Here is a 72,089-nt window from a genome sequence, read left to right as displayed (position 1 = left end):
AAATATGATATGCATGAAATGATAAGAACTATGATATGTAAGTTAAGTCATGCTACTTTACTTTATGTATGGCTTGTACCAAGGGTGGACTCCATAAGCGCCTCGGGGTCGATGGACTAAGAAACGGGCCTCGTTAGGGATGAGCTCCTAAGTGCCCCTAGGTCGATGGACTAAGAAACGGGCCTAGTATGTATGCCTTGTAGGGTTCAAGACTTGCTACCTTGGACCTACATAGGACGCGCGCATTTATGTATGTGGTACAAGTCGGGGCCCTAATCATGTTGAGATTATGTTTAAGTATGTATTGTATAAGTTTTCAAAAGACATGTTGCATATGTTGCATGATATATGTTTAGGGATGTACCATGATTATACTTTATGATTACGCCATGCTAGTTATGATGATGTTATGCTATGACTGGATACGTTTGATGATCATGATATGTTATGCCATGATACTTTATGTTATGTTATGATATGCCATGATATGCTCTTAACATGATACACTTGTCTTTATGTCTTATGACTTGTGATTTTAATATGCTTGACGGTTTTTGTGAGTAGGAAAGGAACTTACTGAACCATGAGTGCTCATAGCTTACTCTTCCGGAAAGCAACAAGGACTTTGATATGTATAGCGATGCTTCCTTCTTAGGACTCGGAGCTGTACTCATGCAAGATGGCAAAGTCATTGCCTATGCCTCTAGACAACTCAAAGAACATGAAAGGAACTACCCCGTTCATGATTTAGAGCTAGCAGCGGTGGTCTTCGCTCTAAAGACGTGGAGGCATTACCTATATGGGGCTCAGTGCAGGATTTATACAGACCACCAGAGTTTGAAATATTTCTTCACGCAGAAAGACCTAAATATGAGACAACGTAGATGGCTCGAGCTAGTCAAGGACTATGATTGCGAAATCTTTTATCACCCTGGTAAAGCAAACAAGGTAGTCGATGCACTCAGCAGGAAGTCCGGCACTACCTGACAAAGCTATTTTAAGTTCGAGGACGAACTTTCTATGAGGTATGGGGTACTGTAACACCCACAAAATTATAAGATAAGTATATGGGTGTTATTTGCTTTAGAACATAAAAGAAGAAGAATCAAAGAAAAAGAAATAAGAGAAATAAAAAGAAGAGGTGAAGGTTTGAACCTTGAACCTCCCACCAAGGATAGAAATAAAATTATGTATGTTAACCACTAGGATAATGAATAATATGTGAAAGGGAAATGATAGAAATTGTAGTTAAAAGTAAAGATATAACTTAGAAAGGGAACAAGAGAAAAACCAATGAGCTTTCTTCCTCTTGTTTACCTCTTGGTTAAGAAAAGAGTAGCAAAAGACAAGTTGTCTTCCTCCCTTTTCCTCTCTATTTTCGTGGAGTTTAAAGAGGATAGTGAAGAGAAGAGTTAAGGGGAAAGGAATGAGGACATCTTTTCATTAAAAAAAAAAATACATGTATGCATTAAGGAGGAAGGGAAGCAAAGTTCATGTTTGTAACTTCCACTCACCTAGCATAAAAAGGAAAGGAACTAAAGGATTTCATTTTTTTTCCCCTTCTCCCTCACCCTTTGCCGAGACTAGCATCCTCCTCCCTCATCTCCACAAGCCAAGTTTAGGTTTCTCCCTAAGAGAAAACTAAACTACAAGAAGGAGCCTTCAAGGTGTACCTTTCCAAGCAAGAGAAATCGAAAGGAGTGCTAGAAGAAGAAGCTCCCTACTTCCTCTTCACCAAGGGTACCATTTCTTAAGGATTAACAAGTGAACATTAGGTAAGCTTCCCCTCACCTGTGGTACAATAGTTTGTATGGTTTTTCCATGGAGATAGATCGCTTAAAAACTTAGGTTTTTGTTTAAGAAAAATTCGGTCAAAAAGAAAACAAGAAGAAGAGTTTAAGAAAGTGGTAATTAGATATGCTTTCTATTTTTTCTTGTGACATGTATTTTATGTAAGAAGTTAATCTATGGTTTCCATGCTAGAATAATTAATGAAAAATTAGTTTCATGATTTACATGTTTCGGCCAAGCATGAACAAGAAGACTAGGTAAGTTCAAGACTCAAACTAAGCATGCTTTCTTATTCTTTTGTTATGTACCCTATGATAATGAGGTTGTTAACTTTTCTCTTACTTGTATGTTGTTTGAAACTCCATTTACATGCTCATGAATATTTGGCCAAGTAAGGAGTAAAGGCCTAGGAGAGTTTTAAACCTAAGTCCAAGCATGCTAAGATTTTTCCTAAGACAAGACATGAAGCTAAAATGTTATGCCATGATTGTATGTTAGTTATGAATTTTATTTCATGCTTATGAGGGTTCGGCTATGATGAGAGTTGAAGTCTAGGAAAGTTGAAACCAAGGCTAAGAGGCTCATGACCTTCTTGATAATATAATATGAAACTAGTTGATGTTTTATGGTTGCTTGTTATATAGAATTTTGAATATATGTAACTTTCGGCCACATTAGGTTTAAAGCTAGTATGTGTAGTTTTTTTTTAACTAAGTTTACTCATGCTGTTCCTTGTTATGAAGCCATGAAAATTGTGTAGGGTTTCCATGCTCTTGTGCCACTAGAAACTTAGTTTCATGCTTGTTAAGTTTCGGCCACTATAAGTTTAAAGGGTCTAGAGAAATTTGAATCCAACTTATACATGCTTATGATGTCCTTGAGATATATGCTATGAAATGTAGTTGTGGTTCCCATGCTCTCATGTCACTAAAAATCTAGTTCCATGATTTACATGTTTCGGCCCCTACAAGTTTAAAGGCTTAGAGAAATTAGAACCCAACTTATATATGCTTATGATGTTCTTGTGATGTATGCTATGGAATGTAGTTGTGGTTTCATACTCTTATGCCACTAAAAACCTAATTTCATGATTGTTAGGTTCGGCCACCTTGAATTAAGGGGTCTAGGAAGTTTGAAATTTTAAACAAACATGCTTATGTTGTTCCTCATGAAAATGTATAACATGTTGGCTTAAGGTTCAACACCTCTATGCTACTTGTAACCTAGGATGAGATAAGCTAGGGTTCGGACATGATATGATTAGGAGCTTAGGGAACTTAGAACCCAAACTAAATGTGCTTAAGTAGTTCCCTATGAAATATAATATGATATGAGTATAGGGTTTACATGTTTACATGTTGCTTAGAACTTGATTCCTCTTCATGAAAGGCTTCGGCCATGAAATAATTGGAAACCTAGGAGGGCTTAAAAATTTAGGTTAACATGCTTATGATCTTTCTTATGTTAGTATGTGAAGATATCATGAAAATTTTTATGTTTGTATGTTGTCTAGAGATCATGTGGTCCTTTCATGACTTTCGGCCATATGAGTTTAGTAACTAGATATACCTCACATGCTATGAAGAGATGATATTTAATGATTCCATGAATGATTATGTCTTTATAGGATATGTGTTATGTTCTTTCATGTATGCTTATGACCCATGTATGTATGTACTATGTGCTCAAACATGCTTACTTTATGACATGATAAAATGATATGTTTGTTATGCAAGCCTATGATTCATGCATGTGCTGTGTGCCCAAATATGCATGCTTTAAGATAAGTGATATTTCATAATGTATGTTATGATTCATGCATGTGCTGTGTGCCCAAATATGCATGTTTTATGATATGTTAAGAAATATGATATGCATGAAATGATAAGAACTATGATATGTAAGTTAAGTCATGCTACTTTACTTTATGTATGGCTTGTAGCAAGGGTGGGCTCCATAAGCGCCCCGGGGTCGATGGACTAAGAAACGGGCCTAATATATATGCCTTGTAGGGTTCAAGACTTGCTACCTTGGACCTACATAGGACGCGCACATTTATGTATGTGGTACAAGCCGGAGCCCTAATCATGTTGAGATTATGTTTAAGTATGTATTGTATAAGTTTTCAAAAGACATGTTGCATATGTTGCATGATATATGTTTAGGGATGTACCATGATTATACTTTATGATTACGCCATGCTAGTTATGATGATGTTATGTTATGACAGGATACGTTTGATGATCATGATATGTTATGCCATGATACTTTATGTTATGTTATGATATGCCATGACATGCTCTTAACATGATACACTTGTCTTTATGTCTTATGACTTGTGATTTTAATATGCTTGACGGTTTTTGTGAGTAGGAAAGGAACTTACTGAACCATGAGTGCTCATAGCTTACTTTCTTGTACCACAGATAAAGGCAAGGAATGGATGTACTATGAGAGCAGCAGGAGGGCTTGAAGGATGTGTGCAGTAGTGGACTGGCTAAAAGAAATTACCTGCTTTCATTTAATAAGAAATTTGCCATGTTGATGTTTTACTTTATGACTCCATGACTTTAAGTATGTGTTTGGTATTAAGACCCAAAATTTATGATAAGTATGCTATGTGGACCTTTTATGTCTATTGTGATTTTTAAGTAAGAAAAAGGTTTTTAAATTCTCTAAGTAAGACTTCCGCTGTGTTAAGTATGCAAGTGTTGTCAAGTAACCCCCGTCGCCTTAGTAGGAGGGGCGGGGCGTTACAATTGAAGACTCTGCTATTAAAGGTAGACGCTTAAAGACAACGGTGGAAAACTGTTGTCTTTGAAGGAAAAGACAACAGTTTTTCACCGTTGTAAAAATGTTGTCTTTGCCTTCAAAGACAACGGTTAAAAACTGTTGTCTTTGGGAACCCCTTTTAACAGCACGACATTTAACAACAGTTCTAAAGAGGTTACGACAACGGTGAAAAACCGTTGTTGTTAGGCTTTTTTCTTGTAGTGTCGGGAAGCAGAAGAGAGCATCTTAAACCCTTGCCTTCCTCTGTGCTTTAGACCAAAAACCCTTAAACAGAAATAGAAGAAGAACCGGAAAAAGGGGAAATCCAAAGGCCAATGATAATTTGTGCAGAACTTAGGTATAAAGGAGGGTAGGAAAAGATGTAAACTCAATAAAGAAGAACATACGGAATCATAACCGCCATAAAGAGGTGAGGTCATCGAAAAAGGGGATCAAATTCAAAAAGAAGGTCGAATCCCAAGGAAAGGAAGGTAAGTTTAGTAATCATCCTCGGAAAACGTGACCAATTTTTCTCTTTCTATACGCTTGATTCTTAAAGAATCAAAGAGGTATGAAGAAAATCTGGTATGAGGTTGATATGATAGTTTAAGATATTCTATTTGATTAAACAACAAATCCAGACGGTCATAATAGATCGGACAAGATTTAGTTAAGTATGAAGAGCCGAACGATATTCGCGGTTATAATAAGACCGACTGAGATTGATGGTAATATAGTGTATCACAATAGATCGGACGAAATCTAGCTGAGTAGGAAGCACCGGACAATATTTGCCTATATAAATATAAATCAACCAGTTATAATAAACTGAGCGATATTGATAATATTATAACGTACCATACTATATCGGACATGACTTGGTTAAATACAAAGTACTGGACGATATTTGTAAGCATAAGTATAAATCGACCGATTATGACAGACCAGTCAAGACGGATGATATTATAATATATCGATTAGTGCTTTATAGTAGCAAGCAGAGCAACATTCGACATGCTTGGATAAAATGAACAACCACCATGAATGAAAAGGAGCAAATTTAGTGGTAGAAGGAGAAGTTTAACTTTACACAAACAAGCCAGATTGTCGTGACGAGTTCTAGTTAACTTTACAATGATCCAGATTCTAATGAAAAGATTACTCTAGGGACAGCTGAGGAAACAAATCAGCAGGCCTGTTATCAAGGAGCTTGCGTCGGTTCAAGAAGTTGGGAGGAGGATCACGAGACAAGAAGTCTTCTTCTCGCAATTGCTTTACTGCTCCTTCAGCTCCAGCGGTATAGGTGGCCAAAATAGATTTTATGATCGGCCTGTTGAATTCGGTAGAGTTGATCAAGATGGTGGCCTGCTCCTTAAAGCGACCGTCTTCACCAGCTTTGTACTCAACCAAAGCTGTCTAGGAAGACTTCAGCTCAACATCTTTGGTGGAGGCCTCTGTCTTGGTTGTATTCAAGGAAGTGTTTTAGGAAGTTATTTCAGTATCCTTCAACTGCAAAGCTTTGAGTTTGTCAGCCAGGGTGGACTCGTAATCCGACTTCAGTTTGTTAGTTTCAGCAACCTGCCTCTCTAATTTGGAAGACAATTCATTATTAAGGTCTGTAGTCGATTTAAATCGAGACTGAAGGCTCTCAAGTTGGGCTTCATATTGTTTCTTGGATTCCTCTGAAAGTGCGATAGAGGACATCTTAGCAACTTGTTGTTTAAGCCTCTCGTTCTCATGATATAAGTGGCTCATTAGTCTAGCTCGACCCATATTGGCCATCCATTGCTAAGAATATAATAATGGGTCATAAAATAGCCAAAGAATAAATAATAAAAGAGTAATAATAATAATACCTTGGTCTCCTCATGGGAAAATTGATCAAACATCTCGGGAGGGGTAGGACCTTCAAATAGGGGGCAAATTTCCTCCCGAGCAATGGCAAAAGAACCTCCCAGCAGTACCAGGAGGATGGGAATGGTAGAAGAACTAGTAGAAAAGGAAGAGGTTAGGATAAAAGGGGGAGCAAAAATCAAGTAAGAAGAAAAGGAAGAAGGTAAAGACCCAGACTCTGGAAAAGATAGGGGAAATGTAAAAGAAGTGCCACCAGAAGCAGTGGTGCTGGAAGAAGGCGAGGAAGAGAAAACAAGAGAAGGATAGAGGTCAGCTAGAGTAGGCTCAGCAGGAGGAAGGTCAGCAGAAGCAAAACCTTCTGAAAGTAATTCTTCAGTAGGAAGAATGAGTCTCCTCTTGGGAGGAGGAGCTCTGGTAAGCTTGCGTCCTGGGCATTTGCTGGGGGCAACTTCAGCCAGGGATTTTCCTGAGCTTACAGGGGATGTAAGCTCGATAATGGGAAGGGAAGTGGTTGTTGAAGAAGCAACATCCACTAATGAAGAAACAGTTGGCAAATGGACGACAGGAGTTTCTGCAGGAAGGCCCTCAGGGACCTTAGGAACCACCTGAGAGCTGGAGGCTTCCACCAGAGGAATTGAGGCCTCAGTTGAGGAGGGCTGATTGAGTGTGGCAAGAAGCTCTTACTCTTTAGCCTGCAGCTTGGCCTCTTCCAGGCATAGTTCTTCATCAATCATCGCAGCATAAAACCTAGCCACTACACAAAGGGAAGAAAATGTTTTAATTAGTAAAAATTGATAGAAGAAGAAATAGAACTTTACCTACGGTGCCGTCTATCTTATGTTTGACCGGGCTCAAACCAAATAGATACAATAGATCATTCCACAGCCATTCAGTGATAGAAAGATGACGACATAGCAACTTTTCACAAAAAAGGGGAAAAGAGGGGTGAAGGTGAAACTCCTTGACATCGGGTAAAGGAGGTAAAGAAGATCTCCAAACGTGAGACCAAGGAATAGGTCCCAGAAACTTTATGAAGAAGAAGCGAGATTTCCAGGCTTTTAGAGAAGAAGACATATCATCAAAAAGGACCATCTTAGTCCGAGATTGGAAAAGGAAAACACCAGGTTCTGCTACCTTTGGATAAGAAAACATGAAGACATTTTGAGAAGTAGGAGGAATGTCAAGTGTACGAAACAACATGTACAAGCCACACAAATAATGAAAGGCATTAGACACAAATTGTTGAAGAGGAATGCCAAATTATTGGCTTACATCGATTAGAAAAGGAGGAATAGGGAACCTTAAACCCCCTATCAACTGATCCCTAAAGAAAGTCACACAATTAGCAGGAGGATGGTGAGGATGCTCATCTGGTTCAGGGATTAGGATGTCGTATTCCTCAGGGATTTCATATTGCATACGAATAGCAAGCCTAGCATCCTTGTCAAAGGAAGATGAAATTTGAGTATACCAAGGAGAAATCGTTTCTTCAGCCATAGACAGAGGTAAGGGTTAACAGAACAACAAGTTACTTACTGAGAATTAAAGAGAGAAGATCACTGGAAGACGATGAACGTGGGGATTGATCAAAGATTGCAGCAAAGGAAGAAACGCTAAGGCAGGAAAGAAGAGACAAGGTCGATAAGAAGATGAAGGGTTTAGGGTTGAGAGAACATGTGGTCATTGTTAGATCAGAATACCTTTTTTCAATGAACACTGTTGATTATAAAAGTAAGTAGACTCTGGTGTTATAAAAAAAGATGAGAAAAGACACGCGTCATATGACCATAAATGGGCATTTATGATGGATGCGATAAATCGAATCATATAGGGGTTGGTGGCGTCGCGTTGTACGCCTCCAAAATTCTCTTACCATTGAAAGGCCAATCATAATCAAGGAAATTTTGGAAAAAGAGGCGCAGTTTACTGTGTGCAATAAAGAAAGATGGGAGAAGAAAGATAAAATAAAATAAAGTCTGATACCACCTCTTTAGATTACACTTAAAGAGGAGGTTAGTAGTGACATAATTTAGGTTTAAAAGTCTTTTGGCTTATCCAAGAAAGGGAAATATTGACCGAGTATTATAGATTGGGCAAGCATAGAAACATCTAGTCCCGTGTGGCCCATGATGTGATATCAATAGGCAAAGCCTGATCAGGCATGTAACAATATGACAAACAAGTCAATATCGGTCAGGTCATCCCTTTGAGGAAGAACCAATTAGAAAAAAAAAAGGAAAACACGGGAAAAGACGTTTATAATAAATGAAAAAGGGAATATTAGGGCTCATGAGGAAAAAATCTAAGTGTTGTAGATAAATTGGGAAGCTCGTCTATTCTTATGAACGAGAAGGATTCAAGAAAGTCACCCAGTTTGATACAAGAGACCGTTCGATTTTACACTCGGAACATGATCAAATACATAATATTACATTTCCCTCTCAAAATTCTAAACCCTAGGATGCCAACACAAATTACAAATATAAATCCTCTAAGAGCTCAGAGGATTTCAACCCCACTGGAACCAAACTCGACCGGGGTAAAGAAGTGGGAACATTTTACCCGGTACGAAGGAAACTATGAAGCAGAGTGGTCTCATGAACAAAGAAGGTGCGAACTTGTTCAAGCCCCCTCAGACGGGTCATGGAACAATTCACCTCCTTCCTGGACACTTTGAGCTCTGTTTCCAGGGCATCCACGTTAGCTTGCAGACGGCCTGAGCCGTGCTGCTATCGTGACATCAACAGGCTAGTTACGTGAACCTCCCTGGTTAACGTGAACACCTCTGAAGCTTGTCGAGTTTGTAAAGCAGTCATTTCTTCGGCTTGGAATTCTAGATCTTGATGAACTTTGCTCCTTAAGACCGTTCCTAACTGTGCGGATGAGCAAGAGGCCGACGGGAATACGTCCAGCTCCCTCCCTCGAAACTGGGGAAGGTTCAGAACAAGAACAACCTCATCCATAAAGCTCACTTTCTCCAACAAGAATCACGCCTAAAGAGAAAGGTCTGGAGTCATACTCTCGGAAGGACGAAGGGAAGCAAGATGGAAGAGAAGTAGGGCAAGTGAAGAAGGAAGGGGAGATCATGGCTTTATTTAACTTGACAAAGGAGTCACGGGATCACTGTACTAGGAGTCACAAGATCACTGTACTAGGAGTCACGAGATTGTCATACCAAAAGTTACGGGGATGACTATAGTCTACTGCAGTGGTCATGGCAGAGTCACGATTGAAGATAGGCAAAGAAACAAAAATAGACTTGGGTCTAGTCAGTCGGCTACACCTCCTTCGACTAGACTTGAAGGGAAGGCTAGTGATATGGGTTAGGTTTAGTAGGTCCCCGGTGGGGAGAAAGGAAATAGCAGAATGGAGAAGGATAGAGTAATATCGGTCGAGATATACCTTAAGAAGGATAAAGTAATATCGGTCGGGATGTACCTTGAGAAGAATAGAGTAATATCGATCAAGATATACCTTGAGAAGGATAGAGTAATATCGGTTGAGATATACCTTGAGAAGGATAGAGTAATATCTGTCGGGATGTACCTTGAGAAGGACAGAGTAATATCAGTCGAGATATACCTTGAGAAGGATAGAGTAATATCGATCGGGATGTACCTTGAGAAGGACGGAGTAATATCGGTCAAGATATACCTTGAGAAGGATAGAGTAATATCGGTCGGGATATACCTTGAGAAAGATAGTCTAAACCAATCAGAATAATACTTTAAGAAAAGTCCAAATCAGTCAAGATAATACCCAGAGAAGGATAGAACAATCTCGGTCTAGACATACCTTAAGAAAGGTAGGCTAATATCGGTCGGTATGTACTTTGAGAAAGATAGAGTAATATCGGTCGGGATATACCTTAAGAAAGATAGAGTAATCTCGCCCGGGATAATACCTTAAGCAGGTAGGCTAATATCAGCCGGGAGTAAATATGGTCAGATAGATGAGTCAAGACTGTTTGATTTAGCACATCTAAACATAGACTAGTATTAGTTAGGTGTATATGATCGTCCGGGTATGAAAAGATACAAGGCTTTACGGAATTTATAGTATATTACTAGATGATTAGGACCTATGTTGAACAATAGTAACAACCAGCCCGGACATAACTTAAGCTCAATTCTATCCAATATAAATCATAGTATAATATCAGGTTGTCTATGATATAATGAAGACAGGGTAAGTAAACATGAGCGATAAATATAACTCGATATAAGACAGGGTGAGAACAACTATTTTAAGAATATTCATAAATAACTTATGTGATTTTATAACAAGTTGACTAATTTGGCGGGAAGAATGTTTCTACACTCTTCTGTAGGTACTAGACGACAAAGAAGGTACATCTGGGGTACAAGGAAGATTCCTTAAAAGCTATTTTCCACAAGTACACAGCTTACGTCATCTCATAACAAACTCTAACAAATCGGGGTCCACTTCATGACTACGGAGGTTATATGAAGTGGTATAAAAAGGGGAATCCTCTCCGTTGGCCAGGTATGCTCAAGCTCAAGCTCATGCTCTCACTGATAACACGCATGGTAAACCCTAGTTTTCAGTTACTGTTCATCTTCTGCTTCCTTCTTCCACACTAAGAGAGATCACTGACTTGAGTGTCGGAGGGCCTAGCCTGGGATTCCCACCCCGGTCTTAGGTCACTACAATAGCATTAGTTGGTTTCTTGTGCGCAGGAAGTCGTCGGAGATCTCGATCTTGGCATTTCTCATCGGATTCTTCCTTAAGTCTTTTGATCTCTGTGCCAGAAGGGCGTTCTGTGGTTTCACTCTTCTAGATCCGCTTTAGTTTTCTCGGATCAGGTATTCCCCAGGTATTATTCCTCATCAGCAGTAGGTTTTCTTCCTAGCTTTCCATTTTGTCAAGCTTCTCAGACAAGATCAGGTTCAAAGTTAAGTTGTTTTGTTATCTAAAATGCTTGAATGAGTTTGTAGGAAAATCCTAAGTGTACTTAGGTAAAAGTCCTAGCTGTAGTTAGACAGGTGGAAAACCCTTGGGGGGGGGGGGCGTAACCCTAGGTCCTAGGGGTGGTAACCCTAGGTGGAAAGTCTTGATGGGTAGAGAGTTTCGGGCAAAATCCTAGGGGGTGGTAACTCTAGATTGAAATCCTAGTGTCGCGAACTAGGTGGAATACTGGATGGGTCATGGAGCAGACGTCCAACATGAAGACCGGAAGCATCGGACGCTGAGCAAAAGTCCAATTAGTCTAGAGGATCGAATTGGCAAAAGGTAACTTTTCCTGAGAGGAGTAGGTGAGGACGCGTTCCCCGGAAGAGGGAACAGTAGACATCGGTTCAACCTAGGGTTTTCGATCGAAAATCCGAAGTCAGAACCGGACAGTCTGGTGACTGTCAGATATTCATATTTATGTTATTATTATGTGCTAACTTTGTGTTGCAGAGTATGTTTGGTATTTTGGGACTAACATATCTTGCAGGGACAAAATAACGTGATTTTCCTCGGATGAACAGTACCCAAGGTGCCCTCCATGGAGGTTGGAGGTGCCTCGGGTGCAAGAGTTGGGGAGTGTACGCAGCAGAGTTGGAGGCACCCTCATGGAGTCCTGAGGTACCTCAGACAACCTTGTAGGCGCCTTCAAGGGCATCGGAGGCACTCTCAGGTGGATAGGTTGTGAAGGAGTCAAAGCTCATCCACGTTGTGAATCCACCGATAATGGAGGCGCCCTCAAGGGGCTTGAAGGTGCCCTCAACGGCTTACATAAGCCTATCTCGACTAGCAGTTTGAGACAACATAGTTTTGATAATCTTTTTTCAGCGCACTGCTAACGAGACGATCCGACTGAGCTACAACAAGACCCCGACGACCCGAAGCTGCGAAGTTTCAATTCCTTGTTGTCGGTATGCCTTTTTCAGTATAGTTTTGTAATAATCTCTTGTAACCTTTTGCACGATTATAGTTGTTGCCCAAAGTAAACATTCAACGAGCGTGGGCCTTGGAGTTGGAGTCGCCACAGGCTCCGAACCAAGTAAATCCCTATGTTTGCTGGTGTCCTTCTGTGCATTGTTTCTTTATTATTCCGCTGCGTTATTCGATAAGTTTTAAATCGAAAAGTGAAATCCACGAGCGCTATTCACCCCCCTCTAGCGCATTTCAATACAGCAATTGGTATTAGAGCGGGATTGTTTCGATTTGGTGTAACCACCAGTCAAAAATTTTTTTTTTCCTTTCGTGGTGATTTTCAATTTTTTCGGAGTTGATCGGAATCGATATTATTGTTGCCTTCCAATCTATTTCTTTTTCGTAATTGAATTTTTTCCTTGAAGTTGGTGCAACACTACTTGAGTTCGTGTGTTTATTCTTTCTTTATCCCACACTACTAATCCAAGACTAAGTTTTGGAACAAGTTTTCTTCCGTGTGTGCTAGATTTTCGTTGTGCAAGTTTTTATCGCTCTCCAAGAAGGCTATAGCACCGCCCTCACACCGCTCTCTACCGAAGAAGAATTTGGTTATTGGAAGGGTCAAATGGAGTCGTACCTTCAGACTCATTTCGATGTCTGGATGATCGTCAAAACTGGCCTTAAACTCCCAACTGACAACAATGGCAAACTGATATCGTGCAAGAACTGGGATGCAACTCTGATAAAGAAGGTAGAAGCAAATGCCAAAGCAACTTGTACACTTTAGTGAGGCCTAACCAAGGAGGAGCTGAATCGAGTCGACCCCTTCTCAAGTGCAAAAGAGTTGTGGCAAAAATTGATCGAGCTACACGAGGGTACATCAGACACGAAGGTAAGTAAGAGGGATCTCATTTTTAACAAGTTATATAACATAAAATTGTAGGATGGTGAAACGACAAGCTAGTTACATGCCCGTATACAAGATCTGCTCAACGGACTCCACACGATCGGGCAGAAAGTAGAGAACCATGACGTTCTAAGGTACACCCTAAATGCCTTTCCGAGGAATACCTTGTGGGAATCCATGGTAGATGCTCACAAGGTATCTAAGGATCATGAATTATTTTCTGAATTTGAATTGCATGAACAAATTAACGCTCGATCGATCGAGAAGGGTATTGCTTTGATTACAGGTACAAGCAGAGCGCGTGAACCAAAAGCAAGATGCAGAATTGAACCGGAGTCAGAAGAAGAATCGGACTTAGACGATGATGATGATGAAATTACCGCCGAGCTCGTGAAACTGGTCCAGAAGATGTGCAAGAAAAATAAAAAGGCGACTCAAACGAACACGAAGGTCAAGATTGAAGTTACTTGCTACGGCTGTAACCAGAAGGGGCACTACAAGCCGGATTGTCCAAACCAAAGGCAATAAAGAAGGAAGGTGTTGAAGGCAACATTGTCCAAGTCATCAGACGAATCTGAATCCGATGAAGAAGAACAAGAAAGCTTCCTCGCTTTATCGGTACAAGCAAATATTATCAAAACCGAGTCCGAGTTCGAGTCTGAAACCAAGAGAAAAACAGAAACTGAGTCCAAGCGAAGCCACGGATCTGTATCCATTTTCAAAGGACCTAACCCCACTATAAGCTCTCTTATTTTTGGTATTAATTTAGAAAATTTAGTTTCTTATTTGTTAAAGAAATTAGTTAAATCCAACGTCTGAGTCAAGTCACTCCAAAAGGAGGTAACAACCCTTAAGGAAGCGACTAACTCGAGTCCTTTAACTGAGTCTGTTCAAATTGGAAGTTCAACTCAAGTCCAACAACTTGAGGAAGAAAATTCCAATATGAAAACTTAAGTTAAAGAACTTAAAGACACATTGGAACAGTTCACGTCGGGTTCCAAGAATCTTGATCTAATTCTTGGAAAACAAAGAGTTGTTTACAATAAATCTGGACTTGCATTTAAACATAAACATAAATTAAAATCATCTTTGTCAATTGTAAATAGATCAAATAGAAACATAGTCCAAGCATGGATCCCCAAGTCTAACTTGGTCAATCAAGTTGGATTAGGTTAATATTGGGTCCCCAAGGATCAAGTCCATTACCTTGATAGACCATATCGAGGCTATGATCTAGGGGGAGCCAATAGAAAGACTATTTTTAAAATTGGTTGATGATTGCTTTTACTGTTTTTATTTAAATGCTTAGATTAGGCTAGATTAAGGACCTAGGCGTAATTTACACTTGACTGGTTAGTCCTAGGAATTTCAAAAGGAAAATTAAATATATAATTTCTTTGAAAGGCTTTTTCTAGAAGTGGTGGATGATCCCATACCTAAGAAGACCTAGTGCCTCGCCACAGCTTGGAAGCCAATCTTTGAAATGTGTATTAATTCTCTAATTGAAAAACCTAAGTCTAACCCAAATGTAAATTAATCCTTAGACAAAATCTAAATTAAAGATTAAAATTAATCATCTCACAAAAATCTATAAGGCTCCCTACTTGATAATTTAGTAAAGGGTGAGATGGACTTAGGAAAAATTTAGATTATTTAATTCAACTTATTTAATTTAAATCAATTCATCTTAATCAAATTAATTAATTCAATTAAGTCAACCTAATTAATTTCAAAATGTTAATTTTAATTTTAAAATGTTAATTATTTTTAAAATCATAATTAAATTATTTTTAAATTGTGATTAATTTCAAAAAGCTTATTTTTAAAATTATAATTTCAAAATCATAATTAATAAAATTATTTGATTATTAATCTTTAAATTAAAATTAAGTTTCAAATTATTAATTATTAAATTTTCATTTTCAAATCTTAATTATTCCTTAATAATAATTAATTTTCAAATCATATTTGATGACAAATAATTTTCATAATCTAAATAACAATTAATTTTCAAACCATATTCAATTTTCAAAATCTAAATCCTAATTAATTTCGAAATCATATTGGAATTCAAAAATCCTAGTAATTTAATTATTAGACTTTCAAAATCTTAATTATTTCTAAATGATAATTTATTTTCAAATTAATTTCAAAGTCTTACTTAATTCCATAAATATTTTTTAGATTATTTTTCAAAAAATGATAATTTCTTTCAAATCATTATAATTATCATAATTAATTTCAAAAAGTTAATTGTTTTCATGTGATTTATATTTCAAAATCTAAATCATAATTATTTTCAAATCATATATGCATGATTATAATTTCAAACTTAATTTTTAATACATTTTTCAAAATTGTCAAAAAATTTAAATCTTTACTTATTTGAAATTAAAACTCACTGAAAACTCAAAAACCTATATTTTAAATTTCAATTTCAATATTTTTTTAAATAAAGTTAATTCCGTCTCATACTCACTCATGAGTTGAATATGCTTGATAACCTAGAATAGTTGAGATGAAAAATTAGGAAAATAGATAATCTTTTTTATTTTTATGCTTGGACTCTAGGACACAAAAATTTATTTTGGCATTATTCAAGGGGGAGTGAAAGAAAGGTGAAGGAATTTTTTTAAATTTTTTTTTGGTTGTTAAATAAACCTTATTTGAAAATACAAGTTCAAATACTTTTGAAAAAGTTTTAAGTTTATAAAATATTTAATTATGCTTTTTATCTATTTTTTTAAAGGCTGAGTATTTTTCAAAGCTAAGTACTTAACTATGCTTTTATGAAAAACCCTCTTTAAGCTAAGTACTTAACTAAAGCTTTTATCAAAAATTTTTTAACCAAGTACTTAACTAAGTTTATTTTGAAAATCCTTTTAATATAAGTACCAAATTTATCAAAATCTTTTTAAAAACTAAGTTTTTCTTTAACAAAATTGTCTTATTTTTTATCTAAGTGAAAGTGGGCTTAGCTAAAGTTATTTAAATTGATACTATTTAAGCTAAGTAATATAACTAAGTAAAATTATTTTTTGAACCCCTAAAGTGTTTCTTTTTGAAAAATTCTTATCTAAACTACATTCCAAACTTAGTTTTTGAGCAATTTTTTTTTTTTGGGAAAAGATTCCTTAATCTAAATTTAAGTTTTAAAAGCTAAGTATTTTCAAAGAATCTCTAATTTAGCTAAGGTCCTAAATTATTATAATTAAAGCTAAGTATTTTTTGCAAGAAACTCCTTTTCAAAGCAAATTGTTTATTAAAATCATTTTCAGCTAAGTAATTATCAAAGAAAATTTTCTTTTAAACTTAGTCAATTTATTTTCCAAACATAGCTATTTCGCATAATATTTTTTTCAACCAAATCATTTTAAAACTAAGTTTAAGCTAAGTTTTTCAACTAAGGACTTTTTCACTAAGTTTATTTTCTTTACAATTTCTAAGTCCTTCACTATGTAAATCCTTGACAATGTTTTGGGAAGCTACCCTTCAGGGGAAGCTTAAGGTTAAACAGAGTAATATTTTTACTATTTTTAGTTATTAAAACAACCTTCTCCCTACTTGTTTTCTTTTAGATTTATGTCAAAGGAGGAGAGAAACATCACAGTTAAGCAAAAATTAAGCAAATTAATCCTCATGTTTAAATTTCTTTATTTATTGCTTGTTATATTTTTACTTAACTTTGAACTGTGTTGTCATAATCAAAAAGGGGGAGATTGCTGGTCCGAGAAGCATCCGATGATCAAACTTGTGTTTTGATTATGTCAAAGGGTTCAAAGTTAAGTTGTTTTATTATCTAAAATGCTTGAATAAATTTACAAGAAAGTCCTAAGTGTACTTAGGCAAGAGTCATAGCTGTGGTTAGGCAGGTGAAAAACCCTAAGGGTGGTAACCCTAGGTCCTAGGGGATGGCAACCCTAGGTGAAGAAAAGTCCTAGTTGAGGCAAAAGGAAAACCTTAGGGGGCGATAACCCTAGGTCATAGGGGGTGGTAACCCTAGGTGGAAAGTCTTGGCGGGTCGAGAGCTTCGGGTAAAATCCTAGCGGGTGGTAACCGTAAGTTGAAATCCTGGTATCGTGAACCAGGTGGAAGACTGGACGGGTCATGGAGCTGACGTCCAGCATGAAGACCGAAAGCATAAGACGCTAAGCAAAAGTCCAGTCGGTCTGGAGGACCAAACTGGCAAAAGGTAACTTCTCCTGAGAGGAGTAGGTGAGGACGCGTTCCCCGGAAGAGGGAACAGTAGACGTCGGTTCGACCTAGGGTTTCCGATCGAAAATTTGAAGTTAGAATCGGGCAGTCCGGTGACTGTCAGATATTCATATTTATGTTATTATTATGTGTAAACTTTGTGTTGTAGGGTATGCTTGGTATTTTGGGACTAACATATGTTGGAACCCCAAGGTTGTTTTGGTGTGATCAACAAGTTAAGTTAGGTCCTGTGTGTATTTAACCTTGTGTCTGAGTGTGCAGGAGCTTAGGAGCACAGGTAGCTGAGTGGAAGACGCAGCTAGCGTGAAGGACGGCAGTCCGAGGGACGAGGTGCTGCGGAAGAGTACACCGGCGGACGAGAAAGAAGCGTGCGGTGGTTCCGAGGGACGAAAGCCGGAGCGAAAGATTGCTCGTGGACCAAGAGACGCAGCTAGCGAGAAGGATGGCACGCGGTGCGTCCGAGGGACGAAGACTGCGGATGAGTACGCCGGCGGACGAGAAGGAAACTCACAGCGATTCCGAGGGACGAGAAGCTGGAGGGAAGCCCGCTCGAGAAGACCGGAACTTGGGTTCGGGTGAGCCCTATTCCGGATAGCAGAGATCACCCAAGTGAGCGGATCTGGAGTAGAAGACCCGGACCGAGCCGAACCAAACCGGAGCAGTGGTCCCCGGATGAAAAAGTCAACGTTGGTTGACTTTGGGCTCCGGGGCACCCGGAACAGTCCGGGGCGCCCGGAACCCTTCCGGGCGCCCGGACCCAGTATTTTGACCAGATCGAGTTTTGACTCGATCTGAATATTGGGGGATAAGTTTTATCCCCCCCAAGGTGCCCGGAACCCTTCCAGGCACCTCGTCCAAGGCTATAAATATAGCCTTGGTCCAGAATATTCAAATCAACTCGGAGATTTACATTCCAAACACTTGTGTAATTCTGTTCTAGTTTAGCTTCTATCTTTTGTGCTTTCACTGCTGTAAGAGGCTTCTCCACCTGAAGGAGATATTTTAATGCACGTTCATTCCTTGGATTAACAACCTCTTTGGTTGTAACCAAGTCAAGTTGTGAGCCTCTTCTTTCTGCTTTTTATTTACTGCCAATTTATTTTATGCAAGTGTTTTGTTGAAAGTTCGAGAAGGGTCTTTGTTGTCTTTTTGACAGGCTACTCAACCCCCCTTCTAGCCGGCCCAACGGTCCTACAAGTGGTATCAGAGCCGAGACGCTTCAGGAGGACTAACCGCCGAACGAAGCAACGAGATGGCCGGATCTAACATCCACCCGCCAAAATTCGAGGGGGACTTTGCAAGCTGGAAGAAGCAAATGGAGGTATTTTTCGGTACTGATTTTGATTTATTACTAACAATGGAACTCAGTTTTGAAGCTCCCGAGGGCAAAGCAAAAAGTCAATAGACAAAGAAAGAGCAGGCCGAGTACGTGGCAAACAAGAAAGCAGAATTCTATCTGCTAACCGTACTTCCGCCACAAGAAGTCAACCGTGTCGGCACCTACAATTCGGCAAAGGAGATTTGGGAGAAGTTCCTTGAATTACACGAAGGAACATCCGAAGCCAAGCTTGCGAGACGGGACTTACTTCGCAACCAGCTCACCAACCTCCGTCTTGAAGAAGGTGAAACAATTGCACATCTACACTCAAGGATACAGGAGCTCATCACCGGACTTTCAAATCTCAGAGAAGAGGTAAGTAACCGAGATTCGCTCAGGTACGCTTTAAATTCCTTCCCTAGAAATTCAAAATGGGCATCATTAGTAGATGCCTTTTACATTTCGAAGGACTTAGAAAAAATTTCATTAGAAGAATTTTTTTCAACATTTGAAGTGCATGAGTCAAGATGTGCAAGAATGAGGGAGCCAAAGAACAACGTCGCCCTCAAAGCTTCGAGAGACGAACCTGAATCGGAATCTTCTCTCGACGACGAGGAAATGGTAATGATGGTAAGACGATTTAAGAAGTTATACAATTCTAGAAAAACTAACCATCCACAGGGTAGAAAGAAAAGAACGATCCGTTGCTACCATTGCGACGAAGAAGGGCATGTCAAGGACAACTGCCCCAAGCTGAAGAACAAAGACAAGGAAAAGGGTAAGAAGCCTATCCAAAAACGAAAGGCCCTGAAGGCGACGTGGGACGATACGTCGTCCGAATCGGAAGTCGAAGCATTCTCCGGACTCGCACTGATGGCGAGTCATCAAGACGACGACTGCGATTCAAGCTCTTCCGAAATGAGCATCGAGAGCATCGATGAAGGGGAAGACACGTCGGAAGAAAGCAGTAGCTCAAGGGGAGAAACGGACAACGAGATCGACAAGGTAAGTCAGGTACGATCTCTTCCTCCCGATAAAATGTTTAAGTTCGTTAAACTTTTAACAAAAGATTGTTGCAAATTAGAAAGTGAAAATAAAAATTTTAAAGTAATTCTAGCTAAGTCTTGTCCCTTAGAAGAATTAGATAAATTAAAACTAGCAAATGAAAAATTGAAACTTGAAAATGATGATTTGAAAATTCAAGTAGATAACTTGAAAAACTATGCATGTTCATCTAAAACCAATTTTAGAAGATTTAATAATTTAAATTGGTACTTTAAATATCACCCGGGAAAAATTAGGAACATTTCAAAAAAATATGTCCCTAAAAGCTTTTTAATTAATCCAGTAGGGTGGAACCTATATTGGGTTCCTAAATCATGCCTAAACTAAATTGTAAAATTAGCGCTTTAAGTGAGAAAATTAAACAAAGAATTTCCTTATGAGGCTTTGTCAAGGAAGTGGTTGTTGCTCCAATAACCAAGAAGGTCTAGTGCCTCGCCACGACCTGGAAGCCAAAATATTGAAATAAATATTTAATTAACTTACTAATAAAGCATTAATACAAAAATTAATTAGTGCTTTAAAAAGGTTATTCAAAACATTTTATTTTTCTACTTACTTGGAATTTTTTTTCCTAAGTCATTTTTTTTGTGCTTAAAAATTCTCAAAAATTTAAGTTAGGATTTTTTTTAGGATTTTTCTTACTTAGAAAAATTCTCAAAAATCATTTCTTCCTAAGTTAAAATCTTTTTCCTGAAACTAGAAATCTCAGCTTAAATTACTTAGAAAAATTTTCTAACTTTCTTAAAAATCTAGAAATTTTTTCTAAGTTTTTAAACCCTTAGATTGTTTTTTCTTGGAACCCCATTTTTTTTGTGATCAAAGGGGGAGAAGGGAAAGTATAAGTCTAGGGGGAGGTAGATAGATTTAATTTTTTTTTATCTTTTCTATCTTTTTGCACTTAAATTGCAAATTAAGTTAATTTACTTAATTTTATTTTATGTCTATTTTAACCCTAGCTTAACTTAGGTTGATCACACCAAAAAGGGGGAGATTGTTGGAACCCCAAGGTTGTTTTGGTGTGATCTACAAGTTAAGTTAGGTCCTGTGTGTATTTAACCTTGTGTCTAAGTGTGCAGGAGCTTAGGAGCACAGGTAGCTGAGTGGAAGACGCAGCTAGCGTGAAGGACGGCAGTCCAAGGGATGAGGTGCTGCGGAAGAGTACACCGGCGGACGAGAAGGAAGCGTGCGGTGGTTCCGAGGGACGAAAGCCGAAGCGGAAGATTGCTCGTGGAGCAAGAGACGTAGCTAGCGAGAAGGACGGCACGCGGTGCGTCCGAGGGACGAAGACTGCGGATGAGTACGCCGGCGGACGAGAAGGAAACTCACAGCGATTCCGAGGGACGAGAAGCCGGAGGGAAGCCCGATCGAGAAGAACGGAACTTGGGTTCGGGTGAGCCCTATTCCGGATAGTAGAGATCACCCAAGCGAGCGGATCCAGAGTAGAAGACCTGGACCGAGCCGAACCAAACCGAAGCAGTGGTCCCCGGATGAAAAAGTCAACGTTGGTTGACTTTGGGCTCCGGGGTGCCCGGAGCAGCCCAGGGCGCCGGGAACCCTTCCGGGCGCCCGAACCCAGTATTTTGACCAGATCGAGTTTTGACTCGATCTGAACGTTGGGGGATAAGTTTTATCCCCCCAGGGCGCACGGAACCCTTCCAGGCGCCCCGACCAAGGCTATAAATATAGCCTTGGTCCAGAAGCTTCAAATCAACTCAGAGATTTACATTCCAAATATTTGTGCGATTCTGTTCTAGTTTAGCTTCTGTCTTTTGTGCTTTCACTGCTGTAAGAGGCTTCTCCGCCTGAAGGAGATATTTTAGTGCACGTTCATTCCTTGGATTAACAACCTCCTTGGTTGTAACCAAGTCAAGTTGTGAGCCTCTTCTTTCTGCTTTTTATTTACTGCCAATTTACTTTATGCAAGTGTTCTGTTGAAAGTTCGAGAAGGGTCTTTGTTGTTTTTTTTGACAGGCTATTCAGCCCCCCCTTCTAGCCGGCCCAACGGTCCTACAACATATCTTGCAGGGATAAAATAACGTGATTTGCCTCAGATGAACAGTACCCGACGCACCCTCCATGGAGCTTGGAGGCGCCTTGGGTGCAAGAGCTGGGGAGTGCGTGCAGCAGAGCTGGAGGTGCCCTCATGGAGTGTTGAGGCACCTCGCATGGCCTTGGAGGCGCCTTCAAGGGAATCAGAGGCGTCCTCAGGTGGATAGGCTGTGAAGGAGTCAAAGCTCATCCATGCTGCGAATCCGTCGGTAATGGAGGCGCCCTCAAGGGGCTTGAAGGTGTCCTCAACGACTTATATAAGCCTGTCTCGACTAGCAGTTGAGACAACATAGTTTTGGCAATCCTTCTTCAGCGCACTGCTAACAAGATGATCTGGCTGAGCTACAACAAGACCCCGATGACCCGAAGCTGTGAAGTTTCAATTCCTTATTGTCGGTATAGATTTTTCAGTACAGTTTTGTAATAATCTTTTGTAACCTTTTACGCGATTATAGTTGTTGCCCAAAGTAAACGCTCAACGAGCGTGGGCCTTGGAATAGGAGTCGCCACAGGCTCTGAACCAAGTAAATCCCTGTGTTTGCTGGTGTCCTTATGTGTTGGGTTTTTCGGGCCGCGAAAACCGCTTTTTCGCGTCGCGATAACCCCGAAACTCCCTAGCCAACGGCTCCATGCGAAGAGTATAGAAAATTTTTTTACATGTACGAGTTTACTAACTAGATCTACTCTTAGATCTATATGTTTAGAAAATTACCCTTGATGCGTGCCCTTTTCGAATCCCGCTCATCCAAGGAAGTGTCGGATCTCAAGATTGTCAACGTAGACAATCCTCTAGAAGTATCCATACGAACAAGATGTGTTCTCTAACACACAAGGATGGAGAAGAGAACACCACAAGTGTGCTAGCACTTCTTGATGCTCTCGGATGGGATTGGAAGAAGAAGAAAGGAAAAGAAGAGAACACACTCCTCTAAAAAATCTCTATGTGACTTTCACTAACCTTTCTTCTTGGATTAGACTCACTCTCCTTTCTTCTCCCTTGCTTGAAACCCACGACCAAGAGAAGAGAAGGAGCAAGAAGAGAGCTTAGGAGGAGGAAGATGACTTGAATGAGAGTTACTCACCAAAAGAAAACTTCTCTTTTCCATCAAGTGGTGTAACCCCCTTCACATTAATCACAATTAATGTGGAGGCCATTAAAGAGAATAGTTGTAACCTCCATGAGGTGACACATTTGATGATGTGGCACATCATCATTAGTTCTCCTAATGCCAAGTCACAAATGATGTGGCATAAAGTCAAGTCAAACTTGACTCTTCCTCTTCCTCTCAAGTCAAGTCAAACTTGACTTAATCTCTCTCATGGTTGATCTAATCCAACCATTTAATTCAAGCCAATTTAATATAATGAATCTAATTCATTTAATTAAATTGATTCAATGAGTCATAATCTAAATTAGACTCATTGAACACATGAATCAACTTGAGTCCAACTCAATTAGCCCAATTAGGATTACTCTTAATCCAATTTGATTCATCACATGAATCTAATCCTCTTAGTTCATCATATGAACCTAATCTCCATCCACTTGTTCTTTGTGTGTGACCCAATAGGTTCTTGTAACGTTGGAAATGCCCCCTAAACTTATTTAGAAGCATAAGTGATGAGCAGTTTCTAGCAATACATCATTACTACCCAAGTTACAAGAATGTTAAGATCCAACATCACCTTGTTGTTGGAGTGTATACTGAAAGCCTAAGCTTTGTAAACATTCATTATGAATAAAAGAATCACATTTGGTCAAATTGTCTACATTTAGTTGTAGTTGTTCAATTAATTTATATTGTAGATAATATAGTATGTGGTGTCACATACAGAAGATGATATTATCAGTACCTTATAAATTATAAACAGTAGCTCGCGACCAAAATGAAAAGGAATAAACCATTAGAAGGTCGTAGTGTAATTAGGTATCAGTTTATCTTGACTGTATAATTACACTAGTACACTCAGAGTGTATTGAGTAGGACCATTTGAGGTCGTTTCTTTTATACTGACTTTATAAAGAAACAAAGACCTCGATTATTATGGAAGTGTGTGCTCTTAATCCTAATATAATAACAAGCACATATATTTGATATTTATTTCTTTAATTTATCAATGGGTGAGATTTAGTTCGATGAATCAATAAGCCCGATAAATTGGGAAATGGTATCACTTATAGTGTGTGTTGTTGATTATAGAAGGAAATTGTGTCCTAAAGATACTAGGTTGATAATGTCCTCAAGAGGAGCTCATAAGGATTGTCATGTTAAACTCTACAGGTGGACTTAGTCCGACATGACGATAAAGTTGAGTGGTACTACTCTTGGACTAAGATATTAATTAAATGAGTTGTCAGTAACTCACTTAATTAGTGGACATTCGATATCTTAAACACAGGGAGACTAACATACTCATAATAAGAAGGAGCCCAAAAATGTAATTTGGGATTGGTGCGGTAGTTCAATAATAGTTCTCTAGTGGAATGAATTATTATTGATAAAATTAAGTTGTGTGTTTGGGGCGAACACGGGATGCTTAATTTTATCGGGAGGCCAAAACCAATTCCTCCTCTCGGTCTCTATCGTAGCCTCTTATTTATAGAGTACTATACCCACCTATACCCACCTTCTATACCCACCTAAAGGGGGCCGGCCAAGCTAGCTTGGGAACCAAGCTAGGGCCGGCCCTAGCTTGAACCCAAGCTAGAGGGGCCGGCCATATTAAATTAAAAAAGGATTTTAATTTTAATTTTTATTATGTGGAAGATATAATTTATTAAAGAGAATTAAAATTAAAATATATCTCTTGTAAAAGATCTACAAAAGATTAAAGAAAGAGATCTCTTTCCTTATTTGTAGATTGGTGAGATATTTTATTTTCTCTTTAAAAATTATTCACATGTTGTAAAATTAAAATTATAGAAATTTCCTTTTATCAACCATGAAGAGATTTTTGAAGAGAAATTTTATTTTTTAAAATTTCCGGAAACAAATTAGGAAGTTTTAATTTGTTGATTAAAACTTGTCTAAATTGTTTCCCCTTGATGTGGCCGGCCAATATAGATTAAATTGGAAAATTTTATTTTATTTTTCTCAATTAAATCATGTCAAGGAAATTAAGGAAATTTTATTGTAATTAAATTTCCTAATTTGCCTAGGCCAAGGAATATAAAAGAAGGGGGGGGGGGGGGGGGGGGGGGGCCTTCATGAGACACAACCTCTATTATTTCTCTCCCTCTTTTGTTCCTTGGTGTGGCCGGCCATCATCATCATCCTCTTCCTCTCTTCCTCTTGTGGTGGCCTAACCTCTCTCTCCCCTTGGAGCTCTTGCGGCGGCCGGATACTACTTGGCGAAGAAGAAGAAGAATGAGAGAAAGCTTGCGTCTCTTGGAGCTTGGTTGGTGTTTTGTTCTTCATCCTTGGTAAAGCTTCTTTGTGGCCGAACCTAGCTAGGAGGAGAAGAAGGTGGTTGGTGGTTTCTCATCTCGGAAGATCGTTGCCCACACAACGTCCGAGGTTAGAAGAGGAATACGGTAGAAGATCAAGAGGTCTTTCTAGAAGGTATAACTAGTAATTTTTCCTTTCCGCATCATGCTAGTTATTTATGGAAATAATACCAAATACAAGAGGCTTACGATTCTAGTATTTCGAATATGTTTTTCGATGTTGTGTTCTTTTGTTTTATTTTTCCTTGTGATTTGATTGTTATTTTCGGTTAACCTAAAGTTATTTTAGGAAATTAAATATTAGCTTTCTATAAAAGGTTTTGTCTAGTCGGTGGTGGTTGCTCCCATATCCAAGAAGGTCATGTGCCTCGCCACGTCAGTACTGGGAACCAATTATGGAAATTAATATTTAATGGAGTTAATAACTTAAGGTGATTTGGGTCGAACGTGTTAAGTTCCACAGGAGACCCAAATCAAAACCTAAAAGAACGAATAGATTAAGTTTTGGATCAAACGTGTTAAGTTCCGCAGGCGATCCAAAATTTAATTTTAAAGAACACATGGTAGCTAGGAAAAGGTTCAGACCTTTGTACAAAATTTTTGTACAGTGGAACCTCTAGGTTTTCCGAGTAGCAACCAACAATTGGTATCAGAGCTAGGGTTTTGCCTCTGTGTATTTGGTATTAGTTTAATTATGCACATGTCATACATAATTTAGGCAGGTTAATAGTAGGATGTGCTAACTTTGTGGATGCAGGATCCAACTATTATGGCTTTTAGTTATTATGTGTGTGATTGGACCCTTGGACATGTCAAGGGCATTTATATGTGTGTGCATGATTGTATTAAAATACAGCAGGAGCTGTATTTAGTTTTATTAGGATTTTATTTTTGATCTAGATACATGTACATTCCTTTTATGGAATATAGGATCAAAAATATAAAATTCTATTTATGTCGCGGATCAAATCTTGCAAAGCGTGGAACCTTCTAAGGACCAGAGGCGCAGCGGAACTAGGAGCAAGATGGATGCGACAGCTAGACCCGGTGGCGGTGGCCAAATATGGCAGCAAATTGGGATGACAACACACGGAGGACAACTATAGATAAAAGACATAATGGTTGAAAATTAGATTTTATATTTATTGTTTTTATATTGTGCTGTGTGTGCATGTTAGTATACATGACCAGTAGGCTAGCATAGTTAAAATTCCTCATTTATAAATAACTAAGTGGGAGAGGGATTTTAAATAAATCCCATGGTCTCCATTACTGGTTTGTAAGTGATGCAAACAAGCTTGCGCGTTGGCTTTGAGTGCCTTCCTCCATAATGGATGAGCTTGTTTGTGGATCACTAGAACAGACTTCCATTTTTGGATAACTATAGGAAGTTAATTAAGAGCGTGTGATCTTCCCCAACGGAAGGGGCATAATTTTATTAATGGACTTAGTGTTAAGTAATGGTATACACTTAGACACATCTAATAGTATCCTCTCCATCGGAGTCACTGCTATTATTTGTGAGACCAAAAGACACTAACTATTAATTTTATTTGTCAAAAAGTTAGGTTGACAAGATAATAAAATTAATGGGTTAAAACCCTCCTTTTACAAATGTTGAATTTGTATACGTCCACACTAACGTGACATACACAATTCACGGTGCTTTGAGGTGTTGGTTAATTTAAAATAGTATTGTTTGAGGAATCAATATTATTCTAAATTTAAAGTTCTGACCAAAAGTTATTTGTGATTCTTAGGATGACTTTCAACCCACTGTCCATCATACTTCAACAGAATAGACTTACTGGACCAAATTACATAGATTGGAAAAGAAACCTGGACATTGTTCTTACTGCTGAAGGCTATAAATTTGTACTGACTGAGGCTTGCCCTGAAGCACTTACTGGTGAATCTACTCAAGAGGAGATTGAATATCATAGGAAATGGGTAAAAGCTGATGAGATGGCGTGGTGTTACATTTTGGCTTCAATATCAAATGTATTGCAACATCAGCATCAAGATTTACCAACAGCTTATGATATTATGAACAATCTCAAGGAACTCTTTGGTCATCAAGATAGGGATTCTAGGCAAGAAGCCATGAAAAAGATAATGACAGCCACCATGCAAGAGGGTACTCCTGTGAGGGATCATATCCTAAAGATGATGGCTTATCTAAACGAGATACAGATCCTTAGAGGAGAAATTGATGGGAAACCCAGATCGATATGATCCTCCAAACGCTACCTAGAAGTTTTGAGCAGTTCCGCCTGAACTATAATATGAATAAGAGGATTTATTCATTAGCGGAACTACTGACAGAACTTCAAGCAGCAGAAGGATTATTTCGTCACAATGCTCAAATTCACTATGCTGAAAATGGTTCTACTTCTAAACCGAGAGGAAAGAAGAAGAAGAAACAAGCTGGTTCAGCAAAGAAAGTGAATAAATCTCAGAGTACGAGATTTAAAGCTGGAGTGAAGAAGTCGAAGGGCAAGTGCAGGCAGGACATTGGAAGGCGGACTGTCCTCGTAGGAACCAAAACAAAGGTATATCTCATGCTCTAGTTGTTGAAACATATTTAGCGGTGTTATCTACCAGCACCTGGTGTGTAGATACAGGAGCCACTGATCATGTCTGCAATTCCTTGCAGGGGTTCCAGGAAACCCGACGACTATCTGAAGGAGAGATTACCGTCTACATGGGCAATGCTACTAAGGTGGCAGCTGTTGCAGTGGGAGATGTCTATTTATCTTTTAGTAGAAATAGAAATTTGGTTTTAAGAAATTGTCTTTATGTACCCAGTTTTAGAAAGAATTTAATTTCAGTTTCTAAACTGTTTTTAGATGGATATTCAGTTTCTTTCAGTAACGATGTAGTTATTAAAAGAAATAAAGTGATTATCTGTTCTGGTGCATTGGTTGGCAATTTCTATACTTTAAATCCAATTCCTTCCACAAAGTAAAACATGAAAATTTATAACTCATCTTCTAACTCTAATAAGAGAAAAGAACCTTCGGAAATGAACCAAGCATATCTTTGGCATCTAAGGCTTGGTCATATTAACTTAAGTAGGATTCAGAGGCTTATAGCTGATGGACTTTTGAGTTCAGTAGAGTTGGAAAATTTTCCAACTTGTGAATCTTGCTTGGAAGGTAAAATGACCAAGAGGCCATTCAAGGCCAAGGGGTATAGAGCCAAAGAAGTGTTGGAATTGGTTCATTCTGATTTGTGTGGTCCTATGTCTGTCCAGGCAAGAGGTGGTTTTGAATATTTTTTCTCTTTTATAGATGGTTATTAAAGATACGGATATATTTACCTAATGCGCCGCAAGTCCGAGTGCTTTGATAAGTTCAAAGAATACAAGGCTGATGTGGAGAAACGATTAGGTAAAAGTATCAAGACACTACGATCTAATCGTGGTGGCGAATACCTCTTAGGAGAGTTTAGGAATTACTTATCAGAGGCTGGGATTCAATCCCAATTGTCTGCACCTGGAACACCCCAACAGAATGGTGTAGCAGAACGAAGGAATAGGACTCTTATGGAGATGGTTAGATCGATGATGAGTTATTCAGAATTACCAAATTCATTTTGGGGATATGCTCTGGAAACAGCAGTGTATGTTCTGAACTTAGTACCTTCTAAATCAGTTTCTTCTACTCCCATAGAATTGTGGAATGGGCGAAAACCCAGTCTAAGACATATTTGGATTTGGGGTAGTCCAGCACATGTGCTGAAACCAGATGCTGATAAGTTAGAATCTCGTACAGAAGTTCGCGTGTTTGTAGGATATCCCAAAGGAACGAAAGGTGGTTTATTTTATAGTCCTAAAGATCAGAAGGTCATTGTTAGCACCAATGCCCAGTTTTTAGAAGAAGACTATATAATGGATCACAAGCCCAGTAGTAAAGTTGTTTTAGAAGAACTAAGAGAGGACACGTCTACTTTAGTACCAACAGTACAAGATGAAGTACTACAAGAGACTGCAACACGTGTCACACATGATACACAACCACAGACAGTGCTTCGTCGTAGTGGGAGGGTTATGAGGCAGCCTGAGAGATTCATGTTTTTGGGAGAGTCTTCAGACTTGATCCCGGGTAAACATGAACCTGATCCCCGGACATATGACGAAGCACTCCAAGATATAGATGCAGCATCTTGGCAAAAGGCGATGAATTCTGAAATAGAGTCTATATACTCTAATAAGGTCTGGGAGCTTGTAGAACCACCTGATGGTGTAAAAGCCGTTGGATGTAAGTGGATCTACAAAAGGAAAAGAGGGACAGATGGGAAGGTAGAAACCTTCAAAGCTAGGCTTGTTGCGAAAGAGTACACTCAGAAAGAGGGAATCGATTATGAGGAAACCTTTTCACCGGTAGCCATGCTTAAGTCTATCCGGATACTCTTATCCATTGCTGCTCATATGGATTATGAGATTTGGCAAATGGATGTCAAGACAGCTTTCCTTAATGAAAGTCTTGAAGAGAACATCCATATGAAGCAACCAGAAGGGTTCATTGAAAAGGGCAAAGAGCATCTAGTGTGTAAGCTCAATCGGTCCATTTATGGACTGAAGAAAGCTTCAAGATCTTGGAACATCTGGTTTAATGAAGTAATCCAGTCATATGGATTTATTCAAAGTTCGGATGAGTCTTGTGTATATAAGAAGTGTAACGGAAACGTGGTGGTATTTCTTGTACTATACGTAGATGATATTTTGTTAATTGGCAACAATGTCAAAGTATTATCAGACGTAAGGGTATGGTTGTCCAAACAATTTGATATGAAGGACTTAGGAGAGTGTGCAGACATTCTTGGGATCAAAGTAATAAGGGATCGCAAGAAAATAATGTTGTGTCTGTCCCAAGCTTCATATATAGATACAATCCTTGCTCGTTTTAGCATGCAGAATTCCAAGAAAGGTTTCTTACCTTTTAGGCATGGAATAGCTCTATCTAAAGAGATGTCTCCTAAGACATCAAAGGTGATAGAAGACATGAAAGCAGTTCCTTATGCCTCGGCTGTAGGATTCCTTATGTATGCAATGCTATGTACGAGACCTGATATTTGTTTTGCCGTGGGCATGGTCAGCAGATATCAGAGTAACCCTGGACAAGGACATTGGACTGCGGTAAAGCATATATTAAAGTACCTGAGAAGGACTAGAGATTATATGCTAGTTTACCAAGCAGACGATTTGCTCCCTATGGGTTACACAGATTCAGATTTCCAATCAGATAGGGACAACAGTAAGTCTACATCAGGCTATGTGTTTACTTTAGGAGGTGGAGCCATTTCATGGAGGAGTGTTAAGCAGAAATGCGTTTCGGACTCAACCATGGAAGCAGAGTATGTAGCAGTCTCTGAGGCAGCTAAAGAAGCAGTATGACTCAGGAACTTTCTAATGGACTTAGATGTGATTCCTGGTTTGCCCAAAATTATCACAATTTATTGTGATAATAGCGGTGCAGTTGCAAACTCGAAGGAACCACGAGCTCATAAGGCAAGTAAACATATAGAGCGCAAGTACTACCTGATACGAGATATCGTGAAGCGAGGAGAAGTTGTCATCGCCAAGATTGCATCAGCAGATAACCTGGCAGATCCTTTCACTAAGACCCTTTCGGCGAAAGCTTTCGATCGGCATGTGGAGGGAATGAGAATCAGATGTATGGTAGAAGATATGGCAGCTTAGTCATTAGTATAAGTGGGAGATTGTTGGAGTGTATACTGAAAGCCTAAGCTTTGTAAACATTCATTATGAATAAAAGAATCACATTTGGTCAAATTGTCTACATTTAGTTGTAGTTGTTCAATTAATTTATATTGTAGATAATATAGTATGTGGTGCCACATACAGAAGATGATATTATCAGTACCTTATAAATTATAAACAGTAGCTCGCGACCAAAATGGAAAGGGACAAACCATTAGAAGGTCGTAGTGTAATTAGGTATCAGTTTATCTTGACTGTATAATTACACTAGTACACTCAGAGTGTATTGAGTAGGACCATTTGAGGTCGTTTCTTTTATACTGACTTTATAAAGAAACAAAGACCTCGGTTATTATGGAAGTGTGTGCTCTTAATCCTAATATAATAACAAGCACATATATTTGATATTTATTTCTTTAATTTATCAATGGGTGAGATTTAGTTCGATGAATCAATAAGCCCGATAAATTGGGAAATGGTATCACTTATAGTGTGTGTTGTTGATTATAGAAGGAAATTGTGTCCTAAAGATACTAGGTTGATAATGTCCTCAAGAGGAGCTCATAAGGATTGTCATGTTAAACCCTGCAGGTGGACTTAGTCCGACATGACGATAAAGTTGAGTGGTACTACTCTTGGACTAAGATATTAATTTAATGAGTTGTCAGTAACTCACTTAATTAGTGGACATTCGATATCTTAAACACAGGGAGACTAACACACTCATAATAAGAAGGAGCCCAAAAATATAATTTGGGATTGGTGCGGTAGTTCAATAATAGTTCTCTAGTGGAATGAATTATTATTGATAAAATTAAGTTGTGTGTTCGGGGCGAACACGGGATGCTTAATTTTATCGGGAGGCCAAAACCAATTCCTAGACATATGGGTATCAAGTTGACACATGGGTATACACTTGTGACTACTAATTGTGACTCCACACAATATATGACAAGTGTCCTTCTATCCTAGACATTTAGATTGATCAATGTGAGGCATAGACCGTGTCATCCTCTAATCAATCTAAATCTTGAACTCCAAGTAGACTCACTCGATCAAATGAGCTCAATATCTCATATTGACTCATTTGGGCATGGTCATGCACTTCGTGGTCTCACTCTATCAAGAATATCGATGTCGCTCCCGTCATATTGGAGGGATAGATCCCATCTACATCACTCACATCTCTCCGCATAATTTGTTACATACCCAGTAATCGCCTTTATAGTCCACCCAGTTATGGGTGACGTGTGACGAAACCAAAGTACATAACTCCTTATGTAGGGAACTATGGTGACTTCAGGTCTAAGGACTAGTGGTCATACTAATAGCCACATGAGAAAGTATATGACACTCATATAACGATCCATGATACTTTCTCATAGCGGGTCATTCAGTATACATTCTCTAATGTATACCCATGTGTCAACTTGATATCTCTATATCCATGACTTTTGAGATCAAGTCATCGAGTTGACCTACATGCTAGTCTTATTACATTAACATTGTCCTTGAATGTTAATACTCGACTAGGAATGATTAAGAGTAGTGTTCCCTATATCATCTCACTATCGATTCAACCAATCGATTGATATAGGTAAGAACCTTCTACTCAAAGACGTTATTATACTTAGTTTATTTGGCACTAGTATAAGTAAGTATAATAACCAAAAACCAAATGCCTTTATTAATATAGAATATGATACAACAAGTCCATAATATAATCATCAAATGATTGGCTCTAGGGCTCTAGCTAACAATCTCCCACTAGCACTAGTGCCAATCAGTGTAGGTTCTAAGCCCCAATGACCTAGTTTGACCATCATGCTTCCTCTGTGCCAAAGCCTTGGTCAAGGGATCTGCGATGTTAGCTTCTGTGGGTACTCTGCAAATCTTCACATCTCCTCTCTCGATAATCTCTCGAATGAGATGGAAGCGCCATAGTATGTGTTTGGTCCGCTGGTGTGAGCGAGATTCCTTCGCCTGTGTTATAGCTCCATTGTTGTCACAATAGAGCTCAATAGGGTCAGCAATGCTAGGAACCACCCCAAGTTCAGTGACAAAGTTACGAATCCAAACTGCCTCCTTTGCTGCCTCTGATGCAGCAATATACTCGGCCTCTGTCGTAGAATCAGCTACTGTGTCCTACTTCGAACTCTTCCAGCTCACAACACCACCATTTATGCAAAACACGAACCCTGACTGCGATCGATAATCATCCTAGTAGGTCTGGAAGCTAGCATCACTATAACCCTTTACAACTAGCTCATCATTGCCTCCATATATCAAGAAATATTCTTTAGTCTTTCTTAAGTACTTAAGAATATTCTTGACCGCTATCCAGTGACTTTCACTTGGATCTGACTGGTATCTGCTCGTCATGCTCAAAGCATATGAGACATCAGGTCGAGTACATAGCATAGCGTACATGATAGATCCTATGGCTGAGACATAAGAGATCTGATCCATGCGGTCTCTCTCCTCTCTAGAAGAGGGACCTTGAGTCTTTGAAAGACTCACGCCATGTGACATCGACAGAAATCCCTTCTTGGAGTTCTGCATGGCAAACTGAAGGAGTACCTTGTCAATATATGTACTCTGACTTAGGCCAAGCAATCTCTTAGATCTATCTCTATAGATCTGTATCCCTAGAATGCGGGATGCCTCACCTAAGTCCTTCATTGAGAAGCAACTCCTTAGCCAGGTCTTGACAGACTGAAGCATAGGGATGTCCTTCCCAATGAGTAGTATGTCATCCACATACAATATGAGGAAGACAACTATATCCCCTACAACCTTCTTGTAGACACAAGGCTCATCTTCATTCTTGATGAAACCAAACTGTTTGATTGCATCATCGAATCGAAGATTCCAGCTCCGAGAAGCTTGCTTTAGTCCATAAATGGACCTATGCAGCTTGCATACTCTGCTAGTATGCTGTGGATCTACAAAACCCTCAGGTTGTGTCATGTACACATCCTCGAGCAGGTTTCCATTCAGAAACGTGGTTTTGACATCCATCTGCCATATCTCATAGTCATGGTATGCTGCAATAGCAAGCATGATCCGAATGGACTTAAACATCGCTATTGGAGAAAAGGTTTCATCATAGTCAATACCATGAATCTGCTTGAAACCTTTAGCTACCAAGCGACCCTTATAGATAAGTCCATCCATGTCAGTCTTTCTCTTAAAGACTCACTTACACCCAATGAGTTTTACCCCTTCAGGTGGATCAACCAAAGTCCATACTTGGTTGGTGTACATGGATTCCATCTCGGATCTCATGGCCTCTAGCCATTTCTCAGAATCTGGTCTCATCACAGCTTCCTGATAGGTGGTAGGCTCATCCTCTATGAGCACAACGTCATCATGGTCAGACAAGAGAAATGAGTATCTCTCAGGCTGATGACGTACCTTATCAGATCTGCGAAGAGGTATGTCTACTTGAACTGGTTGTTGTTCCTCAACTCTTTGTGGAACAACATCATCCACAACACTTTGTGGTTCCAGTTCAACTTCCATCGAGACTTCAATGCTATTGTTCGCATCTTGAACTTCTTCAAGATCGAACGTGCTCCCACTAGTCTTTCTAGAAACAAAGTCCCTTTCTAGAAAGACTCCAGTCTTTGCCACAACTATCTTGTGCTGACTGGGAATGTAGAAGTAATATCCCTTAGTTTCATTGGGATATCCTATAAAGTAGCACTTGTCGGATTTGGGTCATAACTTGTCTGAGACTTGACGTCGAACGTAAGCCTCACAACCCCAAATTCTCATGAAAGACACCTGGGCATCTCTCCCAGTCCATATCCTATATGGTGTCTTTATCACGACCTTGGATGGAACTCAGTTGAGTATAAAAGCTGTCGTGTCTAGAGCATAGCCCCAAAGGTATGTCAGAAGATCTGTGTGACTCATCATAGATCGTACCATATCTAATAGGGTACGATTCCTCCTTTCGGATACACCATTCCACTGTGGTGTTCCAGGAGGAGTGAGTTGGGATAGAATCCCACACTCAGCTACGTAGTCACGAAACTCATGGCTAAGGTATTCTCCACCTCGATCTGATCGAAGTATCTTAATACTCTTGCCAAGCTGGTTCTGTACTTCATTCTTGAATTCTTTGAACTTTTCAAAGGATTCTGACTTATGTGTCATCAAGTACACATAACCATATCTACTGAAGTCATCAGTAAATGTGATGAAGTACCTATAACCACCTCTAGCAGCGACATTTAAAGGGCCACATACATCACTATGTATGAGTCCTAACAAATCAGTAGCTCTTTCGCTGTGCCCACTAATGGGTGTCTTGGTCTTCTTGCCTAGTAGGCATGACTCGCACGTCTCATAAGATTCAAAATCAAATGAGTCCAGCAAACCATCGTTATGGAGCTGGGATAAGCGCTTGTCATTTATATGACCTAAGCGACAGTGCCAGAGATAGGTTTGGTTCAAGTCATTTGACTTGAATCTCTTGGTATTTATGTTATAAATAGGGCTTTCAAGATCTAGAATATAGAGTCCGTTTATCAGAGGTGCACTACAATAGAACATATCGTTTAAATATACGGAATAACATTTGTTCTTTATTGTAAACGAGAAACCTTTCTTGTCCAAACAAGAAACTAATATAATGTTCTTAGTTAATGCAGGCACATAACAACAATCATCTAATTCTAGTACAAGCCCAGAGGGCAGAGATAGATGATAAGTTCCTACAGCAACAGCAGCAACCCATGCTCCATTGCCTACTCGTAGGTCTATCTCACCCTTCGTCAATGCCCTGCTATTTCTCAACGCTTGTACATTAGTACAAATGTGCAAAGCACATCCGGTATCTAATACCCACGATGAAGAAATAGAGAGGTTGACTTCTATAACATGTATACCTGAAGTAGAAATCTTATTTCTCTTCTTCTTAAGATCTTCCAGATATTCTTTGGAGTTCCTCTTCCAATGCCTTGCTTGTCCTTGATATAGGTGACAAAGATGTTCAACCATATTAAGCACTCATCAACTCATGTTGCTTCTAAAGCTCAGAGTTCATGGTCGCGAGCATAAGACAGGACACATCTAATGCGTCATCTTGATGATTCTTGTAAGCATCTCGGTCTGCTCGCGTGGCAGTGGCAGGAGGAGCCTCCGGAATGGGCTGCTCCAGAACGTACAGTTTACGTTCTTGGGTGAGAATTATTCTCAGGTTCCTGTACCAGTCCAGGAAATTTGCTCCGTTGAGCTTGTCCTTCTTAAGGAAAGAACGCAGAGAGAAGTTGTTCGTGTTTGACGTCATGGAAATTCTACAACAGAAATAAATGCAGAAATAAATATCATATTCTTTTAAATCATTTAATTAGGCCTTCAACTAAATGATGCTCCCACTGAATTCTATAATTCATGTGGGACAAGATCCACATCATACTAACCCTTGAGTTAGCTTTGGCTAATACGCCCAAGACTTAGTATGATCGATAGGTAACTAATTACCAATTACATCTCTATGCAACTCTTGTTTATAGGATCAAAATCCGCATTTATATTAAAACTCGAGTTAGCTTTGGCTAATACGCCCAAGAGTTAATATAAACGTGATTTTGACCTATCTACCAACCATTGGATAATGCCTATACTTAAACTCGATCCAATTGAGTTAACTAGTTACTCAATCTAATTGAGTTGTACTCACCCATGCGTTGATAGGCGGGACCAAGATTGTCCCTCCGTACCCTACCAAGATAGTATACGTTGTTCTGCTTTGGCAGATTCAACAACAACATGCGATCGAGGTAGTGGTAGGTATCACGACATGGTAGGCATTACGAGTTGACGCGATTTAGATCTAATCTAAACGATGATGCGTATCATATACTCGATAGATCTAATCTAATTGTGGGGTGCATCATGTGCACTATTTAGATCTAATCTAATAGTTATGCACTAATTAATTACTTAATTAACTAGCATGCATCACATACACACAAAAGCAATTAATTAAATAATTTTGTGATTATGTCATAGCCCTACTACGATCTTCTCAAGCCAATGAGAAGATCGGATGGTCAACCTAAGGTCAACAGCTTCTCAAGCTCCTTCCTTTGACCACCACGTGTTGCTCACGCCCTCCTCGTAACTCCGTCTCGAGTGGACCTTCCACCGCTTCAAAATTTACATTACAATTTTGAAACTCAAGTTACATTCGAGCCTAAATCTAATTTATAACCAGAATATAAATAGGGAGGCACGACGCGCAGGTCGCGTATCAAATAAAGCACACACAAACACATGACGGCACGCAGGCCGTATTATAAATTACAACACAAATTATCCAATCAAATTGGGTCTTTGGGTCATGACTATCACAAAAATAATATATAATTCGAAATTATATATTTCTATAATTTTCTGTAATTTTTCCTATAATTTTTACAATTTTTACGAGTACAATTTCCCGACGGTTCCGTTTAGCGGTTTTCGGGCGCAATCGCGGAACGAATCCCCTTGCGGGGCCAGGGGCAGTACCCCTACCCGCGATCTAACCATCGCGAGGGTTCCTTTGCGATCGAACAACGCCTTAGCCCACTGTCCCAAAAAGTTTTGGGGTGAAACTTGGCCGTTTTGGGAAAAACTTCTCGGTAGTCGAAGCGTACAAGTGTAGAAACACTTGTGCTTCGCTTCTACAAGAAAAATACTCATAAAAACCATTAAAAACTTAGAATTACAGAAATTCACAGAATGTTTATTTTTCATAAAAACCAAAATAAACTCGTATTCGTCTTCGCACGTGGCTCTGATACCACTGTTGAGTTTTTCGGGCCACGAAAATCGCTTTTTCACGTCGCGAAAACCCCGAAACTCCCTAGCCAACGGATCCGTGCGAAGAGTATAGAAAATTTTTTTACATGTACGAGTTTACTAACTAGATCTACTCTTAGATCTATATGTTTAGAAAATTACCCTTGATGCGTGCCCTTTTCGAATCCCGCTCGTCCAAGGAAGTGCCGGATCTCAAGATTGTCAACGTAGGCAATCCTCTAGAAGTATCCACACGAACAAGATGTGTTCTCTAACACACAAGGATGAAGAAGAGAACACCACAAGTGTGCTAGCACTTCTTGATGCTCTCGGATGGGATTGGAAGAAGAAGAAAGGAAAAGAAGAGAACACATTCCTCTAAAAAATCTCTATGTGACTTTCACTAACCTTTCTTCTTAGATTAGACTCACTCTCCTTTCTTCTCCCTTGCTTGAAACCCACGACCAAGAGAAGAGAAGGAGCAAGAAGAGAGCTTAGGAGGAGGAAGATGACTTGAATGAGAGTTACTCACCAAAAGAAAACTTCTCTTTTCCATCAAGTGGTGTAACCCCCTTCACATTAATCACAATTAATGTGGAGGCCATTTAAGAGAATAGTTGTAACCTCCATGAGGTGGCACATGTGATGATGTGGCACATCATCATTAGTTATCCTAATGCCAAGTCACAAATGATGTGGCATAAAGTCAAGTCAAACTTGACTCTTCCTCTTCCTCTCAAGTCAAGTCAAACTTGACTTTATCTCTCTCATGGTTGATCTAATCCAACCATTTAATTCAAGCCAATTTAATATAATGAATCTAATTCATTTAATTAAATTAATTCAATGAGTCATAATCTAAATTAGACTCATTGAACACATGAATCAACTTGAGTCCAACTCAATTAGCCCAATTAGGATTACTCTTAATCCAATTTGATTCATCACATGAATCTAATCCTCTTGGTTTATCATATGAACCTAATCTCCATCCACTTGTTCTTTGTGTGTGACCCAATAGGTTCTTGTAACGTTGGCAATGCCCCTAAACTCATTTAAAAGCATAAGTAATGAGCGGTATCTAGCAATACATCATTACTACCCAAGTTACAAGAATGTTAAGATCCAACATCACCTTGTGACTACTAATTGTGACTCCTCACAATATATGACAAGTGTCCTTCTATCCTAGACATTTAGATTGATCAATGTGAGGCATAGACCGTGTTATCCTCTAATCAATCTAAATCTTGAACTCCAAGTAGACTCACTCAATCAAATGAGCTCAATATCTCATATTGACTCATTTGGGCATGGCCATGCACTTCGTGGTTTCACTCTATCAAGAATATTGATGTCGCTCCCGTCATATAGGAGGGATAGATCCCATCTACATCACTCACATCCCTCCACATAATTTGTTACATACCCAGTAATCGCCTTTATAGTCCACCCAGTTATGGGTGACATTTGACGAAACCAAAGTACATAACTACTTATGTAGGGAACAATGTTGACTTCAGGTCTAAGGACTAGTAGTCATACTAGTAGCCACATGAGAAAGTATATGACACTCATATAACGATCCATGATACTTTCTCATGGCGGGTCATTCAGTATACATTCTCTAATGTATACCCATGTGTCAACTTGATATCTCTATATCCATGACTTGTGAGATCAAGTCATCGAGTTGACCTACATGCTAGTCTTATTGCATTAACATTGTCCCTGAATGTTAATACTCGACTTGGAATGATTAAGAGTAGTGTTCCCTATATCATCTCACTATTGATTCAACCAATCGATTGATATAGGTAAGAACCTTCTACTCAAGGACGTTATTATACTTAGTTTATTTGGCACTAGTACAAGTAAGTATAATAACCAAAAACCAAATGTCTTTATTTATATAGAATATGATACAACAAGTCCATAATACAATCATCAAATGATTGGCTCTAGGGCTCTAGCTAACATTATGTGCATTGTTTCTTTATTATTCCGCTGCGTTATTCGATAAGTTTTAAACCGAAAAGTGAAAGCCACCAGCGCTATTCACCCCCCTCTAGCACTTTTCGATCCAACACATAGAGTCTTAGCCAATTCTATGTAATAACAGAAATACCTTTTAGAAGTCACCTTAGGCATTCAAGGTACTTTAGAATAAACATTTAGTATCCTGAATTTAGAAATATATCACCATAATGTATCATAATCAGGAGCAGATTTACACGTGGACAAGGGGGCACGACCAGTCCACATGTAAACCTTATTAGTCGATGGCATGCCGTGACAGTCTACTCGCTCCATCGCTCAACGACTCAGGTGTCTTCGAAGCCTACAAAATAGTTGGATGTTGTGTGGAGGCCTCGTGTGAGTGCGACGAGAACATTCTCGAGTCCAATTCGAGAGAAAGGTGTACTTTCTTTCTACTTCTTACTCCTTACTCCTCACTCCTTAGAATTTAGTCTTAGGCTTTTGAAACCCTTAAAACTAAGCTAAGGAAAAAAAAGAAATTTTTTTTGGTGTTTCCAATTTTCATATTCAAAGGGGAGCCTTGGCGCAATTGTTAAGTTGTTGTTTTGTGACCAAAAGATCACGGGTTCGAATCCTGGAAATAACCTCTTGCAAAAAGCAAGGTAAAGCTGCGTACAATGGATTCTTCTCCGTGACCCCGCAAGGCGGGAACTTCGTGTACCGGGCTGCCTTTCTTCCGATTTTCATATTCGTTTCTACCGCACTATGATTCTATGAACATTGAACAGATTTATAACTTGAACCTTCATTTATGAATGAGGCACGATAAGAACACAGAGATAAATACCGAAAGATCAAATTCATAAATTCTGTAAGAAAAAAATCTTAATAGTTAATATTACATGGCCCTCCCCCTCCTTGTGACCTTGTCCAATTGTTCAACTTACACTTTGCAGTCTTGCAGAGTTGTAGACTTGCACAGTTGCACTTAAAATTGAACTTGAACTCTTGAAGGCTGCTTTACAATTTACATGGGCCTCCATAATTTTTTTTTGCCTCTAATATATCACTACAACAAAAACCCTCATAGACATCGGTTTTCCACCGATGTCTATTACATTTTCGACCGATGTCTATGAAGGCGATGTAAAAGGTCTGCCATTTTAGACATCGGGTTAAAACCGGTGTAGTATCACTTAACGACACCGGTTTTCGAATCGATTATTAACCGGTGTAGTATCACTTAACGACACTGTTTCATCAACGGTGTAAAACCGATGTAATATTATATGGTAATAACACCAGTTTTGGCAGTGGTATATGACCGATGTAATATTAGTTAATGACACCGATTTTGCAGCGGTGGAAAACTGATGTAATATCAATATTTTTTACCAACACAAATTTGATTTCCGAAATAGTGAAAAATCGACAGTATTCAAGAAAATACACAAATATTCACAAATTACACAAATATTCTTCATTCAACAGTATCCATAAAATACACAAACATTCACAAATTATATAAATATTCTTTTTACAACAGTATCCATAAAATATACAAACATTCTTTTTACATCAAAAGCTAATAGATATTATACACATCAAGGTAGAACATCGTGAGTCAAAAATCAAGCTGAGGCTACATTAAATTATGAGAATCAGAATCTGTTCAACTTGATATACTGCTCCATTCTTCTTGCGCTTTCATTTCCCTAATCTCATCACTTTTCACCTTCAAATGCCTAGTTTTCTGAGTTAAAACATCCACTGTTCTAATCTGTCAAACAAAATTATCATTTGGTCTACTTAACTACAGCAAAGAACAAAAACAGAAAAATTATACACGCTGCAGAAGTCCTAGAATATTACCATCAGAAAAAAATTGACATGGGACAATATACGCAATTCACATTCCATGCAAATGCATGCATCATCCAAAGTTTTAAAAAATCACTGAGTAGGATCACAAGATTTGAAATTTAAGCACACATTTACCGGGTTTGTAGAGTAGTAGCTCTAAGATATCCATATTGGGTTTGCCTTCTAAGTCATCTATTGCTATATCAATTTTTGAACCTTTAATTGTTAGTTTAAAGGCACCATACATTGTAGATCCCTTAACGTTCAAGACACATAGATCTAACACTTGCCTGCATTATTCATTGAGTTGAAATTTTGCCTTTTAATATTGTTAAATACTTCTATCTTGTTTTCATGTTAAACCTGGTATTTAATCCTTCCCCATTCTACATTACCATTGCTTAAGTTTGTTGTGGAAAGTCCATCTCATGCACTAACCCATATCAACTGAAGCAATAGTTCAATTTACAGAAATATAATTGTTAGACAGAAATATGAAAGTTGTGTTTTGTCAAAAAAAATTAACAGGAAATATTGAGATTCTAAACAATAGTTCAATTTATCTCCAAAAGAATAACTGAATCAAGGAAGACCACAATATTTCAGTATCACTTACTTTTCATGATAACATGTACTACATCTTCAAAATTAATGACACCTTCATCTCCCAATACTTTTGCAAGCTCTCTGTAGAAGTTAGAGAAAAGACACAGATAAGATTAAATAGGGTAACTCAAAGTGTTCTTCTAACAGCATCACTGAGTAGGATAATGCCACCCCATGAAGGCTATTACCTTTGCTTACATTGTGTTTAATTGAATAATTGGATTCATCATTTAATGCATCTTGATGCAAGCATAACCCGCAACTATTAATATATTGGGCTATTAAATTATTGTATTTAAACATTCATCTCTGCATCATACCAAAAGCCACAGTTGTAAAAAAAAACGTACATAAAGAACAAATTCTTAAGTTAAACCATCAAATAGAGAATTCAACCTATTTTTTTCAATGTATGTATGGGTCAATGCCACATTGTATATTAAAGAAATGAGATTAGCGCAGCCACCATAGTATAAACTCCATGAATGCATCTTACGAGAAACATCAGCTAAACACCCTACCATATTATCTGGCAAGTTTGTCATAACTGTTTTTTTTTCTTGTCTTCATCCGTTAGTTAAATATAGTTTCTTTTTCAGGTGAACTCCCATAGTATGCAAAATGCTCATTATCACTAATTCAGTAATTAAAAAAAAGGCAAATGCACAATGCTATGTGAAATAGGGAATTATCCAAGCCATGGCTAGGTTTTCGCAGGCAGCCATTCCGACGGACATAATCTCCCTTGAAGAATTTCCAAATAATGTCCACCTCAAGTATTCAATATTACTCCTCAAATTCCATGGTATAAAGGAAACATTTTTCAGACTTGTAGAAGAACCTAAAACCCATCAAAGTCATACATATCGGTCCGACAGGAACAAGGAATTAGAATCATTTCAACGATGGGTGGCCGATGATGTAATACTTGTACATCGACAAGTCCCACGGCATACAGTGAGTGATCCAGAGAGAGTATGAAATGATAGCACGGACGTTTCGATGGCAGATCCCTAGGTATGGATAGATGAGTTAGTTAGTAGGGAAAGAGATGGGCGAGATCTCACAGCAGGTTGAATCTCTGACGGAGCCATTGAGGTGGGCATGGAGCTCGATCTTGGGCAGCAGTTTGCACCATTCCGGCAGCTCCATGTCTCCACCTGCGTCCAAGTAAAAGAACTTATGTTAGCCCAAGATCGAGCTAACATAACGTCGAGTGCTTTCGTCATGCAGTTATAACCTGGAAATCATTTGCTAAATAGGAAGGCCAATTGAAGATGCACCTCAAAGGAATTCGAGATCTCAAATATTGAACTACTCAGGCATTAGGTGAAAACACAGTAGTTAAGAACAAAATTTTAAATAGAATCAAGTTTAGGTACTCTGATAAATTGATCGCCAATGGCATGCAAACTACTATGACTACAGAAATGTGATAACCTCTCGACTTCATTTGACTGTCGAGGGAAGGATCAAGATTCCAGATAACAAAAAACAATTAAAAAAAACATTTTTTTATTTAATCATTGATAGAAGCTACTATTTCATATTTTATTAGAATTCTCCTTATTTATATGAATTGCCTAAAATTTACAAAAAGGGGCAAATCAACATTTGTTCAAAATTTAACCTTAGTTAAGAATTTGGAGAATAAAATAGTAATAAAGTTAGGTTAGTGTTACAGAGGGTTCTTATTTTTTTCCCTTGTCAAAGTCTCCTCCTTGGATCATGAAATCCTTGATCACACGATGAAATGCAGATCCTTTGTAACCGAAGCCTTTCTCACCTGATCAAAATAGTCACATAATGCAAATACTTTGACCAATCAAACGAAACAAAAATCTGTTGGGTGGAGAAAAAAATCAAGAACAAAATCAAAAGAAACAAAAGAGAAGATGAAGTGACCTGTGCAAAGAGTACGAAAATTTTCTGCGGTTTGAGGGACATCATCCCCGTACAACCCTATCACAATCCTGCCCACATCCTTCCCCACCGGGTTGCCGATGCTGATCTCGAAGTAGACTTTGGTGGTCACCTTAGACTGCAGCGCAACTTCTTAAAACCCCAGCACAAAAACACATCGTAGCTACATTTTTCATTTCCAGAGAACAAAGACCAAATAGATACCAGATCTCAGAAAAGATAAAGTCAAAAAAGGATGCAGTGTGGTTGGAGGAGATACCAGGCCTCCTCTTCTCAACCAAATGGAGGAGTTGGAGGAGATACGATGTGGTTGGACGGAGAAGCAAGGGCGTCGTGTCTTGATCCTAATCGGGAGAGGAAGGGGCGTCGATCTAGGAAGGGGGGAAGAGGGAGATGAGGTTGAGAGAGATGGTCGGAGGTTTAGGTTTAGGCTGAGAGAGATGGTCGGATGGTCGGAGGTTTAGGTTTAGGTTTAGGCGAAAGAGATGGTCGTGCGGAGGAAGGGGCGCGATATAGATTTAGGTTTGGAGGGAACTTCACAGTGTTGCAAATTTTGACTAGTGGGAAAATTAAAATATTTTATTTTGGTTCATTAACACCGGGTTTTATAAAACCGATGTTAAAATCGGTGTCTATTAATGAAAAAAAGGGCGCTCATAGACATCGCCTAAAAACCGATGTCTATGAGCTAAAATCTGCGCTCATAGACACCGGTTTTTGGAAAAACCGGTGTAAAATACTCAAAGACATCGGTTTTTGCTTAAAACCGTTGTTGTTCCACTGATGTCTATGAGGGTTTTTGTTGTAGTGTATGCACACACATGCTGACATGCAAATATTATATTGTAATTTCTAATTGGTATCCATGATCCATTAGTATTCAATGGTCCTATTTAGTTACCGTGGGCCCATGGCATTGAAGCAACCTATAGTTCTCTGCATTGTTATGATTTATAGCTTATTTTGAATGGTCTAAAGTACATAATTTTACTAGATTGCTTGATTTAATTTGTTTTTCTCCTTTTCTTTAGTTACATTCTTTGAGTTTGTTTATTTTTCCCTTATTGAATGATTAATTTTAGACATTTTAATCAAATCTTATGAGTTATGATTTTAGAAATTAAAGTGCTTAAATGGTTAAATAGTTGAAGTTGGAATTTTTTTTATTGTTGATTTAATATTTAATGAAATGATAAAAAGCATGGTGTTTTTTTTATGATGTTATTATTATTTATTGTTTTAATATTGTTATTATTAATTATTATTTGTTGGAGCAATCCTAATGGTCTGTGGGACCATGTGTTTTGGTGTTTAGGCAAAGGGTTTAAGTTAGGTTCACCCTTGTATTTGATATGTGTACTTGAGTTGTGTAGGACTGCAGGATACACATGTGACTCGGGTTGATGGCTTCGGGTCCGGTGAAGGATGACATTGGGGACGAGCCGCGAGCTTGTATGCATCTGAGGAACCGTGGACAAGGCAATGAGGACAAGGGCCGAGGGAAGCGACTTCGAAGCATACGCGAAGGATGGCATTGGGGACGAGCCACGGGCTTGAATGCATCCGAGGGATGAGAGCCAAAGGGAGTATGCTTGAAGGCAAGAGGACAAAGCTACAAAGAAGAGTCAAGTGAGTCGTGAGGGTCCGAGTGCAACCCTAAGTGTAGAGTTGTACCAGTCGACTGGTATTGGGACCAGTCGACTGGTGGTGAGCACAAAGAGCTTCTGTGCTTGAACGGCTAGGTACCAGTCGACTGGTGCAAGGACCAGTCGACTGGTAAAGAGCCGTTGGAGTGTCGTTGGGCTGGCACCAGTCGACTGGTGTAAGGATCAGTCGACTGATAAGGGTAAAACAGCAGGGCTATTTTCCTCCAATCTCTATAAGAAGGAGCTTGGGATGGCCGGCAAAGGTGACGAAATTAGACTTGGTTAAAGCCTAATTAGTAGTCACTAAGTGCTCAAGGTTTCCCTTATGTCCAAGTGTCTTTGGTGAGTGTTGTGGTGAGGTTTCTCCACGCACAAGGAGGTTTGAGCTAGCCGGAGCTTCCGGGGACTAATTCACCGACGGATTGAGGGATCATCCACCTTACGGATAGCCGTGGAGTAGGATCAAGTTATCTTTGAACCACGTAAAGGAACGTGTTAGCTGTTTACATTTCTTTCTTGTTTATATTTATATTCGTATTAGTATTTGTTATTGTATTTCTGCTTGCGCACTAACGAATACCTAGGAAGAGAATGATTTGGGGGCACGTCTATCCAACCCCCCTTCTATCCGGCCACCGATCTCCCAACAAGTGGTATCAGAGCCAGGCCGCTCTCCATCAGACTAACCACCGAGGAAGATAAGAAGATGACCGGCTTGATTAATCCGCCGAAGTATGAAGGAGGAAGCTTATGGGACATCACCTTTTGGATGGTGAAGATGAAGAACTTCTTCGAGACGGATTGGGACACAATGATGGTGGTGGAAGAGCCATTTGAAGTCCCGAAGGATAAGAAAGGGAAGAAGCTCCGACCACGACATTGGACGGAGGAGCAAACCACACGGGCAAAGGCAAATTCAAAGGTAATATCTATTTTGATTGATATTTTGCCTAATGATGTGATAAGTCGTGTAGGTAAATACGAGAACGCTCACGAATTGTGGAGCAAAGTGAAGAAAGTTCTAGGAGAAGAACTTTTGCCTACACAAGAAGAGGAAGAGCCCAAGGAGATGGATTTAATAGCTCAAGAAGAGGAGGTGGAGCAACCGGAAGTTGAGCCATGCTCAACATCAAAGGAGAAGAAGGATGAAGAAAGGTCATCCACTAGTATGGATGAGGAGACATTCTCAAAGGTTGAAGAAGAATCCAAGACAAGTGAAGAAGAAGAAGAAGAAATCTTGGAAGAAGTCAACCTAGCAAGCACCTACACCGAAGTCAAGTCAAAGGACCACATAATATGCTTCGGGTGCAATGAAAGGGGACACTACAAGAGTAGATGTCCTATGGGTAAGAAGAAGGTATCTCCTAAACTCAATTCAATTCATTTTGAATCTAGTTTGAGTCGTAGGAAGAAGAAGGAGAAAAAGCACATAGTGTGCTTCACGTGTGGTGAGCGGGGTCATTACCACACCAAATGCCCAAAGAAGAAAGAGATCAAAAAGTTGGCGCATTTGAAGAAGGAGAAGAAGTGGAGGAAGAATGGAGGCTCATGTCAAGGGGAAGGTCCAAAGGTAAAAGGGTAAGGTAAACCCTAGTTTAAATTTGAAGTTAAATTTAAATTCATCCATGCATGCTAGAAATAATTGTTATTATTTACCCATGCATAATTTTGGCTTTAGATATCATGATAGAAGAAGGGTTAATGTAGATCAAAACCCTAGGAGACCAATTCATGATAACTCTAGAAACGATAGAGCTAAGGAGACCCAATGCATTAATCCCAAGAATGGGAGACATATGCCTAGAAAAGTGGGTAGGTCTAGGAATGTCCAAGGTGGGCATATCAACTCTAGGTTTAGAAACCTAGAAAGGGAAATCAAGCTTTGAAGGCAAAGCTTGATAAATTGGAGAAAATCCTAGAAAGATTCAATGTTGGATCTAAGGGTCTAGGTATGGTATTGGGTAGTCAAAGACCCAACAATGATAGATCGGGTTTGGGATACCGATCTAATGTCTCCAAGGCTAAGGGAAAGTCTTATGCTAGGATTGCATATGACTATAACAAGGAGAAGCCAATAAATGGAAAGAGAAAGTCATTTAAATTTAATATTAAATTAACCAAGGACAAGGTGTCCAAGGTTAAGAAGGTTAGTTTTGTAGGCCAAGTGTCACCGGAGGTGCATCGATGTGGCCTAGCGATTGTGGATGAGTCACCTAGGGAGGTGGCTAAGGCTAAGGGCTCTAGGGGGAGCTCAAAGAGTCAATTTGGGACCCATGGCAAATGGATCTTAGGTGCGTACTACTTGGGAGTCTAGAGGATCCATGGAGTGTGCCAAATGGTTTGGAGACGGACTTGAGTCTCAAACCTAGGGATTTGGCACACATGGTTTGTGTTCCATGCAAGAAATATGACATTTGGGGTCATATACCATGATAATTGGTTTTGGATGTATAGATGCCATATAAACCAATGCTAGGGATTCATTATGGGTTGGTATGGGCAAATACATCAAGAGGAAGTCAAAACTAGGACTTTAGGTCAAGGTTCAATTGAACAATTTAGCTAGTTTTGGATTTTATGTCAATCTTGAGATTGGTGATAGATACATTTTGTAATGTATTTTTCCCAAGTAGACAAAGGTACAATAGACCTCTCCACAAAATTTGGAGATTTTTGGAGGTCTATGGAATTTCTGGTGCATTTCTGAAGTTGACCTGAAAAGGTTGATTTTTACAGAAATAGGGTACCAGTCGACTGGTGCAGATACCAGTCGACTGGTAATAGTATTTTTCGACCACAAAATGCTTCTGTAAGGTTGTGTCAAAGGGGGCAGTCGACGGGTACCAAGGGACAGTCGACTGATACCAGGCTGGAAGTGTTTTTTAGTGCTAATTTTGACCGTGTCAACTCATTTATATGTATGGGATCCATGGGGGATAAATACATGAGTTTAAGGTCAGTTTGGATGATAAGTTTTCAACAATTGGTATATTGTTGGAGAACTTTTTGGATGTTAGGCAAAGGGGGAGAAGTAAGGTTTAGTTGGGAAAACCTTAAGTGCCTTTGTGTAGGGGGAGCCTTTTGATAGGTTCGTAAATATCCCTGTGGTAAAATCCTAGCTCATTGGGGAGCTTAGGTGTAGGGGAGCCTTGGGATAGGTTCCAATGCATGTTGCATTTTGTTTCGGCGATGTAAGTCCAAGTGTGTAGCCTTGGCAACGTAAGTCCATTCGGCGGTGTAAGTTCAAGTGTGTAGCCTTGGCAACGTAAGTTTATTCGGTAGTGTAAGTCCAAGTGTGTAGCCTTGGCAATATAAGTCCATTGTTTCTTTTTAGCATGTTTATTTTCTATATGTTTTCCCTAACTTAAACGTATTGCCAAATATCAAAAAGGGGGAGATTGTTGAAGCAATCCCAATGGTCTATGGGACCATGTGTTTCGGTATTTGGGCAAAGGGTTTAAGTTAGGTTCACCCTTGTATTTGATATGTATACTTGAGTTGTGCAGGACTGCAAGATATACATGTGACTTAGGTTGATGGCTTCGGGTCCGGTGAAGGATGACATTGGGGATGAGCCGCGGGCTTGTATGCATCTGAGGGACCGTGGACAAGGCAGCAAGGACAAGGGCCGAGGGAAGCGACTTCAAGGCATACGCGAAGGATGGCATTGGGGACGAGAGCCAAAGGGAGTAGGCTTGGAGGCAAGAGGTCAAAGCTGCAAAAAACAGTCAAGTGAGTCGTGAGGGTCCGAGTGCGAGAGAAATGTACTCGAGGTGGGAAACCCTAAGTGTAGGGTTGTACCAGTCGACTAGTATTGGGACCAGTCGACTGGTGGTGAGCACAGAGAGCTTTTGTGCTCGAACGGCTTGGCACCAGTCGACTGGTGCAAGGACCAGTCGACTGGTAAAGAGCCGTTGGAGTGTCGTTGGGCTGGCACCAGTCGACTGGTGTAAGGATCAGTCGACTGGTAACGGTAAAATAGCAAGGCTATTTTCTTCCAAGCTCTATAAGAAGGATCTTGGGATGGTCGGCCAAGGTGACGAAATTAGAATTGGTTAAAGCCTAAATAGTAGTCACTAAGTGCTCAAGGTTTCCCTTGTGTCCAAGTTTCTTTGGTGAATGTTGTGGTGAGGTTTCTCCACCCACAAGGAGGTTTGATCTAGCTGGAGCTTCCGGGGACTAATCCACCGACGAATTGAGGGATCGTCCACCTTACGGATAGCAATGGAGTAGGAGCAAGTTATCTCCGAACCACGTAAACGAACGTATTAGCGGTTTGCATTTCTTTCTTGTTTATATTTGTATTCGTATTAGTATTTGTTATTGTATTTCCGCTTGCGCACTAACGAATACCTAGGAACCGAACGATTTGGGGGGCACGTCTATCCAACCCCCCTTCTAGCAAGCCACCGATCTCCCTACATTATTCACTTATTTGAAATAATTTGAGTTTTTTATTATTAAAGGCTTCATATGCTCCAAATGGGAAAAACTGTTATAATTGATAAGTTTTTTCAAAGGAAGAGAATAAATGAACTTGATCCAGCTACTTCCGTAACTCCATCAACAAGATCAAATAATAATGATCTTTCAAATAATAATGATCTTCCATATGAAATTCCTCCTAAAAGATTCAAAAATATAAAAACTAAAGAGGTTGATCTTGATTCTTTAGAGCATGATCCAAGATTAAGTCGACAAATTTGGAAATATCATCCTAACCAACGAAAGGAAATTCGACGAGGTTATTTGAATTTAAATGCATATCAACCTATTATTCGAGAATATCAATTAAATAAAAATATTAAGCACACTTGAAGATTTCAGTCTACTTGGTATGAACAATTTCCCTAGTTGGAGTATTCACCAGTTAAAGATAAACCATATTGCTTTTCGTGTTTTATCTTCAACAAGCCATCAGGATGTTCAAATCAAATTGCAATTACTGTTGATGGATTTGATATTTGGAAGAAAGTTTGAAATGGAAAAGCTTGTGCTTTCCTAAGTCATATAGGGAAAGATAATGTATCTTCACCTCATCGTAATGCTAAAAAGGCATATGAGGATTTGATAAACCTAGCACAACATATATCAAGGAGATTCGACAATTTTAATGATGAATAAGTTGCAACTAATCATCTTTGGTTAAAGGCTTACATACATGTGGTGTTGTTGTTTGCACTTCGAGAAATTTCCTTTAGAGGCCATGATGAGAAATTTAGTTCTTCTAATCATGGTAATTTTCTTTAATTTTTGAATGTGTTAACCATGTATAATGACGAACTTTCCAAGGTAATTGTGAAAACTCTAAAAAATGCAGTATACAAGTCACGATATTCAAAGACAAATACTTCATGTGCTTTCAGTTAGAGTAAAAAATATAATTCATGATGAAATTGGAGTTGCCAAGTATTGCATAATTGTCGATGAAGCCCCAGATGAGTCAAAAAGAGATCAAATGTCTATAGTATTGAGGTTTGTGGATACTAACGGATTCATTCAACATTTTTTTGGGCTTGTTCATGTATCTAATGTTCATGTATTTGATAATGCGACTTAGACTTTAAAGGATGCTATATATTCTGCTTAGGCTTACTATAATTTAAACGCTCAAAATATTAGAGGTCAAAGCTATGATGGTGCTAGTAATATGAGTGGCGAGTTTAATGGGTTGCAAGCTTTGATAATAAAAGATTATAAAAGTACTTACTATGTTCATTGTTTTGCTCATCAATTATAATTGGCTTTAATTGCAGCATCAAAAAATGTGACATCTATTCATCAATTTTTTGATAGATTAACTTTTATAGTTAATATTGTTGGTTTTTTATGTAAACATAATGATGAATTGAAAAATGCTCATGCAGATGACATTGCACATTTGATTGCTATAAATGAACTTGAGACAGAGCATGGACTTAATCAGATAGGTATTTTACAATGAGTTGCTGATACACACTTCTCATTTGAGATAGTTGAAAGGCCTAATTAAGATGTTTGGTGCATCGTATGTGGTATTGCTTAAGGTTATGGATGATGGACTTCTTTCTCAATGAGAAGATGCAACATCTGTTTATAATGAAATGGCTTCTTTTGATTTTGTATTCATCTTGCATCTTATGAAAGAGATTATGTGGAACACAGATATCCTTTGTTAGGCTTTATAAAGTAAGTCTCAGGATATATATTATAAATGTAATAGAACTTGTATTATCTATCAAGAATTTACTTCAACCGATGAGGGATAACAAGTGGACTGATTTGCTTGCAAAAGTGAAATCCTTTTATGAACTTAGAAATATTGATATTCTTGATTTCAATGCTCTATATACTAGCATATGAGGTCGAGTTGAGCTCATCAAGACAATTTCATCATTGAACATTATTATTAGGTTGACCTCTTTTATGCCTCTATAGATTCACAGTTGCAAGAAATTAATGGGTGCTTAGTGATGATGCTATGGAATTGCTTAGTCTTAGTAATTCCTTAAATCCTTAAAATGTGATGGAGTCTTTCAGAGTTATGGATATATGTAAATTAGTTGAAAATTTTCATTCCCAAGATTTTACAAGAGATATAAAAGAGCAATTGGAGATGCAATTGAAGTATTATGAGTATATTGTAGTCAAAGGACCTGACTACAAAAAATTTTCAACCATTTCAGAATTATATCAATGGTTAGTGAAGACTAACAAATCTGTTCAACCTCATTGTTAGAGTGATTGTACTTGTGCTTACTCTTCCGATTTCCACTGCTACTAAAGAATGATCATTTTTTGCTATAAATATCGTGAAAATAAGATTTCGGAGCAAAATAGAGGATGTTTTTCTCTCAGATGTGTTAATAGCATATATTGAGAGAGAAATTGTTAGAAATATAAGCATAGAAGCTATCATTGAAGACTTTGAAAATTTAAAAGAATGTCAAATTCCTTTTAATTAGAGAATTTATTTGATACTTAATTGGTTGGTGTGACACTTTATTTTTTTCTTGGAAATCAATTTCACAGTTCCTATTTAATTCATGTGTATCTGTGATTGGTTTTTATTGTAGGAAAGAGTTCTTCCTGCTCTTAAGAATTCTAAAGTTTTCCAATCTGTAGTTTGATCAAGGAGAAGATACAAACTTTTTTTTATTAACAATCTGTTTTCATATTCAGATCCTAGATTTTCCTTTTTTTCCCCCCTTTCCATTATACGCAATGGAATATAGATTGCAGAAGAACTTGCAGTTGGTACTTGCATGTTTGTGAGTTTGATGAACAAGAGAAACATTTCATGCCATATGTCATGCGAGACAAGTTTCTTTCTTGATCTTTCAATTATTTTGAGAGCATTCAGGTTGAACAATGTCAGTTTGTTATAAACCATTGAAAGGTGTAAGAATCTGAGCATATCAAATTCTGTCTTCAACATTGTTCAAGAAAGCTTTCTAGTTAGACTTCTAATGGAAAGACTGAATATGAGAAGTTATGCTTGTTGGCCAATGTTAGAGGAAGTGGAATTCCTTGTACTTTTAAAACTATTGGATGGAAAACTAGTTATTTTAATGTTAGTTAGTTCCTATAACAAATTGTCAGAGTTAACTTGTTCCAGGCACATTGAATATAATGTTTGAATGAGAATATATTGATGCTAGAAACCTTTGAACAATCTTTATCTCTGTCAGCACAAGGGGAATTACTAGAAAATATACATTTTTTTGCATAAACAACTGATGGTGTTTGAACATTGTGAAATTTTATTGCATGGAGTATTCCTTAGGTACTATTCTATAGCAATGAAACTGGGCGATCCTCATTTGTGGGCCAAAAGGAGACAGATTGGCATATTGATAGGGAAAGTGGAAGGTCTGGAGGATTTGGTTTTGTGACTTTTAGATCCAGAAGCTTCAGCTGCTATTAGTAGTATGGATGGGAAAGTAAATATTCTTCGGTAAATTACCATAAGGCGCACTTAGATTTATGAATTGACCAAAAGGCATACTATACTCTGATATTTACCAAATAACGTACTTAATTTTCTATTCTTTCCGTTCTACCTCTCAATCATTTGTCAATCTCTTTTCTCTTTTTCATGCATGCAATTTCTTTTCTCTTCCCTTTCTGCAATGCACGCATCCTCTCTTCTCTTTCCTCCCATCGTCTCTTTCCTTACTCTTTAGGAGATATGCATGCATGCAAAGCATAATATGAACCTGATATGATTTCATATCAGACCCACGGGATTAGAGTTTAACGTATCTTTTTTATAACATTTTAACACCTTTGGAGAAGTCAAAATATGTGATGGACAGTACCGTTGGACTCCTTGCAGTCTTAGAAATCTACAGGACCTAAAATGAGTCCAATCCGAAATCTCTAGGTCCATCAATGGGTTGGATACAAAAATGGAACAACGTATATTGTCATATGTCAATAGTCAATAGTCAATAGAACATGAATAGCTTAACATGCATCATAAGAAATAGAAGGGAAGGGTATAAAAGATACTTATATGTTTTCAATACTCACCCTTAATAAAAAAGATACTTACATATTTTTGTGCAACCCAATCATTCTTCCATTGTCCTCCTTTGTGAAAGAATTTCTCGAAGGTGTCGATCACACTCAGAATCTCTCTCATCATACGATCAACCTTAAGAAATGAAACAATTTATTATCATATAAATTGTCATAAGAAATTTTATTTTCAAATAAAACTTACAACTTTGCGATAATGTTGAACCAAAGTCTTCGATCCATGACCGCATTCAAGATATGTTTTCAAATGGTATTTATTTTGATTTATAATTTTAAAAAAATTAGCTCATTTTTAATATGTTGATTTATGATTTATTAAAATTTAAAATAAATTTTAATTTCGTTTAAAAAAGATCAATCTTTAAAATCCTTATTTTTACAGTGAGCTCTTTGGACAAGGTCCAACCTCTTCACAAGTGAGTTCTGACCTCACAACCTCACTATAACAAATTGAGTGAGGGCTTTTCATAGATGGGGTTGGAGCGAGGTCTTTTCTCATATCTGAAAAATTTTTATTCCCAGATTTTATTTTAGCGACACTTAATGTCTTTACGTCGCCAAATTACCACAATTTGAGGTAGAACAAATTTCCACTACTATTAGCGACATGGAGACGTGTGCACATCGCCGAATGCCTTCTTTTGGCTACGCATATTAATGCATCGCTAAATGATACAAAATAAATATGGAAAAATTCCCTCCTAATGTTTCTATCTTTTAGCGATGTGAAACGCTCCAAGCGTCGCCAAAAGTCACATTTTCCGACGTTGACTGTGTTGTGCGTTACTCGGTTTTTATCAAAAATCAGTTTAGTTTATGATGCGGTGATGATGAGGGGCCCCATCTCGCTGCCACGGTGGAGGTCAAAGGAGGTCAAAGCCAAGGAGGTCAACGCTTATCGGGCATCGGTCGGTCGGGCGAAGCATTCAAACACGGCGCTCAAGGGACGATGTGCAGAAGTCGAGCCGAGCGGCTACAGCGCTTGGCCAGACAGCAAGACTTGACACCGATAAATTTTAACTTTGGTCGAGCGGCTACCCCACTTGGCCTAGCAGTAGACTCGGCATCAGCCGAGCAAGTAGATAGTGAACTTCCCACCGAGCAGCTATCTCGCTTGACCCAGCAATAGAGCATGTGGACAGTGGGTTGCTGGCCGAACGGCTATCCCGCTTGGCCTGACAACGGACAATACTTGGACAGTGGACTTCCAGCCGAGTGGCTATCCCGCTCGGCGCGATAGCAGACAACACATAGATAGCAGAATTCTGGCCGAGCAACTATTCTGCTCGGCCAAGAATAGACACAGTAGGATATCTTTTGACATCCTTTTGGGAGCTAGTGTCGCTGACAGGTGGCATGGTTAGATAGAGGATCGTACGACGGAAGCTTCCATTGTCATTTCAGAGATATGCTTGGCCTGTTAAGGTACTATGTCAAGGACACTTTACCGACACGTCTTTTCAAGGAAAGCTTTAAGATGCGTGCTCATCTTGGGAAGCATGCACACGCGCTTCCGAAGCTCTATATAAAGGGGGGGTCTAAGCATCAGTAGAGGTATGTGTTACATATGATATTTATTGTTGCGCTACAGTTCTCGTTGCTTCTTCTTCCTCTTGCTTTGCCGGAGACTGACATGAGCGTCGGAGGGCCATCGCCGGAGACTCCTTCCCTGGCTCGGCACTGATGCTGCTTATGTCGTTGTAGGTCGGAGCGACGTCCACCGGAGGTCAACAGAGCGCCACATCCCCAGCATCCATCTCATTGACTTTCGGATAGGATCATATTTGGCACCGTTGGTGGGAACATCACCTGCATCCAAGCCGACAAGATGGAAGACGCTGGATGACTAACCACCGTGACACTCACTTAGGAGGAGCTAGAGATACTCGTGCAAGAACGAGCAATGAAAATGATCGAGAAACAATAATAATAGGCGCTAGCCGATCGGCTGGCGCCGCAGCCTACAACATCGGTGACCGACAGGTGAGCAGGGCAAGAAGATCGAGCGTAGCAACTCTCCGTATGGGGGCAGAACCGACGGTCGACCGACACTCAAGGGGAAGCGCCTCCCGTGCCGATCCCCTTCCATCGAGCTCTATTTCAAACCCCCTCGGAAATAGCCCAAGCGCTTCAGGAGCGAGGATCGTCTTTAGACGATGCTCCCATTTGGGACACACGTGAAGGTAAAGCACCCCGAAGTAACACATCTCGCAAATGGATTAACAGGCAGTTCTCAGAGGGGATCTTATAAGACCCTCTGCCCCGACACTACACCCCTTTGGTGATCGGGACGTACAACAGGTCGACTGACCCAAATGATCATCTGGATCGGTTCGACAATGAAGCTACGCTGCACTAGTACACGGGACAGAGTGAAGTGCAGAGTCTTCCTCATGACTCTCTCCAGATCGGTGCAGCACTGGTTTCGAAAGCTACCGGACGGCTCGATACTAAGCTTCAAGGATTTCGGAGCCGCGTTCCAACATCACTTCGCCAACAGTCGACGCTACCAAAACACAAGTGTCAGCCTCTTTGCCCTGAAGCAAGCGCCCGAGGAAGAGCTCCGAGCCTACATTCATCGTTTCAATCAAGTGACCATGGACATCCCCTCGATCTCGTCCGAGACCATGATGAATGCCTTCACCCAGGGGCTCACCGAGGGAAATTTCTTCCGATCACTCATTAGGAAGCCACCTAGGGACTTCAACCACATGCTTAAGAATGCCAACGAATACATGAATGTAGAAGAAGCCCAAGTGGTCAGAAGAAAGGAGACATCGACTGAACATTCAGTGCCGACCGAGCGCCTACCATCAACCATCCATCAACCACCCAAAGGGCCGAGGGCTGAAGGAGCATGACCGCACCAGGAGACCAGGGCATATGTCGTGCAGCATGTGGCATCCGGTCGGCCTAAGGCATCGAAGGGGAAGCTATGGATGCTTATGTTTTATTCATTCCACCAGTCGACGACGCATAACACACAGGACTGTCGAGGACTAACACCGATTGTCAGTCGACCACTACAACAAAAACCCTCATAGACATCGGTTTTCCACCGGTGTCTATGAAGGCGATGTAAAAGGTCTGCCATTTTAGACATCGGGTTAAAACCGGTGTAGTATGACTTAACGACATCGGGTGTAAAACCGATGTAATATTATATGTTACTAACACCAGCTTTGGTAGCGGTATACAACCGATGTAATATTAGTTAATGACATCGGTTTTACAGCGGTAGAAAACTGATGTAATATCAGTATTGTTTAACGACACAAATTCGATTTCCCAAACAGTGAAAAACCGACAGTATCCAAGAAAATACACAAATATTCACAAATTACACAAATATTCTTCTTCCAACAATATCCATAAAATACACAAATATTCACAAATTACATAAATATTCTTCTTACAATAGTATCCATAAAATACACAAATATTCACAAATTACATAAATATTCTTCTTACAACAGTATCCATAAAATACACAAATATTCTTTTTACATCAAAAGCTAATAGATATTGTACACATCAATGTAGAACATTGTGAGTCAAAAATCAAGCTGGGGCTACATTAAATTATAAGAATCAGAATCTGTTCAACTTGCTATACTGCTCCATTCTTCTTGCGCCTTTCATTTCCCTAATCTCACCACTTTTCACCTTCAAATGCCTAGTTTTCTGAGTTAAAACATCCACTGTTCTAATCTGTCAAACAAAAGTATCATTTGGTCTACTTAACTACAGCAAAGAACAAAAATAGAAGAAATATACATACTGTAGAAGTCCTAGAATATCACCATCAGAAAGAAAAAATCACACTTGGTGGACATAAAACCTCAAACATATCCAGCAAACTACCTCTTGCAGTTTCCCTCTTGACATTTTCCAACCCACCAATATCATCCCAGCTGACATTTGGTACTTCAACAACCTGATCAAAACCCAACAAACTATCAGCATATCTCAAGGTAGAAATAGAAGTGGTTTTTAGGCCATTCATCGACACATGACAGTAAACACAAGTTACCAACCAGGCACATGAGGCTATAAAATTTCTTGAGTTGAAAAAGGTAAGTTTAATTTAGAAAGAACACCAATGTCAAATTTCTCATTTTCAATTCTTGCAACAACAATTTATTTTAAAAATTCATGTAGATAATCATATTTAGAAGGAAAAAAACTAACTGAAAATGATTACAATTACCAAAGCAAAGACTTACAGTTTCACGGAGGGCAGATGGGTTACTAGATCCCAAAGCAGTCTTAAAGTGTTCATTTGTAACAGACATAGAATTGAGAATCTCAGCATCAATTGATTCATCTTCTAGATCAATTATGTCCATCTTTTCACGGATACATTGGAGAGCAGCTTCAGTGCATAAAGCAGCAAGGTCAGCCCCAACATAGCCATGAGTATCCTTAGCAATCCTTTCCAAATCAACCTGCATTGAATAAATCAAATTTCATAACTTGGACATTCACTGCAAGATCTATTAACAAGGTAACAGCAATTGGTAATGTTCACATACATCATCAGATAGCTTCATGTTCTTAGTATGGATGCGAAGAACCTCCAATCGGCCAACCTCATCAGGAACACCAATGTCAATTTCTCTGTCAAACCTACCGAATCATCTAAGAGCTGGATCGATAGTGTTTGGCATGTTCGTAGCCCCAATGACAATTACATGCGCACGAGACTTCAACCCATCCATCAATGTCAACAGTTGAGACACTATGCGCCTTTCAACTTCCCCATGAGTGTTCTGTCTCTTAGGAGCAATGGAATCAATCTCATCAATGAAGATAATTGAGGGTGCATTTTTCTCTGCTTCCTCAAAAGCCTTCCTCAAATTACTCTCACTCTCACCAGCTAGCTTTGACATGATCTCTGGACCATTGATGCAAAAGAAAAAAGCTCCTGTCTCATTTGCGACTCCTCTAGCTATTAATGTCTTACCTGAACCAGGTGGACCATACAACAAAATACCTTTTGGCAGCTTGACACCAATAGATTTAAATAGTTGAGGATGTCTTAGAGGAAGCTCTACTGGCTCCCTTATCTGAGCCATTTGTTTCCTAACTTCTCCAACATCATCATAACCTACCTCATCAAGCCTGTCCTCGTCTTCTCTTTTTACCGGCTCCCCCTCACAGAAAATCTCTGTATCAGGAGCAACAATGCAGTACTCTGCAGGATCAGTTTCTATAACCTTAAACTCAACACTCCTCATCCCACCCCTGACAAGGAAAAGATCCCCTTTTCTAACAGGACGATACGCTTCCAAAAAATAAGCTGCAAAAATGTTAAATTTTAAGTCAAAAGAACTAGAAAAAGTAACAAAGAAAACAAATCACGAGTATTAGACAACTCCAGCCTCAATAAGTCTTGCTATAACGAGCTAGAATAAATTTTCATGTGGTTCCAGTAAATCAAAACCCTAACATAGAGTTGAAATGCACTGGTATGCATAAATTCATGAGATTACTTATGGAAGAAATGATTAGGTACTGATCAAGACTGAACCAAACAAGATAGATGTAGCTAATATAAACCAAATGAGTGAAACCAGTCACTCATGCATAAACGAGACATGGAACTAGCATATGTTGAATCAAATTACAGGAACTATGATCCACTTCAATTAGAACCATCAATGTGAGCTCATGAAACATTGAATATTTACAAGAGAAAAATACTACTACAACATTTCAGCATTTACAAGTAGAAAAGTGATTATTAAGAACATTTATAAACATAATAGATACATGAATCAAATAATTTATAGATGAAATAAAAAAAAAGATAAGAGCATAACTGATTGTCAGAAAGCTTCAAGCAATGACAGGTAGCTTGATTAGTTAGATTACAAAACCCAAACAACTATATAATAAATCCAGATTTGATCAAACCAGTAACTTAAATCAATAAATGAAAATGTAGAGGATGACTTAACAAAGGTTAAATAAGGGACCAGTCTGTGTAAATACTTTACACGCATGCTAGAGAAATCAATCATTATAGTTATTGTTATTTAAAAACCAACTGCACTTCATTAGTACTTAAATATTTTTTTAGTTACTCAAGAATTTAGTTTACTACATCATATATCCAGTATTAAGGGAAATTAAGAGTAGAACATTTTTCTATAGAGAGAACACAATGCAGGCTCTATATGCTCCTGCTACATCTTATTCGAAACATTAAGTTGCTCCAAGGTTCTTGTAGTGATCCGAACATGGACTCTTAGCAAACTCTTCAATCACCTGATAATTGAAAAGAATCAAACAATTTGTTACCTTCGGTTAGTGATCATGTTGATAGTTTTTCAAGTAGCACAAGTAAACAAGGCATGCTTACTTCAATGCTTGCAATAAGGATCTTCAGTAGTTCACAAGGTATCAGAAAGTTGAATTTGCAGTTACAAATGAAGTAAAAGAATCATATTCAGCTATCAAAAGAAAACTAGGTCCATGCTCTTAGAGAGAACCATACAAAACAAAATGAAAGGTTTCGAACATAAAACAATAGAAATAAAAAATGTTAGCCATGCCAAGACTGAGATCACTCATCTATCTATCATTTTAACCTAATAAATTAGCTACTTTGGTTTTGCAAAGTCTCCCAATTTTGTAGGAACCTCAGTAGCTTTTATCCCAAGTTTAGAGAAGAATAATAATGAGGAAAATCAATTTCTGTATTTACAATACTATTTTGATGTTAAATGACCCAGATGTAAGTAATAATGCAATAAAAAGGAGAAAAGAAATACCTTAAAGGCAAGGTACTGATCTGTCTTGTTAATTAGCTCAAGGGAACACAAGCTCTGCTTCTTCAACTCAACTGCTCGATCCACAAACAGCAAAAAAATTGTTAGAAAACTAACTGAATTCCTTGCGATCAAACAGTCCACCCAAGAAGCCAAACAAAACAATCCACAACCATCATGCATGATCATAAAAAAAGGGAAATGTAGGACTTAGACTGTTTTGAAGACCAAATGCGAACCATTAAGCAAGTTTAAGATCGTACACGACTCCAACCTCACACCGTCCAAAAAGAAAGCAAACCACGAAAAACACATAAAACATGGATCGATTGATCGAGGACGAGAAAAGGGAAATGTAGACTTACAGACGAACTTGAGCTCCTTAGGCTCAATTTCCAATAACCCTCCTCTCATTTCTCTTCGACTCTGTTTGCGATTTGTTGCCTCCTCCTAACAAATTGAAAGTGTAGAACCCGGAGATCGGTACAACGATGGTATCTCAGAGAGGAAAGGTTCGATTTTGGCGGAGTGCAGATTTTGTAGACCCAGGAGATTGATATAATCGGAGTTCAAAGGTGGTCTCGCAGACAACCACTAAAAGGCAGGAACCAAACCGATCTACGGGCGTAGATTTGCAAAGAAAACAAATCGATCGAGTAAACCCTACACATATCAACCGATCCACTCAAATCTCCCAGCGACGACGACAATAGTGAAAAGGCAAACAAAACCAACATCAGATCAAAGAACTGCAATAGGTAAGAGTGTAGATGTGAGGAGGGGATTAGGGTTTTCACATTTCCACAGGGCCTCAATCTTCACCCTCAATCTTCCCAGGCGGTGAAAAGGGCCTCAAAGACTTCATCCAGCGGAACCCCTCTCCTTCCGAGGCAAAGGCAAGGGCGGGCGGCGAGTAGAGCATCGCGGTGTTGCTAGCGCGGGCGAAGCCGAAGCTCCTGTTCGCTCTCCGCAAGTGTACGGAAATGTCGCAAGTAATATAAAAGATTATCGTATCCACAGGGACTGGAATAAGCACTAGAAATGTCTCAATGCGAATTAGCTAAACAACTATCCAATCGTTTCAAAAGCAAAGTAAAGGTAAACAAATCTAATCTTAAAGATCAACAAACAAGAATTTAGTGTTTTGGGTTATGATAAAGGGAGATTCTAGGAGTTTCGGTTTCTTTGTAGGATTTCTCGAATGTAAATGGTTCACCAATTCTTATCCCTCAATTGCCAAACATGTAGAAAGTTGCCGGTTCTCTCTTGCAATAGACAACCGGCTAAGGACTGAGAAATGTATCTAAATAGGATTAATTAGACATGAACCTATGTTATCCTTACACAGAAGTGCACCTATTACTATGCCTTCCTCGGATATCAACGTAGAAGCCCACGACTATATTAATCTATCAAGATACAAGAAACTAATCACGAAATCCATCCTACTCTCTTGAATATTCCTATTTCCTCTTCAAGATTATCTCTCAAACGTCCTTACACGGGCTTGCACCTGTCACGTGGATCCCTCGGATGATCGAGTGAGAGTTTATCTTTACAAAGTCCATAAGAAATCCAAACAATTAATCAAGAATGAGAATTAAGCACTAATCACCATTAATCATTCAAGATCTAATCGATACAAGCAAGATAATGTCATTGAAACAAGGAAATGGCAAATCCATAAGAGATTACATCAATCCATCATACAAATACTCCCTTCATCCTAGAATACAAGATCTACTCCATGAATCGAGGAAGAAAACCCGAAGAAATAAAGAATACAAGCATTTCTTAAATCCCCGATCCAAGAAACCAAGAAAAGGGGGAAAGAGAAAACTTATCTATGAAGAAGCTTCGTCTTCGGATCCTCGCTCCGGAGCCGAAATCGTCAAGAGCTCCTTGAATCGCCCAGAAATCCTCCCAAGATTGGGAGGAAACCACCAAATCTTGCCTTCTCCCAAAAGGGAGATCCCCTTCAATTCATGAAGGAGGGTTTAAATAGAGGAGGGAATCGGGCGCCACACACGACCGTGTGAGATTCACATGGCCATGTCCTCTTCCTTCTCTCGCTGAACTGCACGGCCGGTGGTGCACACGCCAAGACCCTCCCGCCTCGAATGTTACACTCTGCAGTGGTTCACACACCACACTGCTTTTTCTCGAACTCACACCTGTAGATCCACACGCCATGTAAGGCTTCTTCTCCGTTGGTTTCCTGACACTACTGCAGTGAGGTTCACACCATGTCATCTTCCTCTTCTGTGGTGCCAAACTCCACTGACCCCCCATGGCAGGGCCGTGTGAGGTACACGGCCTGGTGCTTTCTCCCTTTGTTTCCTCCAAGGCTTGCCCAAAGATGTAGATTCTTCACCAAATTGACTCCTGTGTACAAAAAATACACAAAAAGCAGATCTCCGAACCAAAAGAGTAAATATGCTAAAAGGAAAGCTGGAAGTATAAAAATGCATAGATCAAGCATGCTCAAAATATGTAAATGTGCGTAAAAACATGCATAAAAGAGTATATAATCTATGCACATCACACCCCCAGACTTAAACCTTTGCTTGTCCTCAAGCAAAATGCTGTAGTCTAAATTCATATGTTCTACAACACATTCATAAAACCCAGTGCACTTTCCTAACTCTATCAAAAAGTTTCACTAACAAGCATGATCATGGAAACAAGTAAAGTATGGTTCAAGCATAAGAATCTTGTGCACAGTATAAAAGTAACTCAACACCCTTCAAGTTTCAATCCATGTCCTAGTCAAGTCGTCATCAAATTTGAATTCCTAATGTTTCCAGTGAAAGACAAGTAACCAGTGATAGGCACTTACTCACCATTCACTTGGTTCATATTTCTCAACTAACCCAAGGTCTCAAAGGTGTGCTCAATCTCAAGAGAAGTTAAGCAGTCATTTCCCCAGTAACCTAACTCGGTCTCAAAGGGGTGACTTGCTAGATTCCACTCATGACAACTATTTTTTATATCCCTTTTTTTTTTTTTAATACGTGTTTGCATTGTGCAAAACTTATTCACAAATGTACTTTTAGCACACATGTTGGGATATTTTGATTTTTCCAAATGAGCTTTAATGATTTGAGCCTCATCCAGTAACCAAAATGAAAGTTGAGAAATCACCATGGAAACCAAGTACTAAGCAAACAAGATGAATCATAACTATTTCAATGACATCAACTATTCAAGCATCAAGCACAAGTGTAGTGAAGATAGAATCCTTAAGGTTGAACCAAAACTAAAACTCATCACCATAAGATTCTTAGCTTATTAATGCTTCCCAAGATAGAAAAAAGAACTACACAAAGTTTACTACTAGCATCTTTCGAACATCATGGATCAAGACAATAATCGTGCTAACATTTCACTTGAATCCAAGAAAGCATATAAGTGAAGATTTGATGATCTCAAAATTTTTTTTTGCCATGATTATTTCAAAAACAAGCAAAATAAAGCAACAAGCAATGAAAATAAGAACTAACATGAAAAACTAACAAAAACTAAAAACTGAAAACCAAACTAAACAATACAAGACACCCCCCCAGACTTAAACTTTTCATCGTCCCGATGAAATCAGTATGGTGGAGGAGGTGGAGGTGGACGAGGGAAAGGAGGTCTACGACGTGGTTGGCCAATAGGAAAACTAGGAAAACCTGGAATCTCACCCAAGGATCTATGATACTCATATAAAGCATCTACTTGTTGGCTAGTAAGCATACTGCATAAAATCTCTCATCCTAGCCCGATCAATATCATAATCCCGCACAAACTCAGCCACTTGACCTCAAAAATTCCTCGTAAACTGAAAATGATTTCGTACCTCCCTAAACTGATCATCGATAAAGAGAAGCGCCCTCCAACATTTTTCGTTGGGAATCTTGCTTCTCATGAAGTGATTCTAGAGACGTACGAAAATCTGAAAAATCAAACCTAGAAGATCCCGTGCCATATGCAAAAGAATGCCTAGCAGGCTCCATGAAACTAGAAGGTTGCGTGTCCGGATGACGAGGGCTCATGATGTGGCTCGGTGTCTCCAGGTATAGAAGGGTTATCCTCAAAATCTAACTCAGAAATTACCCAATTAGCCGGGTTACGAATAGTAGTTCGCTCAGAAAAGGAAGGGGTAAAGGAGAACCACTCCTCCTAGGAAACGCGAAACCATTCCCATCCCGAACGATCATTTTCATAGCAAGACATGTATCAATGTCAATCATGTCATTACCATGAATTATTTCCAATCCATCAACATCAAGATTTAAATTATAAGCTATTCGGGTAATCAAACCACCAAAAACAATCGATCCCGATGATGCCCTAGCCGATCTCAATAAGGTTTGAACAAAATGAAAACCAGAGTCAAATTCAACCTTATAAAGCATAGCCCATAAAGCATAAAGCTCTATTTTTTTAACCACCCCATCACTCTCTCCCCTACCAAAAATAGTTTTACTCATGACTCTATGTAGATACCTAAAGATAGGGTTTTGCATATGGGAGGCCTTAGCTCTTGAAGGCTCATAAGGTTGATCTAACCCAGTTATTGCATTCCAAAAATGATTCCAATTAAACCTTGGATCAAACCTACGAGGGCTACCAGTGGTTATTCCAAAACAAGAATTAAAGTCACTAAATGTCCATAGAAATTCTTGATTCATTAATCTAAAAGGGATTTTTCTAGAATAATCATCTTCATTAGTAAAATGGACATCCAATGAACTTAAAAATTCCAAAACAAGACGAGGATATGTAGGCAAATGTGTGTACATAATATCACTCCAATCCAAAAACCCAATCATCAAATCTACATCTTCCCTAATTCCAAGCATATCAAGAACAGTTGGGTCCATATATCTAGTACACACTATCTTTCTATTGACAAGAATTGCAAATCTAGTTACTTGATCATCATTTCTAAACACAATATTGAATTCATTGTCATTACCTTCGTTGCGTGAAGTCCTTTTGCCTTTGCCCTTCACTGGTTGTTTTCCTTTGTCCCTAGATGGCTCCTTCTCTTTGTCTCCACTAGATCCACCACCTCCTTTGCGAAGTCTCTTCAAAATATTGGACATCTTGATGAGTTTAGATAGGGGAAGAATTATCTAGAGTTGTGGAACTCAAAGAACAAAACTTCAAAGAACAAAAGATCTTAGGTTAAGAGAACAAAAAGTCCAAGTCTTAGAGAGGAGGAGAATCGGATCTAAGAGATCTTGAGAGATTAGAGAGGAGTTTTTAAGAAATTGGGAGATAAAGATATGTTTTGGAGAGTTGGGGGTGTGCGGAACACGGCCAAGATCTGGCCGTGTGAGGTAGGAAGAAGACTTTAATAGTTCTCCTACATGGGCCGTGTAGATCTACACGGCCTCCCCATCCTTCCTCTCGGGATTCTTTACACGGGCCGTGTAGATCCACACGGCCTCCCCCTCTTCCTTCTCTGGATTCCTCGCACGGCCGTGTCTGGAACACGGCCTCTCCATCCTTCCTCTCGGGATTCTTTACACGGCCGTGTTTGAGACACGGCCTAGATCCTTTTCTCCTCGGAAGATGCTACACGGCCGTGTCTGGATGACACGGCCTAAGCACTTCCCTTCTCTGCAACTTTTGCCTGGCTGTGTATAGCACACGGCCGAGCTCCGTTTTTGCACCTAACCTGAAAACAAAATCAAAAGAATGCATCAAGCTAAAAGAAATTTAGATGCAGATCAAAACTAACTAAAAGAACCCTTGGGTTGCCTCCCAAGAAGCGCTTGTTTAAGGTCTTTAGCTCGACCAAACTTTATCATTCGCTTCTTTTCCTCGCCCTTGGAGGACAGATATACTTTTCGTTTTTGTTGGGAGATCTTCTCCCAACATCTTCCACCACATTGTCTCCTTCATTTGGTGGCCTTCCATGAGGATGGAACTTCCATTCCAAAAGTTTATAAATGCTTGTCCTGCTACAAGCATTTAAAAGAGACGAGACATGGTTAGAGATATTAGATAAATCATATTCCAACTTTTCCTTACCAATTACCAAAGAAAGCTTATGATTTTTGACATCAATTATAGATCCAGCTGTAGCAAGGAAAGGTCTTCCTAATATGATAGGAATCCTAGGGTCCTCTTCCATATCCAACACGACAAAATCTGTGGGAATAACATTCCCATCCACCTCTACTGGCACATCTTCTATAATACCCAAAGGGTACCTGCAGGAATGATCGGCAAGTTGAAGTGCCATAGAAGTAAGTTTAATGTTTTTGAGACCTAATTTATTACAAATTGAATAAGGAATGAGGCTAACACTCGCCCCCAAATCACAGAAAGCTTTTTCAAAAAATTCTTTTCCTATGTTGCAAGGGATATAAAAGCTCCCTGGGTCCTTCAGTTTTGGAGAAGTGTTCTTCTCAAAAATAGCACTACATTCCTCACTAAGCGCAATGGTCTCGACCTCTCCTCTTCTTCTCTTGTTTGACATGAGATCCTTCAGGAATTTGGCAAATCTAGGCATTTGTAGAATAGCATCGATAAGAGGTACCTCTACACAAATTTCCTTAACTTTTTCTAGAAACTTGCCAAATTCTTCATCTTTCTTGAGCATTGTAAGTCTTTGAGGAAAAGAGACAGCTTTGCTCTGATGGTTCAGTGGAAGAGTTTCTTCAACCTCAATGGTACTCTCCTCATTAGCTTGAATTTGGTTTGGTATAGGAGGAGAGAGCTCTTCTTCTTTTTGTATCCCTTTTGAAGCAGTCGCTTGGGAGTCTCCCAAGGTCCGTCCGCTCCTAAGCTCAATTCTATTGCAATGCTCCATAGGATTCACATCAGGTTTTCCTGGAAGTTGTCCTGGCACTCTGGATGAAGAGGAAGCTAGTTGGGCAATTTGACTATCCTGGATCTTTTGATGCTTTTCAAAATTATCCATCCTCTGAATGAGCTTTGCTAAATCTTGTTTCATTTCATTCTGACTTGAGATAATTTCTTCAAGCATCTTTTCAACATTTGACTTTGGTAAGCCTTGAAAAGATAGATGTTGAAAATTTTGTTCCCCAGCTTGGAAATTTGGTCTTGCCCCCATAGATGGTCCTTGATCTTGATTATTTCTGTAGGAAAAATTTGGATGACTCTTCCATCCAGGGTTATAAGTATTTGAGTATGGGTTGTTCTGCCTTTGATTGTAACTCATGATTGCATCGCATTGTTCAAGTTGATTGATTTGTGCAGTGATAGCTCCCAATGGACATGAGTCATTTGAATGCTCTGAACTCCCACATACTTCACAAGATGTACTAATAGCATTGATCATATTAGCACTAGCCCCCATATTCTCAAATTTCTTTGTAAGAGTGTCCAATTTTGCAGATAAAAGAGTGACTGCATCTACATCAAACTTCCCTGATGCTTTAATTGTTGGGTTTACAGAAGAATAGCCACCACTTCTTTTATTTGCCCATTGATGATGATTTTGTGCTACACTTTCAATGATTTCTTCGGCTTCATCTAAGCTTTTGTTCATAAGTGCCCCTCCAGCAGCTGAATCAAGGGACACTTTGGTATGATAATTGATACCATTATAAAAAGTATGCAACACTAACCATCTTTCCAACCCATGATGTGGGCATTGTCTGAGCATACTATTATATCTATCCCATGCTTCAAAAAGAGATTCTGAGTCTGTTTGCTTGAAGCTTGCAATTAAATTCCTCATATGAGCTGTTTTGCTTGGTGGATAGAACTTATCAAGAAACTATTGCTCACACTGCTCTCAAGTGGTGATGCTATTAGGGGCCAAAGAATTCAGCCATTGCTTTGCCCTATCTCTTAGAGAAAACCCAAATAACAATAATCTAACTGCATCTGAAGGAACTCCATTCATTTTCATGGTACCACATATTTCATAAAAGACCTCTAAGTGTTGATTAGGGTCTTCATGAGGTCCTCCACCAAATTGGTTCTGCTGCACCATAGATATGATTGCGGGTTTGATCTCAAAGTTATTAGCTTCCACTGAAGGTCTTGAAATACTAGATCGAAAACCTCTTGCATAGGGTGCTGCATAATCCTTAAGTGGTCTATTTGCCATGTTCAAATGTTCCTGTTCTTCAATTTGCCTTTGCAGAATTCTTCTTTTATGGAAAGTTCTATCAATCTCAGGGTCAAAAGGAAAGAATTCCCCTGCAAAGTTAGATCTTCGCATACACAAGAACAAGATAGCAGATAGCAATTCGACAGAAAAAGAAAAATAGAAGAATCAAAAATGCAGAATTGAATTTGTACAAAAAGAATTAACAAGAAGTGAAAGTTATACAAGAAAGTAAAAAAACAGAAATCTAATGATTAGTTACAACTATGCAATATGAAAGGAAAACAAATGTTATGTTTAGTCTAACTCAATTGATAATTCCTAATGTTATAGCGCAGTCCCCGGCAACGGCGCCAAAAACTTGTTCGCTCTCCGCAAGTGTACGGAAATGTCGCAAGTAATATAAAAGATTATCGTATCCACAGGGACTGGAATAAGCACTAGAAATGTCTCAATGCGAATTAGCTAAACAACTATCCAATCATTTCAAAAGCAAAGTAAAGGTAAACAAATCTAATCTTAAAGATCAACAAACAAGAATTTAGTGTTTTGGGTTATGATAAAGGGAGATTCTAGGAGTTTCGGTTTCTTTGTAGGATTTCTCGAATGTAAATGGTTCACCAATTCTTATCCCTCAATTGCCAAACATGTAGAAAGTTGCCGGTTCTCTCTTGCAATAGACAACCGGCTAAGGACTGAGAAATGTATCTAAATAGGATTAATTAGACATGAACCTATGTTGTCCTTACACAGAAGTGCACCTATTACTATGCCTTCCTCGGATATCAACGTAGAAGCCCACGACTATATTAATCTATCAAGATACAAGAAACTAATCACGAAATCCATCCTACTCTCTTGAATATTTCTATTTCCTCTTCAAGATTATCTCTCAAACGTCCTTACACGGGCTTGCACCTGTCACGTGGATCCCTCGGATGATCGAGTGAGAGTTTATCTTTACAAAGTCCATAAGAAATCCAAACAATTAATCAAGAATGAGAATTAAGCACGAATCACCATTAATCATTCAAGATCTAATCGATACAAGCAAGATAATGTCATTGAAACAAGGAAATGGCAAATCCATAAGAGATTACATCAATCCATCATACAAATACTCCCTTCATCCTAGAATACAAGATCTACTCCATGAATCGAGGAAGAAAACCCGAAGAAATAAAGAATACAAGCATTTCTTAAATCCCCGATCCAAGAAACCAAGAAAAGGGGGAAAGAGAAAACTTATCTATGAAGAAGCTTCGTCTTCGGATCCAATCCTCGCTCCGGAGCCGAAATCGTCAAGAGCTCCCCTTGAATCGCCCAGAAATCCTCCCAAGATTGGGAGGAAACCACCAAATCTTGCCTTCTCCCAAAAGGGGAGAGATCCCCTTTCAATTCATGAAGGAGGGTTTAAATAGAGGAGGGAATCGGGCGCCACAGGGCCCCGTGACACGGCCGTGTGAGATTCACACGGCCATGTCCTCTTCCTTCTCTGCCGAAACTGCACGGCCGTGTGGTGCACATGGCCAAGACCCTCCTGCTCTCTGGAAATGTTACACGGCCGTGTGGTTCACACGGCCACAGCCTGTTTGGTTTCTGGAAACCTCACACGGCCGTGTAGATCCACACGGCCATGTAAGGCTTCTTCTCTGGTTGGCTTCAAATCTTGACACGGCCGTGTGAGGCTCCTCTGTTGGTGCCAAACTCCACACGGCCCGAGCTCCATACCAGTGCAGGGCCGTGTGAGGTACACGGCCTGGTGCTTTCTCCCTTTGTTTCCTCCAAGGCTTGCCCAAAGATGTAGATTCTTCACCAAATTGACTCCTGTGTACAAAAAATGCACAAAAAGCAGATCTCCGAACCAAAAGAGTAAATATGCTAAAAGGAAAGCTGGAAGTATAAAAATGCATAGATCAAGCATGCTCAAAATATGTAAATGTGCGTAAAAACATGCATAAAAGAGTATATAATCTACGCACATCAGCTCCCCGAGCTTCCCCTTTTCCAGCCCGGGATGGTCGTGATTGTGAAGAACCCCAAGAACCCCTTTCCACATGTACAGTGGGATCGTGCAGAGGGTCACCGACGGGAAGGTCGGTGTGCTCTTCGAAGGGGGGAATTGCATCTATCATTTATGCTGCGGTTTTGCTTAGGACCGAAGCAGGTGGTTTTGATCCTGATTGGGAGAGGCAGGAATGCTAGAAGGAGAAGAGGGAGATGAGGGGCTGAGAGAGATGGTCGGAGGAAAGTGGTGGTGCCGTAGCGACGATATAGGTTTAGGGCTAAGTATGGGTGGACAGCGCGATATAGGTTTAGGTTTGGAGGGAAGAGTGAAGTATTGCAAATTTCGGCTAAGTATGGGTGGAAAAATTAAATTATTTTATTTTATCATCGACATCGGATTTTAAAAACCACTGTTAAAATCGGTGTCTATTAACGAAAAAAAGGCGCTCATAGACATCGCCTAAAAAACCGATGTCTATGAGCGAAAATTTGCGCTCATAGACACCGATTTTTGGAAAAATCGGTGTAAAATACTCAAAGACATCGGTTTTTACTTAAAACCGTTGTTGTTCCATCGATGTCTATGAGGGTTTTTGTTGTAGTGGACCGACTCCAAGAGGATACTGTCGTTGATCTCCTACTCCCGATCGGCGTTAAAGGCATCGATCGACCGAGCGACGAGAGGAGGAAAGAAAGGAGCCCGAGTGCCATCACCACCAACAAAGGGAAGACACCGATCCCTCTAGGATCCCGGCTGAGAGAAATAGGCCATCCGCTAAGGAAGAAGAAAATAGGGACAACACTTCCCAAGGAGAGATAGGCATGATCGCCGGAGGGCCGACCGGCGATGACTCCAACCA

General features: G+C 39.2%; 1 non-coding gene and 1 pseudogene across 1 annotated transcript; one reads left to right on the top strand and one right to left on the bottom strand.

Annotated features, from left to right (window-relative positions):
* Nucleotides 1-43,306: 43,306 nt before the first annotated feature.
* On the bottom strand, nt 43,307-60,027 carry LOC122031272 (annotated as a pseudogene).
* Nucleotides 60,028-68,743: 8,716 nt separating this feature from the next.
* LOC122033162 lies at nt 68,744-68,849 on the top strand. The gene has a single exon (XR_006126411.1). It is a non-coding gene; the product is annotated as a small nucleolar RNA R71 (small nucleolar RNA).
* The last annotated feature ends 3,240 nt before the right edge of the window (nt 68,850-72,089 follow it).

This window comes from Zingiber officinale, chromosome 11A (assembly GCF_018446385.1).
Source record: "Zingiber officinale cultivar Zhangliang chromosome 11A, Zo_v1.1, whole genome shotgun sequence".
In the NCBI taxonomy this organism is placed as follows: Eukaryota; Viridiplantae; Streptophyta; class Magnoliopsida; order Zingiberales; family Zingiberaceae; genus Zingiber; species Zingiber officinale.
This window is presented reverse-complemented; position numbering and strand designations above follow the sequence as displayed.